Source organism: Heterodontus francisci, chromosome 35 (genome assembly GCF_036365525.1).
Source record: "Heterodontus francisci isolate sHetFra1 chromosome 35, sHetFra1.hap1, whole genome shotgun sequence".
NCBI lineage: Eukaryota > Metazoa > Chordata > Chondrichthyes > Heterodontiformes > Heterodontidae > Heterodontus > Heterodontus francisci.
In genome coordinates, this window is record NC_090405.1 from 22886508 (window position 1) to 22958596 (window position 72089).

The 72089-nt window shown below is 45.1% G+C and overlaps 1 long non-coding RNA gene and 1 other non-coding gene across 2 annotated transcripts; one reads left to right on the top strand and one right to left on the bottom strand.

Annotated features, from left to right (window-relative positions):
• Positions 1 to 15006: 15006 nt before the first annotated feature.
• Positions 15007 to 58329, bottom strand: LOC137350443 (uncharacterized). Its single transcript, XR_010969421.1, has 3 exons — positions 58247 to 58329; positions 39387 to 39527; positions 15007 to 15835 (listed from the first exon to the last, which is right to left on the bottom strand). It is a non-coding gene; the product is annotated as an uncharacterized lncRNA (long non-coding RNA).
• On the top strand, positions 38599 to 38687 carry trnap-ugg (transfer RNA proline (anticodon UGG)). The gene is given in 2 exon segments: positions 38599 to 38634; positions 38652 to 38687. It is a non-coding gene; the product is annotated as a tRNA-Pro (tRNA).
• Positions 58330 to 72089: the final 13760 nt, after the last annotated feature.

Consider the following 72089-nt stretch of genomic DNA (forward strand, 5'->3'; position numbering starts at 1 on the left):
CAAATACTGAAATATACTGAGTTAAACACCACTTTCTCACACCAGAAACTCATGGCTGCAAAGTGAAGCTGACTCTATCCTCCCAGGCATTGACAGGTGCAAAAGAAAACACTCACGACGATTCCAGGTCATGAAATGTACGTAATAAAACCTTTCAGCTGAAAGAATAGCATTAATGACAGGCGTGGTACCCAGAATGCTCAGCGGCCTAGAATCTGCCCTATCTGTGACAGGAGCGGGGCGCGCAGGCGCGGTAGAGAGCTTTGTCAGCAGCTGGAGCTGCGGGTTCGGAGTTGGAGCGGGATATTAACAAAGTGCGAGAAGACTTTGTGGGCTCACACAGCTGGAGCAGGGCCTCAGGGCCACAATAACATGGAACAATCCCATCTGTATCCCTGCGGATGGCGGTGGTGAAGCTTTTCCCGGTGAGGCTTCCCGAAACGGCGTCTATAAATGGATAAGAATTGGGGACTGGGCAGGGAGCGTCTCCAAATGAATAAAATTTGGGTACTAGTCAGGGAGCGTCTCTAAATGAATAAGAATTGGGGACTGGGCAGGGAGCGTCTGTAAATGGAGAAGAATTGGGGACTGGGCAGGGAGCGTCTCTAAATGAATAAAATTTGGGTACTGGTCAGGGAGCTTCTCTAAATGAATAAGAATTGGGGACTGGGCAGGGAGTGTCTATAAATGAATAGGAATTGAGGACTGGGCAGGGAGTGTCTATAATTGAATAAGAATTGGAGACTGGGCAGGGAGCGTTTCTAAATGAATAAGAATTGGGGACTGGTTAGGGAGCGTTTTTTTATTCGTTCGTGGGATGTGGGCGTCGCTGGCTCGAATTCAGCTCGAGTAATGTGTCCAGTTCTGGGCACCAGGCTTTAGAAAGGACATCAAAGCTTCTGAGACAGTTCGGAGGAGATTTACTAGAATGATACCAGAGATGAGGGGTTTCAGTTCTCTGGACAGGCTGGTGAAGCTGGGATTGTTCTCGTCAGAGTAGAGAAGGTTAAGGGAAGATTTAATAGAGGTGTTCAGAATCATGAAGGATTTTCATAGGGTAGAGAGGGAGAAACTGTTTCCACTGTCCTGGGGGTCAGTAACCAGAGGACACAGATTTAAAATAATTGGCCAAAAATGTCAAGGGGAGGTGAGGAGAGATCTTTTTACCCAGTAACTGATTCGGATTTGGAATGAATTGTCTGACAGGGTGGTGGAAACAGATTCAATTATAACTTTCATAAAGGAATTGGACAAATATTTCAAAGTGAAATTCTCCAGGATTATGGGGAAATAGGCAGGGGGTTGGACTAATTGCATCTTTTTGTCAGAGAGTCAGCAGAGGCACAATGGGGCCGAATGGTCTTCTTCTGTGCTGTATGATTCTATGAACATAAGAACGAGGAGCCGGAGTCGACAAGTCAGCCCCTCGAGCCTGCTCTGCCATTCAATACAATCATGGCTGATCTCATCACGGCAGTTCTTGTTTCTTGCCAGTAGATGTCACTTCACTCCAATACAGTGAAGTTTACAAATCTGAGAGAGACACAACAGGAAAGAATTGTTCCCATTATAGTGAATGTGTGGAATTTAGAAATACTAGGAGTGGAGACGAGTTATTACTTGTCTGCTCAATCCCCATTGCCCTGTAAAATTATTTCCTTCAAGTGCCCATTCAAATTCCTTTTGTCATCATCGATTGTCTCCATTTCCACCGCCCTCGTGGGCAGCGAGTTACAGATCACCACCAATCACTGTGTAAAAAAGTTCTTCCGCACATTCCCCTGTACCTCCTGTCCAAAACCTTCAATCTGTGTCCCCTAGTCCTTGTACCAATAGTTAACGGAAACAATGTTTCCTTGCCAACTTATTTAAAACTGTCATAGCCTAAAACACATCCATCAATTCTCCCCTCACTCTCCTTTGATACAGGCAGAACAGCCCTAGCTTTTCCAACCTAACCTTGTAACTAAAATCCTCCATCCCTGGATCCATTCTGGTGAATTTCCTCTGCATCCTCTCAAGGACCCTCACATGCTTTCTTAAGTGTGGTAAGCAAAACTGGAAGCAACACGCCAACTGGGGCCTAACCAGAGCTTTATAATGGTTCAGCATAACTTCCCTGCTTTGTACTCAATGCCTCTATTTATAAAGCCCAAGATCACATATGCTTTGCGAACCACTCTCGCAATATGTCTTGCCACCTTCAAAGATTGATGCACATGAACCCCAAGTCCCTCTATTCCAACACACTCTTCAGAACTGTGCCATTAAGTATATATTGCCTCTCCCTATTCCTTATGCCAAAATACATCACCTCACACTTGTCACTATTAAATTCCATCTGCCACCTGTCTGCCCATTCTGCTAGCCTATCATTGTCCTGTTGCAGGCAGTTCATATCATCCTCACTGTTTGCCGCTCCTCCAAGTTTGTTGTCATCGGGATATTTTGAGATTCTACTCAATATTCCAAGATCCAAGTCATTTATCTTCAGCAAAAAAAGCAGTGGTTCTAGCACTGACCCATGGGGAACACCACTGTCGACTATCCTCCAGTCTGACAAAGAATCATTTCATAAGACTCGCTGTTTTCTGTCCTTAAACCAATTTTCTATCCAATTGGACACTGACCCTCCTATACCACGAACCTCAATTTTGTAAACCACCCTTTTATGTGGTACCTTGTCAAACGCTTCCTTAAAATCCATATAAACAACATCCACTGCATTCCCTTCATCAAGCTGCTCTGTTAGTTCATCAAAAAATGCAGTTAGATTAGTCAAGCATGAACTCCCATTTATAAATCCATGCTCACTCTACTTAATTAACTCAAACCTCTCCAAGTGACTGTTGATTTTTTACCCTGATTATTCTTTCTAAAACCTTACCCACCACTGCTGTTAATCTAACTAGCCTGTAGTTACCCGGACTGTCCTTGCACCCTTTCTTGAATAAGGGCATCGCATTTGCCACTGTTTACTCCTGGCGCCTCCCCCGTATCCAGGGAAGATTGGAAGATTATAGCAAACTCTTCCATTATCTGCATCCGCATTTCCTTTCGCAACCTGGGATGTGAGCCATCCGGACCAGGTGATTTATCTTCCCTAAGCACAGCCAGCCTTTTTAGTACCTCCCTCTCTCAATTTGTACTCTCTCCATTGCCTCTACTCTCTTCACTTCTACTGATATTTTGTCCAATTCCACTTCTTTAGTGATCACTGATACAAAGTACTCATTAAGTAGATTAACATTGCCCTGCACCTCTAAGCATATATTATCCTCTTTGTCCCTAATAGGCCCGACTCAACCTCTTACTACCCACTTATCAGTTACATGCTGCTCGAAGATTTTTGGGTTTCCTTTCATGTTGATTGCCAGTCTATTCTCATAGAAATAGAGAATAAGCAAATATAGAAGATGTAAGTATTTCCCATCCTTGATGAGGTGGAATTTTTTATGTTGTGGGTGGTAATGTCTTGGCTCACGAGTGTGGTGGAAGCAGAGACAATCAATGATTTGAAAAGGAAATTGGATGGATACTTGAAGGAAAGAAACTTGCAGGAGGAAAGGGATCGAGCTGGTGAGTGGAACTGACTAGATTGCTCCGGGGAGAGCCAGCATGGACGTGATAGGCCAAACGACCACCTTCTGTGCTGTAAATGACTCTGTGTTGTTTCTCAAATTCAATTCACTGGTGCTTGGTAAATAATTTCAAAGTAAATTGTGCAACTGGAAAATCAGAACCAAGGCAAGGGACGCATAAGGAAGCAAAATTGCTGAAACCCGGGATTGAACCCTGGACCATTAGATCTTCAGTTTAATGCTCGCCCAACTGAGCTATTTCAGCCCGACATTAACAGTGGTTTGGTGTCCTTGTTTTGGAAGAAAATACATACATTCAAGTTTTCCAAAAAATGAAAGAACACAACATGTGAGTAATATTCCCCATTGCTTTCTCAGTACTGATGGATTGTGAAGCGGGAGACAGCCAGAAGTGCACTGAGCCACACAGACCCCGAGCTGAGAATGAAATGAGATCAAATTCAATCTTTCATAGTGAGATGCTGCTGAGAGGTAAGAGTCCTGAATCAAAGTGAGACTTGCTCATTTCAAACACTCCCTGTACTCTCTGCTCATGAAGCCTTAAAAAAGGGAAAAACAGAATGGCACTCAAACTCACAACCCTGCCATTAAAAGTCTCATATTCGACTGACAGAACTGTCACTTCTACTCGGTCTCTTATTGGATGGATGCAACTCCAACGCAGGGATGACATTCAAATCCTCCCATGGGTCCACATGTCAGACTGAGTTCCATGTTGTAGACTCAAGCAAAGGAAATCTGCTCACTTCCAAAACTATCAGCGAATTGAAGCTGATTACAATCAACATCATCGGAGGTCAGAACTACCTGGTGAAAGGAGACACCCTGAAGAAGGATCCACAATTATTCAAAGGCATCGACAAAGTGAAAAACAAGAAAATCAATGAGTCAATGCAAGCCAAACAACAGAAACACTGAAGAATTCCATTTCATTCCAGTCCAGATGTTTTTGGAGTCAGTTCTCAATTACTGCAACACCTTTATATTCCCAGTTGGTTATCTGTACATTTAGTTAATTACAATTTTGTAGACAAGCTCTTTGAATCCAGTTATCTGGTCCTCAAGCCAGCTCCGTATGGAAGTCAATTCCACCTTCTGCAAGGCTGAAACCAATCGATAACCTTAATCTAAAAATGCCAGCAGACCAGGGCTCGTCCAGGATTTGAACCCGGGATCTCTCGCATGTTAATTAACCATACTCCCGAAGCGAGAATCATACCCCTAGACCAACGAGCCACTGACAGGTTAGGCTTTATTAGCTGCTGTGGAATTTCACTGGAACCCCCCAGCCAATCATCCATTTTTTTTCAGATCAAAGCAACATCCTGCAAATGCTGAAATAAAAACAGAAAGTGCTGGAAATGCTCAGCAGCTCTGGCAGCATCTGTGCTGTGAGAAACACAGTTAACGTTTCAGGGCACTCACCTTTTGTTTCAGCCATCCTTTCAGACTGCGTCTGTCCATCCAATCTCACTTTCTATTCTATCCACATTCTAACCATTCACTACGTTACTACATTTTTCATGAATTCCTCATTTCTTTTATTACTGACAATTTTGTATTTCTGGCCTTTGCTTCAGACACCACCACAAGTGGAATCATGTCTCCATCTACCCAATCAAACCACTTCGCTGTATCCTCACATTGCAATGTTTCTTTAACCCTGACAGACTGTGGAGTTTCTGCTGCTTGATTGCAGTTCTTGCTTCCCGCCAGTAGATGTCACCTCACTCCAATACAGTGAAGTTTACAGATCTGAGAGAGACACAACAGGAAATAATTGTTCACATTATAGTGAATGTGTGGGATTTAGAAATACTAGGAGTGGAGACGAGTTATTATTGCACTCTGCTATTACATCTTTTATAATGGACTCCAGCATTTTCCCCACGACTGATGTCAGGCTAACCGGTATATAATTCGCTGTTTTCTTTCTGCCTCTTTTTTTAAATAGCGGAGTTACATTAACTACCGTCCAATCCATTGGAACTGTTCCAGAGTCGATAGAATTTTGAAAAAAGACCAGAAATGCATCTGCTATTTCAAGGGCCACTTCCTTAATTACTCTGGGATGTAGATTATCAGGCCCTGGGGATTTATCGGCCTTCAATCCCATCAATTTCCCAAACATTCCCTACTAATACTGATTTCATACAGTTCCTCCTTCTCACTAGACCCTATGTTCCCTAACATTTCTGGGAGATAATTTGTATCCTCCGTTGTGAAGACAGATCCAAAGTATGTATTTAATTGGTCTGCCATTTCTTTGTTCCCCATTATAAATTCCCCCGTTTCTGACTGTAAGGGGCCCACATTTGTCTTCACTAATCTTTTTCTCGACACATATCTATAGAAGCTTTTACAGTCAGTTTTTATGTTCTTTGCTAGCTTACTCTCATACTCTATTTCCCCCTTCTTAATCAATCCTTTTGTCCTCCTCTGCTAAATTCCAAACTGCTCACAATCTTCAGGTTTGCTGCTTGTTCTGGCCATTTTATATTTCTCCTCCTTGGATCTAATACTTTCCTTAATTTCTTTTGTAAGCCACAGTTGAGCCACCCTTCCTGTTTTACTTTTGCACAGACAGGAATGAACAATTGTTGTAATTCATCCATGCGCTCTTTAAATGCTAGCCATTGCCTATCCACTGTCAACCCTTTAAGTAACGTTCCCCAATCTATCATAGCCAACTCCCGCCTCATACCTTCATAGTTTCCTTTGTTTAGATTCAGGACCCGAGTCTCGGAATCAACTCTCTCACTCTCCATCTTAATGAAGAATTTTATCATATTATGGGCGCACTTCCCCAAGGGACCCCACACAACAAGATTGTTAACTAATCCTTTCTCATTACACAATATCCAGTCCAGGATGGCCTGTTCTCTAGAGGTGTTTTACACCTCTATCAATTCTCCACTCAATCTCCTTTGAGAAAGGCAGAATAATCCTAGCTTTTCCAAAACAAAAACAAGAAATGCTGGATTCACTCAGCCGGTCTGGCAGCATCTGTGGAAAGAGAAGCAGAGTTAACGTTTCGGGTCAGTGACCCTTCTTCGGAATCCTAGCTTTTCCAATCTAACCTTGTAACTAAAATCCCCCATCCCTTGATCCATTCTGGTAAATCGCCTCTGCGTCCTCTCAAGGACCCTCAAATTCTTTCTAAAGTCTGCTGAGCAGAACTGGAAGGAACACTCCAATTGGGGCCGAACCAGAGTTTTATAATGCTTCAGCATAACTTCCCTGCTTTTGTATTCAATGCCTCTATTTATAAAGCCCAAGATCCCATATGCTTTGCGAACCACTCTCGCAATATGTCTTGCCACCTTCAAAGATTGATGCACATGAACCCCAAGTCCCTCTATTCCAGTACACTCTTTAGAACTGTGCCATTAAGTATATATTGCCTCTCCCTATTCCTTATGCCAAAATACATCACCTCACACTTGTCACTATTAAATTCCATCTGCCACCTGTCTGCCCATTCTGCTAGCCCATCACTGTCCTGTTGCAGGCAGTTCATATCATCCTCACTGTTTGCCGCTCCTCCAGGTTTGGTGTCATCGGCATATTTTGAGATTCTACTCTGTATTCCAAGATCCAAGTCACTTACCTTGAGCAAAACAAGCAGTGGTTCTAGCACTGACCCTTGGGGAACACCACTGTCGACTATCCTCCAGTCTGACAAAGAACCATTTAATAAGACTCGCTGTTTTCTGTCCTTAAACCAATTTTCTATCCAATTGGACACTGACCCTCCTATACCACGAACCTCAATTTTGTTAACCGCCCTTTTATGTGGTACCTTGTCAAACGCTTCCTTAAAATCCATATAAACAACATCCACTGCATTCCCTTCATCAAGCTGCTCTGTTAGTTCATCAAAAAATGCAGTTAGATTAGTCAAGCATGAACTCCCATTTATAAATCCATGCTCACTCTCCTTAATTAACTCGAACCTCTCCAAGTGACTGTTGATTTTTTACCCTGATTATTCTTTCTAAAACCTTACCCACCGCTGCTGTTAATCTAACTAGCCTGTAGTTACCCGGACTGTCCTTACACCCTTTCTTGAATAAGGGTGTCGCATTTGCCACTGTTTAATCCTCTGGCACCTCCCCCGTATCCAGGGAAGATTGGAAGATTATAGCAAGCCCTTCCGTTATCTGCATCCGCATTTCCTTTCGCAACCTGGGATGTGAGCCATCCGGACCAGGTGATTTATCTTCCCTAAGCACAGCCAGCCTTTTTAGTACCTCCCTCTCTCAATTTGTACCCTCTCCATTGACTCGACTCTCTTCACTTCGACTGATATTTTGTCAAATTCCACTTCCTTAGTGATCACTGATACAAAGTACTCATTAAGTAGATTAACATTGCCCTGCACCTCTAAGCTTATATTATCCTTTTTGTCCCTAATAGGCCCGACTCAACCTCTTACTACCCACTTATCATTTACATGCTGCTCGAAGATTTTTGGGTTTCCTTTCATGTTGACTGTCAGTCTATTCTCATAGAAATAGAGAATAAGCAAATATAGAAGATATAAGTATTTCCCATCCTTGATGAGGTGGAATTTTTTATGCTGTGGGTAGTAATGTCTTGGCCCACGAGTGTGGTGGAAGCAGAGACAATCAATGATTTGAAAAGGAAATTAGATGGATACTTGAAGGAAAGAAACTTGCAGGAGGAAAGGGATCGAGCTGGTGAGTGGAACTGACTCGATTGCTCCGGGGAGAGCCAGCATGGACGTGATAGGCCAAACGACCACCTTCTGTGCTGTAAATGACTCTGTGTTGTTTCTCAAATTCAATCCACTGGTGCTTGGTAAATAATTTCAAAGTAAATTGTGCAACCGGAAAATCAGAACCAAGGCAAGGGACGCCTAAGGAAGCAAAATTGCTGAAACCCAGGATTGAACCAGGAACCTTTAGATCTTCAATTTAACGCTCTCCCAACTGAACTATTTAAGCCCGACATTAACAGTGGCTTGGTGTCCTTGTTTTGGAAGAAAATACATACATTCAAGTTTTCCAAAAAATTAAAGAACACAACATGTGAGTAATATTCCCCATTGCTTTCTCAGTACTGATGGATTGTGAAGCGGGAGACAGCCAGAAGTGCCACTGAGCCACACAGACCCCGAGCTGAGAATGAAATGAGATCAAATTCAATCTTTCATCGTGAGATGCTGCAGAGAGGTAAGAGTCCTGAATCAAAGCGAGACTTGCTCATTTCAAACACTCCCTGTACTCTCTGCTCATGAAGCCTTAAAAAAGGGAAAAACAGAATGGCACTCAAACTCACAACCCTGCCATTAAAAGTCTCATGTTCGACTGACAGAACTGTCACTTCTACTCGCTCTCTTATTGGATGGATGCAACTCCAACGCAGGGGTGGCATTCAAATCCTCCCATGGGTCCACATGTCAGACTGAGTTCCATGTTGTAGACTCAAGCAAAGGAAATCTGCTCAGTTCCAAAACTAACAGCGAATTGAAGCTGATTACGATCAACATCATCAGAGGTCAGAATTACCTGGTGAAAGAAGACACTCTGAAGAAGGATCCACAATTATTCAAAGGCATCGACAAAGTGAAAAACAAGAAAAACAAGAAAATCAATAAGCAAGATGCTGGAGAGAGTTAAGAATCACAGAATCATAGAAAGTGTAGCGCACAGAAAGAGGCCACTTGGCCCATTATGTCTGTGGCGGCTGAAAAATGATCCACCTGTTCTAATCCCACCTTCCAGCATTTGGTCCGTAGCCCTGCAGATTACGGCACTTGAGGTGATTATCCAGACTCCTTTTGGATGAGTTGAGGGTTTCTGTCTCAACCACCCTTTCAGGCAGTGAGTTCCACACCCACACCATCCTCTGGGTGAAAAGGTTTTTCCTCGTCTCCCCTCTAATTTTTCTACCAATCACTTTAAATCTATGCCTCCTCGTCACTGACCTCTCTGCTAAGGTGAATAGACCTTGCACTTCCACTCTATTTAGACCGCTCAAAATTTTGTACATTTCAATCAGATCTCCTCTCAGCCTTCTCTGTTCCAAGGAGAACAGCCCCAGCCTATCCAGTCTTTCCTCATAGCTGCATTTTTCCAGTCCTGGCAACATCCTTGTAAATCTCCTCTGTATCTTCTCTGGTGCAATTGCATCCTTTCTGTAATGAGGTGTCCAGAACTGCACACAGAACTCAAGTTGTAGCCTAACCCATGAGTTATACAGTTGCAGCATAAGCTCGCTGCTCTTGTATTCTATACCTCGGCTAACAAAGGAAAGGATTCCATCTGCCTTCTTAACCACCTTATCGACCTGTCCTGCCATCTTCAGGGATCTGTGGACATTCAATCCAAGGTCTCTCACTTCCTCTATACTTCTCAGTATGGTGTATTCTGTTGCCTTGTTTGACCTCCCCAAATGCATCACCTCACACTTCTCCAGGTTGAATTCCATTTGCCACTTTTCTGCCCACTTGACCAAACCATCAATATCTTCCTGCAGCCTACAGCTATCCTCCTCATTATCTACCTCATGGCCAATCTTTGTGTCGTCTGCAAAGGTCTTGATCATGCCCCCTACTTCCAAATCGCTAATATGTACCACAAAAAGCAGGGGACCTGGTACTGAGCCCTGCAGAACACCACTGGAAACAGCCCTTCGGTCGCTAAAACACCCGTCACAATTACCCTTTGTTTCCTGCCACTGAGCTAATTTTGTATCCACCTTACTGCATTTCCCTGTATCCCATAGGTTTTTATTTTTTTAACCAGTCTGCCATGTGGGACCTTGTCAAATGCCTTGCTAACATCCATGTGGGACACGTCAGTTGCACTACCCTCATTTATCTTCCTTGTTACTTCTTCAAAAAATTCCATCAAGTTGGTCAAACAAGATCTTCGCTTAAAAATCCATGCTGACTATCCTTGATTAACCTGTGCTTTTCGAACTGACAGTTTATTCTGTCTCTCAGAATAGGTTCCAGTTATTGGGCCATGACTGAGGTTAGTCTGACTGGCCTGTAATTACTCGGTCTTTCCTTCGCTCCCTTTTTCAACAGAGGTTCAACCTCTTTTGTAGCAGACTACTGTAAATTTCACAATTCGCATGGGAAAAAGTATTAAATACTTCACTTACAAGTTCTAATGTTACTGGCAAAATGAGGGCTTATGTATGATTTGAACCCAGGACCTCACACAAATACACAGCAGGAATTCTGCTCCTTTACCAAAAAGCCATCTCCTTTATAGAGATGTAAATATGTAATATTGGAAGAGTGGAGGGCTTGGGACCAGGACAGTGACTTTGACTTTTCTGCCTGTCTTCCAAATTCTGCAAGGTTCCATACAGACAATTAATGAACTGTCAGGGTGTTACTTTATTCCATTCTTCTTCTTCTTCTTCTTCTTCTTAGGCAGTCCCTCGGGAACGAGAATGATTTTCTTCCACTTCAGGGTTCTGGGTCCAGTGACTAGATGTCTACTTAAATCGCAGAGAAATTAAACACTTTTCAATTTGTCTCACGACATAAATAGCAACATTTGCAGATATTTCACAGCTGTATGATTGGATGCTGCTAACGTTGTTACACTCAGTACACATGGTACCTTAATGTTGCAATAAATATTATAATATCTATTCAGGTAACTGTCATCCCACAGCTGCAAAATTTCACTGGTTCAACATTCTCATCAAATACTAAAGCATTCCACAAAGCAAGCCTCACAAATTCAACACCAGTTTCTCTTTTGGAGTCTCTCTGGTGTAATCTGATCTCTGATAGATTACTGGTGATCATCCTCCACATGAGCAGTCGTCCTAATCCCATGTACCTGTCCTGTTCCCACCTCCCTTTCCTGTAAACACAACAGAATTCCATACTGCTGATATATGCTGGTAAACACTTTCCTTGTTGTATGAAACTGTGATTACAGTGGAAATCCGCAAGAGAGGAAGCTATTGTTGGCACCTTTAACTCTGCAGCCAGTGACCAGAAGAATTCTCACTCCTGAACGAGGACTGTTTCAATTTCCTTTTGGAAGATCACATCATCACATGAAGGAAGTGAAGTGTTTTTGTATCACAGTGACCACAGAGGAGTTTTAAAACAAACTATTAAATTATGAATTCATATTTTATTTTGAATGCTACATTGGAGGTTAATTTCACAGACAGTCCTGCAGTTTATGATTTGTGTGAAATCAGTGAGATTGTGAGTTGGGTCGACCCCTCCCTATCAGAGTCACCAGGACAAAGGGAGTGTTTAGTCATCGACATCTTGCTCAGTTCAGCATTTTGGTGGCTGGCTCTTGAACTCACACCGTCTCCTGACAGTGACAGGAGTAAACAAGTCATCGCTGAGGATTTCAAGTGCTATTTAAAGATTAATCACCTTTTACTGTTCACTTACTGCTGGAGGTTTGAAGAGGACATTTGAAACACGTTGGGAGACTTTCTGGGAAACTTTGTCAAGACTTCACCAACACTCTGTCAGCATTTACTCGGGAAATACTCTGAGGATTTCACCTATAAAGAGTAAGTGCTGTGTTACTCCACCTTATTGGAAACTTTATAGGAATCAGCAGGAGAAAGGGAGCGTTTGGTCATTGACATCTTGCTCGGTCTGCAGGAGGAATGGGAGGAGGACACGAGGCCAGGCTGAGCAGCACCAGCCACGGCAGGAGAGAAGGACAGGAGAGACAGGAGAGGGAGGTGGACTCCTTCTCCTCTAAGTACAGGACATTCCTCCTCCTTTGGACCTCCTCCATCAAGACCTCCAGTACTGTATCTGTGAACCTGTGCCTTCGTTCCCTCAGTCCCTGAGTGATCCTGAAACATGCTGCTGTGTGTCAGACAGCACACTTCACACCTTCAGTGGAAATGTGTGTGTGGAACCCACTTATACTGCACCAAGAACATTGCTTCAAATCAGCACTCGAATGATGAACTGCAGCTTTCTGTTTTCATGCCTCCAGGCAATTTCAAATTATGGTCATCAGAATGTTGTGTGAAAACCAGATTTCAAACAGGCGAGTCTTATTATCACAGCACCCGTATCCCAAAATCACCATCTGGAATTTCCTTCTGAAAACCACCCACTTCTGGGAGCTGGTCTGGCAAGTGAAGTGGGACACGGCCCCTCAGCAAAACTCCACATCAGAAGTGACCATTGGGATTTCTGCCATGATTTCCCTCTCTGAGCCTCTGTAACTCTGATCATTTTGTGACAGTGCACCCACCAGAATCAAATGACTGGAGCGACGGGAGAGAAATGGCTAAATGTGAACACACAGTGGGCTAATTCTGGATCAGGGATTTACCAGGAGTTATGGCAATGATGATGAAACTGCAGTTTCTGAGCAGTCAAGGCTACGTTGTCAGAATGCCAGCTATGGAAGCAGTAACTGTTGTCACTGTAGAAGTGACCAGAGCTCTTCTACCCTCCTCCTAATGTCTGGTTGGCAGCTACATTGATCTCCCGGACGGCCAGTGCCCAGGGTCTTCCTCACTTCATGTGTTGCCTCCCTCATTGTGTTGTCGGTGTGAGTTCTGGACTCCTCCAATTGTCCCGTCATCTGCACCAGGAGAGAAGAGACTGTCTCCACAGCCTGTGTGTGAGACCAATGCTCATCAATCATTGATCTTTACCAGCCGAGGCCTCGGAGATCTTGCTCTTGGAATCCTCAGCTGAGACCTCCTGCTTCTGTCACTCCCGGGGGAGAGACAGATTTCTCCTCAATGTTATCCCCAGTTCCTCCTGCTCACTGCTGCTCTGTGTCAGGAATACTGCCTCCCTGAATGGGTTTGAAGATTCACCAATAGTTACAATAACACAACAGAATATTTATTTAATTACAATCCATACATTTACAAATGTGTAGGTCATGTTGAAAGAATGATCAGTTTGTTGTTCTGAAGAGGAGGAGGTGGAGGAGGATCGAGGTCTGTGTCTTTAGGTTTCATTCTGGTGGGGTACAGCAGCAGTTCATTACACAGCTCGTCCACCAGGTAACCCACCGGGCGGGTCAGACACGTTCCAGCTGCTGCAGGAGTAAAGTTGAAAAGGTCACGCGTGTTCTCGGAGCTGCTCCTGCTCATTATTGAAGAATAACTCACAATCCATGGTATAGGAATTGATCTTTCTCTGATCAATGGTTTTGTTTCTGAGAGTGAATCACAGCAGAGAGAATTCACAGCTAAATTTCAAACATCTATAAGTAGGGATTTGTGTGTCAATAGTGTGGAGACACTAAAGATCCCTTTGAATCAGACAATTATAGAGACGGAGCTGAATACATGGAAAGAAATGGAGGATGGGAACAGATGATGAACCTCTGCAAATTCAACAAGGGGGTTGTTCTGCTGCCAGAGCAATGGTGGAATATGCTGGTCCCAGTCTGCCTGGTATTGTGGAGCAGCTGGCTTCTCACATCTTTAAGATCCAACACTGTCAGGCAGTCACTGTGACTGTCTTCCTTGGAGAAGTGATAAAAGCTCCACAGGTTTCGAAGCATCTTAAACTAACTGCTGTGATAGGTATCTGAGGAAGTCCATGTAACTCCCATTGGGCTCCTCTAGATATCTATGAGGAAGCCTCGGCAGATCCAGTAAGTGGCAAGATCATCCACAGTGTTGACCTACAAGATCTGATGATCTCCTCACTCTTTCCATCCAAGTGCAACAATAAGTGAACCAGTTTGGAATGGACCTGTTGGTAGAAGAAAGATCTTCACCCTCAGATTCCACTTGGTCAAGTTTCCCAACACATTGGAACATTTCCACCTGTACTTTCTCACACCTTCCCTCAAAGAGTGACTGAATTCTGCTGAGGATTGTATCGACAAAGGGTGGATTAGTATTTTCTCTCAACTGAATCATGTATGACAGCACCTCAAGCATTAGCATCTCTTTGTTCTGCTTATTCCTCAACAGGTTAATGATTGAGTCCAGCACCCTCCAAAACCATCCAACATCTCCAAAGGTCATGTTCTCCAGGCCCCTGACACACTGCAATGAGAGAAGCAAACAGCAAATACCTCAACAATCTGCTCACCAGAGTGATTGTGAGTGGTTGCGAAGAGGATGGAAGGACAGCAAGTGACAATATTAGCTTGCCCAGCGGAGACAGAAATTGATGAAACCTGGTGGTGTTTGGTGGATCTCCCAGCTCCAAAACTTGAACAGAGACAGGGAATGAGGCCACCGTTCCCTTCTGCACCCCCTTTATCATCTCCGACTTCGGAGCACCAAACCTACATGGCTCAAGTGGTGACTAAGGTAACTGCAGCAGCCCCAACAGCGTCTCTAGTTGAAATTAGCTAACTCAATCAAGAGTGGGAATCAAGCCTGAGATCCTCTGGTTCATATGGTTGAATGTCAGGTGAACGGCAGTGCCTTTACCACTAGACCATTGGGAGAACTTGACAAAATGCATTTCTAAATTAAAACGTGCAATTTGTTTTCAGCAGCTTAAAAAACACAGATTTAGTTTATTTTCACAATTCCCTGTCTGGTTTTTACACAAATGCACTGAGTTCCCATTGAGCCTTGAGGATAGAGTGTAATTAGTCTACAAAAGCAGACAGGTCAAATGGCTACTGATTGGGACAATCCGATTAATGTCATTTGAGAATGATAATAACTTAAATCTCTGGGAAGGAGAGGAACTTATTACACTGGGTTTTTAAAAATCCACAATATAAGTGATTATGTTTGTAAACAGTTTCAAAGCAGCTGTTTACAGAAGTTAAAGGAACTCGGTTATGAATTATAGTCATCTTTTTGATGAGGCATTATTAGAGGTCATGCTAGATTAACGCTGGTGTTTTGTAGAACCAATGCTTCTCTGGTCTCAAAATTCCTCGCGTTCGACCACAATGTTGCTCATCAACACATTTAGCCTTTAGATCCTTAACTATTTACAAACATCTCCCACTCCCCAAAAAATCTTATTCCCCGTGCTTGAATGGATCAGATTGTCGGACGGCTCTAATCTTGATTATCTCATGTTTTTTCATGCTTGTAGAGAAAGTGAATACATTTACAAAAGGTCAGGGATGAGTTCTGTTTGACTTGTGGGTTCTGGATTTCTTCGGTAAGTTGTATGGTCTGTTTAGTAGTGCAGTCTTCGGAAGGCAAGCCTGCTCTTGCTGCAGAGCCTCTGCTGGAAGCACAGCAGCTCAGTGAAGTGCTTGAAGACTCAATATCATCTGTCAAGCTGCTGTCTTCTAGATCTGGGGAGTAAAAAACACAATCACATGAATAAAAAGTTACTGTGCTGAGAATGTTTCAGGTTATTGAAGTGTTCTGGCTCAGTCTGGGTTCAACAAAATCCATAAGACAAACAAGCAGTTTCTCAATTGTATAAAATCCGTCATTCTTCAACTCAACCTAAATCGAAACAAATGTTACATTCTGTAGAAAAAAATTATTCCCTTATTGCTCAGGCTGTCAACACAGGCCAAACCCATGCATACGAGGTAGTCAATGTGACTGCATGGTGTCACAAGTGTTTCTGCCCCGACCTTTGAGGCCAGACTCCTTTTCTTAAAGATGGCCTTTTTGCACCTTCCCCATGCCCCGCACCATAATTCACTCCTCGCCAAGTGCACAAGTGACCTTACACACTACAAATTAGCAGCACTAGAACAGAACCGTGTGGGGCACTGCTCCCCACTTCCATCCCCACGGAGAAACTGCCCTTAACTCCTACTCTCCCCTCCCTCAGAACCAGTTTTTAATCCCATTTCATCCCCTTCCCCTAATTCCAAAAGTGTTAATCTTCTCCAATGGTCTCCTCTCTACTAACTTTTCCAAGGCATTCCGAATGTCCCTGTACACACGGCCACCATTATCTGTCACTTCGAAAGAACTCTATTGGGTTTTGTCGAGCACGATTTTCCTTTATGAAACCAGTGTTTCTGCTTCTAATTATTTTCTCACTTGGATATTTAGTAATTTTATCTTTAAAGATTCTAAACATTGACCTAGAAAATAAGAAATAGGAGCGGGTGTAGATTGTACGGCCCCTCGAGCCTCTCCACCATCCAATAAGATCATGGTTGATCTTCTACCTCAATCCATTTCCCACCCTATCCCCATTTCCCTTGTTTCCATTCGTGTCCAACACTCTACCAATCTCAGTCTTGAACATACTCACTCAACTAACATAGATGTTAAATTAACTGGGCTGCAATTATTCGGCTTAGTTCTGTCACCCTTTTCGAAGATGGATCTTACATTACCTCTGAATGAACACAATAAAAGTGTCAGTGCAAAGCTGAAACCACTTCACACTGATCGAAAATGCAGTCTAAATACACCCAAAATGGAAGAGGGAACTTCAGGATTTTGACCACAAGGACTTCATAATGGCTCCAGTTGATGTGAGGATTAGTGAAATAGATTCAGCAACACATTTGTGAATAAGATCTAGGGTTTTACAAAGAGGTGATGTAAAATACATACAGGTTTGACAAATCTATTTTGGAGATCTGTTAGCTGTACCTTGAGCTCACAGTTCTGTGTCCTCACCGTGCTTATCGTAACCTTGTCACTCTGCATGAGAGGGAGTCTCATGTAGGTGAGTTATCTCTTTTCCATTGGTTGTTTTGCCAATGCAAGCCACTTCACTCAGACTACAAAGCAAACAGATAACATATCCCCAGACATGTAGCTATTCAGCCTTACAGGTTATAAACATTGGGATTCTGAGGAATGCCATCTGGCCTATTCACAGGAACAAAGAACAAAGAACAGTACAGCACAGGAACAGGCCATTCGGCCCTCCAAGCCTGCGCCGATCTTGATGCCTGGCTAAACTAAAACCTTCTGCACTTCCGGGGCCCATATCCCTCTATTCCCATCCTATTCATGTATTTGTCAAGATGCCTCTTAAACGTCTCGATGGTACCTGCTTCCACCACCTCCCCTGGCAGCAAGTTCCAGGCACTCACCACCCTCGCACATCCCCTCTAAACTTTGCCCCTCTCATCTTAAACCTATGTCCCCTAGTAACTGACTCTTCCACCCTGGGAAAAAGCTTCTGACTATCCACTCTGTCCATGCCGTTTATAACTTTGTAAACCTCTATCATGTCGCCCCTCCACCTCCGTCGTTCCAGTGAAAACAATCCGAGTTTATCCAACCTCTCCTCATAGCTAATGCCCTCCAGACCAGGCAACATCCTGATAAACCTCTTCTGTACCCTCTCCAAAGCCTCCACATCCTTCTGGTAGTGTGGTGACCAGAATTGCATGCAATATTCTGTGGCCTAACTAAAGTTCTGTACAGCTGCAGCATGACTTGCCTATTTTTGTACTCTATGCCCCAACCGATGAAGGCAAGCATGCCATATGCCTTCTTGACTACCTTATCCACTTGCGTTGCCACTTTCAGTGACCTGTTGACCTGTACGCCCAGATCTCTCTGCCTGTCAATACTCCTAAGGGTTCTGCCATTTACTGTATACTTCCCACCTGCATTAGACCTTCCAAAATGCATTACCTCACATTTGTCTGAATTAAACTCCATCTGCATTTTCTCCGCCCAAGTCTCCAACCGATCTATATCCTGCTGTATCCTCTGACAATCCTCATCACTGTCCGCAGCTCCACCAATCTTTGTGTCGTCCGCAAACTTACTAATCAGACCAGCTACATTTTCCTCAAAATCATTTATATATACTGCAAACAGCAAAGGTCCCAGCACTGATCCCTGCGGAACACCACTAGTCACAGCCCTTCATTCAGAAAAGCACCCTTCCACTGCTACCGTCTGTCTTCTATGACCGAGCCAGTTCTGTATCCATCTTGCCAGCTCCCCTCTGATCCCGTGTGACTTCACCTGTTGTATCTGTCTGCCATGAGGGACCTTGTCAAAGGCTTTACTGAAGTCCATATAAATAACATCCACTGCCCTTCCTTCATCAATCATCTTTGTCACTTCCTCAAAAAACTCAATCAAATTAGTGAGACACGGCCTCCCCTTCACAAAACCATGCTGCCTCTCGCTAATAAGTTCGTTTGTTTCAAAATGGGAATAAATCTGTCCCGAAGAATCCTCTCTAATAATTTCCCTACCACTGACATAAGGCTCACCGGCCTATAATTTCCTGGATTATCCTTGCTACCCTTCTTAAACAAAGGAACAACATTGGCTATTCTCCAGTCCTCTGGGACCTCACCTGTAGCCAATGAGGATGCAAAGATTTCTGTCAAGGCCCCAGTAATTTCTTCCCTTGCCTCCCTCAGTATTCTGGGATAGATCCCATCAGGCCCTGGGGATTTATCTACCTTAATGCTTTGCAAGACACCCAACACCTCCTCCTTTTTGATAATGAGATGACTGAGACTATCTACACTCCCTTTCCTAGGCTCATCATCCACCAAGTCCTTCTCCTTGGTGAATACTGATGCAAAGTACCCATTTAGTACCTCGCCCATTTCCTCTGGCTCCACACATAGATTCCCTTCTCTGTCCTTGAATGGGCCAACCCTTTCCCTGGTTACCCTCTTGCTCTTTATATACGTGTAAAAAGCCTTGGGATTTTCCTTAATCCTGTTTGCCAATGACTTCTCATAACCCCTTTTAGCCCTCCTGACTCCTTGCTTAAGTTCCTTCCTACTGCATTTATATTCCTCAAGGGATTCGTCTGTTCCTTGCCTTCCAGCCCTTACAAATGCTTCCTTTTTCTTTTTGACGAGGCTCACAATATCCCGTGTTATCCAAGGTTCCCGAAACTTGCCAAACTTATCCTTCTTCCTCACAGGAACATGCTGGTCCTGGATTCTAATCAACTGACGTTTGAAAGACTCCCACATGTCAGATGTTGATTTACCCTCAAACAGCCGCCCCCAATCTAAATTCTTCAGTTCTTGCCTAATATTGTTATAATTAGCCTTCCCTCAATTTAGCACCTTCACCCGAGGACTACTCTTATTCTTATCCATAAGTACCTTAAAACTTATGGAATTATGGTCACTGTTCCCGAAATGCGCCCCTACTGAAACTTTGATCACCTGGCCGGGCTCATTCCCCAATACCAGGTCCAGTACGGTCCCATCCCTAGTTGGACTATCTACATATTGTTTCAAGAAGCCCTCCTGGATGCTCCTTACAAATTCTGCCCCATCCAAACCCCTAGCACTAAGTGAGTCCCAGTCAATATAGGGGAAGTTAAAATCACCCACCACGACAACCCTGTTACCTTTACATCTTTCCAAAATCTGTCTACATATCTGCTGGCTGTTGGGAGGCCTGTCGTAAACCCCCAACATCGTGACTGCACCCTTCCTATTCCTGAGCTCCACCCATATTGCCTCGCTGCATGACCCCTCCGAGGTGTCCTCCCGCAGTACAGCTGTGATATTCTCCTTAATGTAATGCAACTCCCCCACCCCTTTTACATCCCCCTCTATCCCGCCTGAAGCTTCTAAATCCTGGAACATTTAGCTGCCAATCCTGTCCTTCCCTCAACCAAGTCTCTGTAAAAGCAACAACATCATCGTTCCAAGTACTAATCCAAGCTCTAAGTTCGTCTGCCTTCTGTTATACTTCTGGCATTGAAACAAATGCACTTCAGACCACCAGTCCCGCTGTTCTCCGCAACATCTCCCTGCCTGCTCTTCCTCTTAGCCTTCCTGGCCTTATATACTAGTTCCTCTTCATTTATTTCACTTGCTGTCCTACTGCTCTGGTTCCCACCCCCATGCCACACTAGTGTAAACCCTCCCGAGTGACACTAGCAAACCTCGCAGCCAGCTCATTGATGCAGAAAGAACTGCATCCCTCACTCCCACACTCTCCAACTGTTTCTTCAATGTTGCCAAGCTTTTTTATCTTCACTGCCCTATCTGGAAGTCTTTTCCACATGGCGATCACTATTTGTGTACGGAACACCTGACATCAGTCCTAATTTTGCTTTCTACCAGTTGAACCTGTGTGTCTTGGTTTGCTAAAATAACTGGCACTAGCCTTCATGTCCTAGGCTGACACTCCAATTTCACTTTCACTGAGGAGCCTCCTAGTCTGTAGATGGAGAATATTACTGCTGGGCACTTACGGGTTCAAACCCACATCATGTTGTTTTGTTGCAGCATGAACTATTGCATTATATATAACTTTACAAATAGCATTTCAATTATTTTATCCAATCATTGTTTTTTTTAACTTTTTCTCCTCCTCTGGTTGTTGAGTCCTCACTGGGATTATGATCCATGGGTTCGGTCAGCCCTCTAGAACATTCTTCATGTGTGAGCTGAGAGAGCCATTGTTGACAGGCTGCTTGGAGCACATCACAAGTTGAGCTTAATCTCTCCCTTGCCTCAGGTCCATCCCTGTGTAATTGACATCAAGTCACTGAATTGCTATTAGGAGGAGGAATCCTGGCTACGTTTTCCCATTCTTAAACTAAGGACACTGAGACTAAATGTGGTACATCAGCTCAGCACAAATCTGGGCAAATCTACCTTGGGGTTTCCGAGTTTCCATCATTCCATTGCCACGCCACATACACCCATTAAACCTTTAGGGGAGGTGGAACAACAAACAGCGGCAAAGAATTTTGATCCAGTTTCTCCAGTTGAATGTGTCCAGTGCATTTCTTTCTTTGTTTTAAAGAACATTTTTTCCTCAAGCCCCAAGAGAGTGGGAAAAGGAACTGGATTGTTATCTCACAACATTCTGTGCAGTTCAGTTCAGTCAAAACTCCGAATGGATGTGTTCTTTGAGATTTATGTCTTCTGGGAAAGCCATTCCCCCTCCCTCCTACCCTAAATGAAGAGGGAGCCCCTCTTATCTGTGCAGGGATAGGCACTGACATGTTGATGTTGCACCATGGACATTTGACAAAATTATTGACTCAGCCACAGACATGGAGGCAATTAATCTGTATATAAATTGTATAGCCAATCTGATGCCTTCAAAACACAGTCTGATTTAAAACATATTTCTCCCTGTAAATAAAGTAGCATACAAACATCAATGGAGAGCAGCACAAATGCATTAGCTAGCAAGCAAGCAATATAGTATGTAATGCCAATGCGAATTACTTCCATTGACAGAATAGAGCCAGCTACACCATGTCACGAGGCAGTAGATGGACCTTATCGATGACTTCTGTGGATTCACACTGTGTCAGGACTGCAAATTCATTCAATAAACCATGAAACCCAAGGAGATGATTGTTATTGTTTTTATTGAGGTGAGGCAATAGAAATATCAGCAGGAAAATGGACCATTTCTCATACTACTGATGTTCTTGTGTTCTTGTGTCTGGACAGAGTAGATAGGGAGAAACTGTTCCCATTGCTGGAAGGATCGACAACCAGAGGACACTGATTTAAGATGATTGACTAAAGAATCAATGGCAACATGAGGAAAAACTATTTTAAGCAGCGAGTAGTTAGGATCTGGAAGGCACTGCCTGAGAGTGCGGTGGAGGCAGGTTCAATCGAGGCCTTCAAAAGAGAATTGGATAATTACCTGAGGAGAAAAATTTGCAGGGCAATGGAGAAAAGGCAGGGGATTGAGACTAGGTGAGTTGCTCTTGCAGAGAGCTGGCATTGACACGATGGGCTGAATGGCCTCCTTCTGTGCTGTAACCAGTCACTGATTCGATGAGTTTATCATCTTAAAGCCCTGTTACATTTGCTCTTCCTTTTATCCATGTTAAAGACGAACATTTTTGATTTCTTTTGTTAAATACTGCTTACATGCTTACTTGCATGAATTTGTATTATTTATTCAGGTTGAATTGTCTTATTCAAAAAAATTATCTGTTTATTTATTTCTGTCTTATTTATTAATAACACCTAAGTACATTTATACACAATGATACACACAAATATATTCCAAAACCACACATACAGACACACACATTTATTCATAATGAGCCCATTGATGCACCCCCGGCTACAGTAAAATAGTGGTAATATTTACTGCACTAGTAATCCAGAGGCCTGGACTAATAATCTGGTGACAGTGATTTCAAATCCCAGTAATAATTTGGTGACAGTGATTTCAAGTCCTATCACCACATTTGCAGAATTTAAGTTCAGTTAATGAAATAAATCAGCAATAAATAGCTTGTATCAGTAATGGTGACAATGAAACAACTGGATTATTGGTTCACTGATGTTGTCAGGACAGGAAATCTGCTGTCCTCACCTGGTCTGGCCCATGTGTGACTTCAAACTCACAGCAATGTAGTTAACTCTTTACTGCTCTCTGAAATGCCTGAGCATACCGTTCATCTGTTTCAAATGAACAACAACAAGAAAAACTGCAAATCCACATGGGCTGCAGCTGTTCAGGAAGCCGGTTCAGCAGCAGCAGCTCAAGGGCAAGTCGGGATGGGCAGTAAATGTTGGCCTTGTAAACGATGTCCATATCTAATGAATGATCAATAAAACTCATCATTTACAGGATCACAGTTTCAATCACAGACATGTATAACATGATGTAGATTAGAAACATAATGAAAATACATTTACAACTGATACCGTCATAACTTCAGCACTCATTTCGTATATAAATGTGATACCCACATACACACACTGACAGTTTATATTGTCACAAGGTACTATTTGCAGTTCTAGGAAAAGTCTACACACCAGAGCTTTCCAAAGCCAAATGCTGCAGTTGTAGAAAATGTGAAATTAGGAAGGGAAATGTTCATAGAATCATAGAATAGTGAACAAAGAGACCATTTGGCCCATCGTGCCAGTGCTGTATATTTGGCAGTGTTCTCCAATTAGTCTAAGTGCGCTGCTTTTTCCTAAAAACATCTCAAAATGATACTCCCCTGTCCTGGCAATATATCCACATGACATTCATTTTATGGAAACTTTGCATGGAAGTCAGCCAATGACCAGAAGAGGGCAGCATGAACCGCCATTGCAGCTGAACATATTGGGCTGAATTTTACCAGCCTCTCGATGTCATGGGTCACGGCAGGAGGGGGCCATAAAATTCTGCGGGAAGAGGCCCGCCTCGACCCCCGACTTCGGGAAAGGCCCGCCGCATATTACCAGCAGTGGGGGGACCTCGGTGCAGCCTCCCCCCTCCCCCCCTCCACCCACCCCCAGCCGCTTGGCAATGGGACCAAGTGTGAGATTCTGAAACCAGTTTTCAGGCTTCAAAATATGTTCAATGGGGAAGAAGAACAGTCAGAAGTCGTGGTCTATTTTGGAACCAATGACATGGGTAAGAAAAGGGTTGAGATCCTAGAATCAGAGTTTTAGGAGCTGGGAAGGAAGTTAAAGAGCAAGACCACAAAGGTTATAATATTTGGATTACTCCCATGTGTATTAGTGAGTATAGGAATAGTAGGATAATACAGGTTAATGCATGGCTGGAGAAATGGTGGATGAGGCAGGGCTACAGCTTCCAGGAACATTGTCACCACGTCTGGTGTTGATGTGACCTGCACAAGATGGACAGGACAAATGTCCTCGCAGTCACTTTAATTAATGCTTTGTGAAAGGATTTATACTAATTTTGCTGGGGGAGGGGCACAAGGATGAAGCATTAAAGAATAGATACAAGGTGCACCGAGGACTGAGAGAAACAAACAGCATTAGAATAAAGAATAGTTCAGAAACACAAGCCTCAAACAAGAGACAAATGCAAGTCAGACTGAGATAGGTTTAGAGTGCATGTTTGTAAATACTTGCAGCATGGTAAATAGGATTGGTGAGCTGCAGGTACAAGCAGTCACATGGGATTGTGGTCCAGTGGCAATAACGGAGACATGGATCAAACAAGGGGAGGAATGGGAACTTAATATTCCTCACTGCGATGTATTCAAGAAAGATAGAGAAGAAAAATAGGCAGAGGATTGTGTGGGTGCAGCTGTATTGATCAAAGATACTGTTACAGCACTAGGAAGAGAAAATGTACTTGAGGGTTGAAAGGTAGAATCTATTTGTTTAGAATAATGCATCAACAGAGGAGTTATTCCACTGCTCAGTGTATATCCAGGCCACTAAATAGTAGGAAGTGGATAGAGGAGCAAATTTGTAGGCAAATTGTCGAAAGATGCAAGAACCTCTGAGTAATGCTAATGGGGATTTCAATTATCCGAATACAGGCTGGGAAAATAACTGTGTGAAGGGCAAAGAGGGAGAAGAATTCCTGGAATGTGTGTAAGAGAACTTTCTGAATCAGTATATTTCCATCCAATGGGGAAGGAGATGGTACTGGATCTAGATTTGGAGAATGAAGTCAGGTGAATGAAGTATGTTTCAGTCGGAGAGGATTGTGTGCAAGAATCATTAAAATATCATTCGTTTTAGAGTAGCTGTGAAAAAGGACTGTCTGTGTGGGTATAAGAACATAAGAAGTAGGAACAGCAGTAGGCCATTCAGCCCCTTGATCCTACTCCGCCATTCAATAAAATCATGGCTGATCTGATCGTGGTCTTAACTTCACTTTCCTGCCCCCTCATAACCCTTGGCTCCCTTGTCAATCAAAAATCTGTCGAACTCAGCCTTGAATATATTTATTGACCCAGCCTCCACTGCTCGCTGGGAAAGAGAATTCCAAACGCTAATGACCTACTGAGAGAAGAAATTCCTCCTCATCACCATCTTCAATTGGAATCACCTTAATTTGAAACTGTGTGCCCTATTTCTACATTCCCCCATGAGAGGAAACATCCTCTCAGCATCTAGCCTGTCGAGCCCCCTCAGGATCTGATATGTTTCAATAAGATCACCTCTCATTCTTCTAAACTCCAATGAGTACAGGCCCAACCTGCTCAACCTTTCCTCATAAGACAAACCCCTCATCCGAGGAATCAGCCTAGTGAACCTTTTCTGAACTTTTTCTCCCCCCAAAAATATGCTTTATTCATAAAAATCTGTAAAAAAAAATGCATGACAAAACAGTTCAAAACAGCACCAAGTTGACATTCCAGAGATGTAGAGGAAAGGATAGCGAAGATGATTCTCGACAGGGGCGAGAGTAACAGGGTAGTTGTTATGGGGGACTTTAACTTTCCAAATATTGACTGGAAATACTATAGTTCGAGTACTTTAGATGGGTCTGTTTTTGTCCAGTGTGTGCAGGAGGGTTTTCTGACACAGTATGTAGACAGGCCAACCAGGGGCGATGCCACATTGGATTTGGTACTGGGTAATGAACCCGGCCAGGTGTTAGATTTAAATGTAGGTGAGCACTTTGGTGATAGTGATCACAATTCGGTTAGGTTTACCTTAGCGATGGGCAGGGACAGGTATATACCGCAGGGCAAGAATTATAGCTGGGGGAAAGGAAATTATGATGCGATTAGGCAAGATTTAGGATGCGTAGGATGGGGAAGGAAACTGCAGGGGATGGGAACAATCGAAATGTGGAGCTTATTCAAGGAGCAGCTACTGAGTGTCCTTGATAAGTATGTACCTGTCAGGGAAGGAGGAAGTTGTCGAGCGAGGGAGCCGTGGTTTACTAAAGAAGTTGAAGCGCTTGTCAAAAGGAAGAAGAAGGCTTATGTTAGGATGAGACGTGAAGGCTCAGTTAGGGCGCTTGAGAGTTACAAGCTAGCCAGGAAGGATCTAAAGGGAGAGCTAAGAAGAGCAAGGAGAGGACACGAGAAGTCATTGGCGGATAGGATCAGGGAAAACCCGAAGGCTTTCTATACGTATATCAGGAATAAAAGAATGACTAGAGTTAGATTAGTTTAGAGATACAGCACTGAAACAGGCCCTTCAGCCCACCGAGTCTGTGCCGACCATCAACCGCCCATTTATACTAATCCTACACTAATCCCATATTCCCACCTGTCCCTATATTTTCCCTACCACCTACCTATACTAGGGGCAATTTCTAATGGCCAATTTACCTATCAACCTGCAAGTCTTTGGCATGTGGGAGGAAACCGGAGCACCCGGAGGAAACCCACGCAGACACAGGGAGAACTTGCAAACTCCACACAGACAGTACCCGGAATTGAACCCAGGTCGCTGGAGTTGTGAGACTGCGGTGCTAACCACTGCGCCACTATTCCGCCCCAGATGAGGGACAATCAAGGATAGTAGTGGGAAGTTGTGTGTGGAATCAGAGGAGATAGGGGAAGCGTTAAATGAATATTTTTCGTCAGTATTTACAGTAGAGAAAGAAAATGTTGTCGAGGAGAATACTGAGATTCAGACGACTAGGCTAGATGGGATTGAGGTTCACAAGGAGGAGGTGTTATTTTGGAATTTTGGAAAGTGTGAAAATAGATAAGTCCCCTGGGCCAGATGGGATTTATCCTAGGATTCTCTGGGAAGCTAGAGAGGAGATTGCAGAGCCTTTGTCCTTGATCTTTATGTCATCATTGTCGACAGGAATAGTGCTGGAAGACTGGAGGATAGCAAATGTTGTCCCCTTGTTCAAGAAGGGGAGGAGAGACAGCCCTGGTAATTATAGACCTGTGAGCCTGACTTCGGTTGTGGGTAAAATGTTGGAAAAGGTTATAAGAGACAGGATTTATAATCATCTTGAAAAGAATAAGTTCATTAGCGATAGTCAGCACGGTTTTGTGAAGGTTAGGTCGTGCCTCACAAACCTTATTGAGTTTTTCGAGAAGGTGACCAAACAGGTAGATAAGGGTAAAGCAGTGGATGTGGTGTCTATGGATTTCAGTAAGGCGTTTGATAAGGTTCCCCACGGTAGGCTATTGCAGAAAATACGGAAGTATGGGGTTGAAGGTGATTTAGAGCTTTGGATCAGAAATTGGCTAGCTGAAAGAAGACAGAGGGTGGTGGTTGATGGCAAATGTTCATCCTGGAGTTCAGTTACTAGTGGTGTACCGCAAGGATCTGTTTTGGGGCCACTGCTGTTTGTCATTTTTATAAATGACCTGGAAGAGGGTGTAGAAGGGTGGGTTAGTAAATTTGCGAGTGACACGAAGGTCGGTGGAGTTGTGGATAGTGCCGAAGGATGTTGTAGGGTACAGAGGGACATAGATAGGCTGCAGAGCTGGGCTGAGAGATGGCAAATGGAGTTTAATGTGGAAAAGTGTGAGGTGATTCACTTTGGAAGGAGTAACAGGAATGCAGAGTACTGGGCTAATGGGAAGATTCTTGGTAGTGTAGATGAACAGAGAGATCTTGGTGTCCAGGTACATAAATCCCTGAAAATTGCTACCCAGGTTAATAGGGCTGTTAAGAAGGCATATGGTGTGTTAGCTTTTATTAGTCGGGGGATCGGGTTTCGGAGCCACGAGGTCATGCTGCAGCTGTACAAAACTCTGGTGAGACTGCACCTGGAGTATTGCGTGCAGTTCTGGTCACCGCATTATAGGAAGGATGTGGAAGCTTTGGAAAGGGTGCAGAGGAGATTTACTAGGATGTTGCCTGGGATGGAGGGAAGGTCTTACGAGGAAAGGCTGAGGGACTTGAGGTTGTTTTCGTTGGAGAGAAGGAGGAGGAGAGGTGACTTAATAGAGACATATAAGATAATCAGAGGGTTAGATAGGGTGGATAGTGAGAGTCCTTTTCCTCGGATGGTGATGGCAAACACGAGGGGACATAGCTTTAAGTTGAGGGGTGATAGATATAGGACAGATGTTAGAGGTAGTTTCTTTACTCAGAGAGTAGTAGGGGCGTGGAACGCCCTGCCTGCAACAGTAGTAGACTCGCCAACTTTAAGGGCATTTAAGTGGTCATTGGATAGACATATGGATGAAAATGGAATAGTGTAGGTCAGATGGTTTCACAGGTCGGCGCAACATCGAGGGCCGAAGGGCCTGTACTGCGCTGTAATGTTCTAATTCTAATTCTAAAAAAAAGGTGCAAAAGAAATCAGTTTTCTTCAAAGCAGGAGTGAGTTGCCACACAACCCTTCCATTCCTTTTTTCATGTCGTGTACATTTTACAGCAAACCCATATTTGGTGTAAACAGCCTGAGGGGTTTCCCATGGGTCCAGCCCCTCAGTTCACTATGGTGGGAGGACTTTACATTGTGGTCTTTCCCCATTGAGCCTTTGTGACGGCAGCCCCAAGCTTGAGTGCATCCCTCAGCCTGTAGTCCTGGACCTTGGAATGTGCCAGTTTGCAACACTCGGTGGTGGACAACTCTTTGCGCTGGAAGACCAGCAAGTTTCGTACAGACCAAAGAGCGTCTTTCACCAAATTGATAGTCCTCCAGCAGCAGTTGATGTTTATCTCAGTGTGTGTCCCTGGGATCAGCCCACAGAGCACAGACTCCTGTGTTACAGAGCTGCTTGGGATGAACCTCGACAAATGCTTTTCCACACATGCTTTGCAAATACACATTCCAGAAGGAGTCTCTTCCCCACTGCAGCCACCTCAAGGGCAGCGTGTGGAGGGGGATAGACTCCGGGTGTGCAAGAGGGATCTGACGGGGAGGGCCCTTCTCACCAGCAGCCAAGCTACATCCTGGTGCTTGTTTGATAGTTCTGGTGATGAGGCATTCCGTCAAAGGACTTTGATGGTCTGCTTGGGGAACCATCCGACCGGATCCACCATCTCCTTTTCCCAAAGGGCCTTGAGGACATTCTGTGCAGACCACTGCCTGATGGATTGGTGGTCAAAGGTGTTTTCCCGCAGAAACATTCCCACATAGGATAGTTGGTACGACATGGTCCAACTGGATGGAGCGTTCCGCGGCAATGTGACCAGGCCCATCCTTTGCAACACCGGGGACAGATAGAACCTCAGCACGTAGTGACACTTGGAGTTTGCGTACTGGAGATCTACACACAGCTTGATGCAGCTGCACACGAAGGTGGTCATCAGGATGAGGGCCACGTTGGGTACATTTTTCCCACCGTTGTCCAGAGATTTGAACATCGTGTCCCTCCGGATCCGGTCCATTTTAGATCTCCAGATGAAGCGGAAAATGGCTCGGGTGACCGCCACAGCGCAGGAGTGGGGTATGGGCCAGACCTGCACCACATACAGCAACAAAGTGAGCGCCTCGCACCTGATGACCAGGTTCTTACCCACAATGGAGAGAGATCGCTGCCCCTCCCTTCCGAACCATATCCCCAGCACCTTCAGGTAGTCTGACCTGACGGTGAAGGGGACAAAGGATCGGTCAGCCCAGTTCCCAAAGAACATGGCCTTGCTCTTGCCATGGTTAACTTTGGCTCCCGAGGCCAGTTCAAACTGGTCGCAGATACTCATCAGTCTGCGCACGGACAGTGGATCCGAGCAGAAGACGGCGACGTCATCCATGTACAGGGAGGTTTTCACCTGAGTGCCTCCACTGCCTGGGATTGTCACCCCTCTTACGCTCGCATCCTTCCTAATAGACTCAGCAAAGGGTGCAATACAGCAAACAAACAAGACCGGGGAGAGAGGACAGCCCTGTCTGACTCCAGATTTGATCGGGAAACTTTCCGATTCCCACCCGTTGATTGAGACTGCGCTACTGATGTTTGTGTAGAGCAGTTGGATCCAATTGCAGATTCCCTCCCCAAACCCCATTTTGGAAAGCACGTCCATCATGTAGGTGTGCGATATCCTGTCAAAAGCCTTCTCCTGGTCCAGGCTGATGAGGCAGGTGTCCACCCTCCTGTCCATACATAGGCGATCGTATCCCTGGGTAGTGCGAGACTATCAGAGATCTTCCTGTCGGGTACAGTACAGGTCTGATCAGGGTGAATCACCAACTCCAGAGCAGACTTGACTCGACTGGTGATGACTTTGGACAGAATCTTGTAATCAACATTAAGCAGTGAGATGGGCCGCCAATTTCTGATTTTTGCCCTCTCCCCCTTCCGCTTGTAAATGAGGGTGATGATGCCTTTCCTCATGGATTCTGACATGCTGCCGGCCAGGAGCATACTCTCGTATACTTCCAGCAGGTCCGGGCCGACCCAGTTCCACAGGGCCGAGTACAACTCAACCGGTAAGCCGTCGCTCCCGGGACTCAACGGCCTTTGTCAGCGTGTCCAGAGTTAGTGGCTTGTCCAGTCTCTCCCTCCTGCTGTTATCTAAGACCTTTGTGATAGATGACAGGAAGGACTGGGAGGCTCTGCTGTCTGTGGGCTTCGCGTCATACAGCCCAGCATTAAAGTATTTGCTAATCCTTAGTATGTCGGACTGTGAAGACGTGACTGAGCCATCCTCTTCCTTCAGGCTGCTGATAACAGAGCTCTGTGTGTGTACCTTTTGGAAGAAGTAATGCGAGCACATCTCATCCTGCTCAATGGAGCGAAATCTGGACCGGAAGATGATCTTGGAGGCCTCCGCGGCAAAGAACGAGGCCTGCTGGCTCTTCACCTCTTGGAGGTCCTCCTTGACCTCGACCCCCATTGATTGCAGCCGGAGCAGATTTTGCATACTTTTCTGGAGTCGGGACATTTCCCTCTGTCTCTCTCTCGCCTTCTGAACACCTTTGTGGATGAAGAACCTCTTGATGTTCTCCTTGATCGCTTCCCACCACTGAACTGGAGACTCAAAGAGAGGTTTCACGGTCCTCCAACCTTTGTTATCCCTTTTGAGTTCCTCAACGTTCTCTAGGGTCAGCAGTGTAGCATTGAGCTTCTACCTCCCTCTGCCAACCCGCTGGACGTCCTGTAAGTGACAGTCGGCCAGTAAGAGGCAGTGGTCGGAGAAGAACACCGGCTTGACATCGGTGGATCTGACCGTGACAGCACGGGACACAAACAGGAAGTCAATCCTGGAACGGGCAGACCCGTTCGATCTTGACCATGTGTATCTGCGCTGCGCTCCGTCTGCAGGTTTGCTGAAGACGTCGTGCAGTTTGGCATCTTTAACTGTTTCTATTAGGAATCTGGACGTAGCGTCCAGTTTGCTGTCGTCACTGCTGGATCGTCCAGCCGTATTGATGATGCAGTTGAAGTCACCGCCTAGGATGACTGGCCTGGACGTCGCCAGCAGCAGTGGGAGCTGCTGGAAGACGGTCAGCCGCTCGCTGCGTTGTACCGGGGCGTACACGTTGATCAACCGGAGCGGAGCGTTGTTGTCCATTACGTCTGCTACGAGGAGGCGACCGCCCACCACCTCCTTAACTTCGGAGATGGTGAAGTTACCTCCCCGCAGCAGAATACCCAGGCCGGAGGAATGGCAGTCATTACCCCCCGACCAGATCGATGGCCCATGGGACCACCATCGTGACCACTGCCTGTAGGTGCTGAGATGTGGTATTCCACACTCCTGCAGAAACAGGAGGTCGGCTTTGACCTTGGCAAGGTAATCCAAGGTTGAAACATATCGCGTAGTGGATTTAATGCTACGCACATTTATGGAAGCAATCCTTATACCCATTTTTTAAAAGTTGGTTGTTGCTTCCCATACCATTTGTCCTTGCTAGTCCCAGTCCTTCGGGATGTTCCTGCATACCCATAGTGTACGCAAGCTGTTTCACATTCGTTGGGCTCAGAAACCCCTCCTGGTTTTTCATGCAGGGTTTGTTCCGCTGGGTTGACATCGGGGGGGGTCTTGTAGGCAGTAAGGATAGGGTTGTCCTCTGCTGTTCCCCTCTGTTCCTCCTCGAAAACATCACTGCTCCCTGCTTCCCGGAGCTGAGGTGCGCCAGACGTGTCTTTGCTCTCAGTGTCCCGGAGCTGGGATGCGCTGGCCATTTCGTTAGGTGTGGCACTTTGGGGTTGGGGCTCGCCAGGCCCATCACATCTTCCTGTGTCCGGGGGCTGGGGGGCGTTATCTTCCAGCTCCTTGGAGTTCTGCCGCTTCTTTTGAAGGGGCCGTCGTTCCAGCACTTCCTCATCCAGTGAAGAGGAGCTGTTGTAGTCTGTCTCAGAAGGTAGTCTCCTCTTGCCACTGGTTTGGGTGGTGACCTGTTCTGCTTTTGGAGGTCTTTTCTTTGTGTTTTTCCTTTGTACCACTTTCCACTGACCGGTTTGTCCATCTGCTGCCTCCTCCTCCATTGATTCTGTCTGTGGAGGAGGGGTTTCCGGGTGCAGGGGAGGTGCTGGGTCGCTGGTTTCAGCTGCCTCCACTTTGTTCTCCTTCTCAGGTAGAAGTTCCTCACTGCGGAGAAGGTTGCTTGTCTTCTTTCCAGCACCTGACGCCTTCGTCGAACCTTCTCCCGGCCTTTCCTTGGACCTTGCTGCCTGAGCATAACTGAGGCAGCGTTTGGGGCAGGTTTTGTAGAGATGGCCTGCCGCACCGCACAAGTTGCAACACTTAGTCTGCTTACAGTCCTTGGTCTGATGGCCTTCCTCCTTGCAGTTCTTGCAAACAACCATGCTGCAGCTAGCTGCCGCGTGACCAGATTTGCCACAGGTGCGGCAAAATCTGGGCTGCCCAGCGTAGACCAAGAAGCCTCGACTTCCCCCGATAGCGAAGCTGGAGGGAGGGTGGATAATGGTTCCACTGGCATCGACCTTCAAGGTCACCTTGACCTGCCGCTTGCTGGTCCAAATCTCAAAGGGGTTCTTGACATCAGTGCTGCTGCCGGCCACCTCGACGTACTTGGCGAGAAAGGTGAGTACATCCACCACCGGAACATGGGGGTTGTAGAGGTGAATCGTCACCACCTGGTCACGTTGTGAAGAGTGCCTTCACTGTGAGGGTCGACAATGGCGCCTGGTCCCCTTTCTCCTTGAACGCCTTCAGGAACTTGATGCATCCTGCCACATTCTTGAACATCATGTCGAAATACCCACTGTTGGGGAAATCCTGCAGGCAGAAGATGTCCGAAGCTTGAAATCCACAGCAATTGATGAGGATTTTCTTGATGAAGAAGGTGCGATCGACCAGTGCATCTCCTTCCTTGTCCTTCACCACCACCCGAACGGTGTTCCGCACTCCCTGGCCTGAAGCGCGAAGATTGGTTATAGCCATTTTACTCAAAGCCTACCCAGGATCAAAAGCCAATGATCATGCTTTCTTCTCTTCCAAATAAGCACCGATAAGAACAGATACTACACTTGATCTTAGCCAAAAGGCCCTTATTTATGTTTAAAATACTAGTCTGGGACCCACTCTTCTCTCCCTCAAACTGAATGTAAAATTCAATCATATTATGATTGCTACTACCTAGGGGCACCTGAACTATGAGGTAATTAATTAATCCTATCTCGTTGCACAATGCCAGGTCTAGTATAGCCTGCTCTCTGGTTGGCTCCAGAATGTATTGTTCCAAGAAGTTATCCCAAAAACATTCTATGTATTCCTCATCTAGGCAACCTCTGCCCATCTGAATTTTCCAGTCTATATGTAGATTAAAACCCCCCATAATTATCGCTGTACCTTTCTGACAAGCTGCCATTATTTCTTCCTTTATACCCCATCCTACAGTGTGGTTAATGTTAGGTGGCCTATACACTGCTCCCACAAGTGACTTCTTGCCTTCATGATTTCTCATCTCTACCCAAACTGCTTCCTGATCTCCTAAACTTAGGTCATCCCTCTCTATTGTGCTAATACCATCATTAATTAACAGAGCTACCCCATCACCTTTTCCAAGCTTCCTGTCCTTCCTAAATGCCATGTCACCTCCAATATTCACATTCCAATCTATGTCGCCCTGCAGCCATGTCTCTGTAATGACTATCAGATCGAGATCGTACTTATTTATGCTATTTGTGCTCACAGTTCATTTGTTTTGTTTCGAATGCTCCATGCATTCAGATACAGAGCATTTAGTTTTGTCCTTTTATTATTTTTGTCACCTCTAGCCTTTTCTGTTGATTTACTCTTTGATTTGTATGCTTTGTCTCTTCCTGTCTCGGTCTCTTTATCATTTCCCCTATTTATACCTTTCTCTCTTGCCTTGTCTCTCCTCCTTGATTCACCATATCTTCCCAAATTTGATCCCTTGCCCCCACTATTCAGTTTAAAACCGTCTCTACTTCCCTAGTTATGTGGCTCGCTAGAACACCGGCCCCAGCATGGTTCAGGTGCAGACTGTCCCAACGGTACAGCCACTTCTTTCCCCAGTACTGGTGCCAATGCCCCACGAACCAGAACCCACTACTACCACACCAGACTTTGAGCTGTGCATATGTTTCTCTAATCTTATTTGTCCTATGCCAATTTGCACGTGGCTCAGGTAATAATCCAGAGATGATTACCTTTGAGGTTCTGCTTCTTAATTTGCTGCCTAGTTCCTCATTCTGACGATGCAGAACCTCTATCCTTGTCCTGCCTATGTCGTTGGTACCGACATGTACCACGACAACTGGATCCTCCCCCTCCCATTGTATGTTTCGCTCCAGCCCTGAGCAGATGTCCTTAATCCGAACACCGGCAGGCAACACAGCCGTCTGGACTCTTGCTCTTTGCTGCAGAGAACAGAGTCAATCCACCTTACTATACTGTCTCCTACTACCACTACATTCCTTTTTTCTCACTCTTTGAGCCGCAAACACTTACTACAGATGTGTTTGCCCTGGATCACACTGGCATCCAGGAGCTCCCACATGCTGCAGCTGTGACACATCACCTGTCCTGTCATCCTTAAAGTGTTCTAATTAACTACTTAATTATTTTATTCAATTATTTATTTTATTGTATATTTTATTAAGCTTACCACTAGTTTGTTTACTATTTTAAACGTTAGGACTAAAATGGACCTTAATCACTTACCAGATAGTCATCAAACATGCAGCTTCTTCCAAATCAATGAACTACCTGCTTGCCTGTGATGTCACAGCTTACCAGATCCTCACCAAACAGCTCCTTCCACTGCACCGAAGCAAGAACCAAATCCTGCAAACTCACCCCAGCGGCTCTCTGTTTCCCTGCTCTCACTCTCCATTGTGATGTCACTCCTGCCTTGCTCTGTCTCCAAGTCTGTGCTTTTGACGCACTTCTTATCTCTCTGTTCCGTCGTGCTCCTGTGTCTCTGGTCCAAAATTAGACTTTGATGAGACTCGAACCCACACCTTTGAACATTTTCTTTATCATTATTTATCAGGTCCAACACGCTATCCATTGCACCACAGAGCCACATATGTTTTAAGAAACATCACCAGGGCCTTTGATCTTGTCAGCAGAGATGGTCTCTTCTTCTTTCCACAAGAACATGCACAGTTCCATCAGTTACAATGGAGCAACATCAGACACTTTCAAGATCAACAGTGGGGTAAAGCAGGGCTGCGCGCTGGCGCCAACTCTCTTAGGAACAGAGGAACATAGGACTAGGCCATTCAGCCCGTCGAGCCTGCTCGACCATTCAATTTGATCATGGCTGATTATCTACCTCTATGCCCCTTTCCCCTGCTATCCCCATATCCCTTGATATCATGAGTATCAAGATTTTTATCAATTTCTGTCTTGAACATGCTCAATGATTGAGCTGCCACAGCCCTCTGGGGTACAGAATTCCAATGATTCACCACCATCTGAGTGAAGAAATTCAACCTTTTCTCAGTTTTAAATGGCCTACTCCTTATTCTGAGACTATGTCCCCTGGTTTTAGACTCACCAACCAGGGCAAACATCCTGTCGACACCCACACTATCACGCCCTGTAAGAATTTTGTCAGTTTCAATGAGATCACCTCTCATTCTTCGAAACTTTAAGGAATACAGGCCCAGTTTCCTCATCAGACAATCCCACCATCCCAGGGATTAGTCTGGTGACCCTCTGTTTCACTCCCTCTATGGCAAGTATATCCGTCCTTAGATGAGGAGACTAAACTGTACACAATACTCCAGTGCGGATTCACCAAGGCTCCATACAATTGCAGCAAGACATCTTTACTCCTGTACTCATGACCCCTCGTGTGAAGGCCAACATACCATTTGCCTTCCTAATTGATTGCTGCACCTGCACAAGAGCTTTTAGTGTCTCAGGAACAAGGACACCCAGGTCCCTTTGGACATCAACACTTCCCAGCCTCTCACCATTTAAGAAATACTCTGTCTTTCTGTTTATTCTACCAAAGTGGATAACTTCACACTTACTCACATTATATTCCATGTTCTTGCCCATTCACTTAGCCTCTCCAGGTCCCCTGGAAGCCTCTCTGCATCCTCCTCACAACTCACACTTCACCGAGCTTTGTGTCATCTGCAAACTTGGAAATATTACATTTAATCCCCACATCCAAATCATTTATATAGGTTGTTAACAGCTGTGGCTCCAACACTGATCCTTGCAGCACCCCAATAGTAACAGCCTGCCATCCTGAGGAGGACCCGTTATTCCTGCTCTCTGTTTTCGGTCTGTTAACCAATTCTCAATCCATATCAGTATATTATCCCCAAGCCTATGTGCTCTAATATTGTTTACTCACCTCCTGTGTGGGATCTTACCAAAGGAAAATGCAAATACCACACATCCACTGGTTCTCCTTTATCTGTTCTATATGTAACAACCTCAAAAATCTCAACAGGTTTTTCAAACCTGTTTTCCTTTTCATAAATCTATGTTGACTCTGCCCAATCATATCATTATTTTCTAACTGTCTAGTTATCACATCCTTTATAATTGGTGTATTCTTCTCCATGCTGCTATTGTACGCTTTCAGTGACTCAGATGGGGGTGTTCACCTGCACATCAGAGCTGACGACAAGCTGTTCAACTTGGCAAGACTGTGCGCCAAGACCAAAGTGGGTAAATTCCTAGTCTGTGAGTTGCTGTTTGCTGATGATGCTGCGCTGACATCCCATAATGAAGTTCACTGACAGCAGCTTGTAGATCGGTTCTCCCTGGCCTGCAAGGAATTTGGAATGACGATCAGCCTCAGGAAGATCAAAGTTATGGGCCAGGACGTAGAGACTCCACCTTCCATCAACATCGACAACCTCACTTTGGAGGTTGTCAACAGCTTCACATACCTTGGATCAACAATCACCAGCAATCTGTCCCTTGATACTGAAATCAGCACCAGGATTGTCAATGCTGCAGCTGTCATGTCAAAGTTGAGAAGATGAGTGTGAACCGACAGCAAACTGAACGATACAAAGCTCCACGTGTAACAGGCTTGTGATCTCAGCACCCTCCTTTGTAGTAGAGAAGCATCAACAACTTATATAAGCCAAGGAAAGCAGCTGAACAGCTTCCACCTCCGCTGTCTCAGATGGATATTGGACATCTCCTGGCAGGACAGAGTGCCGAATGCGGAAGTACACCAGCGTGCAGTGATCCGCAGCATGTTTGCCCTCTTGAGTCAGCGGTGACTCTGTTGACTGGGCCAAATGAATGACGGTCACATTGCCAAATACATGCTCTCTGGTGAGCTTGCTATCAGCATGAGACCAACAGGTCAGGAAGAAAATTGAAGTCATTTGGGTGGCACAGTGGCGCAGTGGTTAGCACTGTAGCCTCACAGCTCCAGGGACCCAGGTTCGATTCTGGGTACTGCTTGTGTGGAGTTTGCAAGTTCTCCCTGTGTCTATGTGGGTTTCCTCCCACAAGCCAAAAGACTTGCAGGTTGATAGGTAAATTGGCCATTATAAATTGTCACTAGTATAGGTAGGTGGTCGGGAAATATAGGGACAGGTGGGGATGTTTGGTCGGAATATGGGATTAGTGTAAATGGGTGGTTGATGTTCGGCACAGACTAGGTGGGTCGAAGGGCCTGTTTCAGTGCTGTATCTCTAATCTAATCAAATTTGGAGAGGTTTGAGTTAACTAAGGAGAGTGAGCATGGATTTATAAATGGGAGTTGATGCTTGACAAATCTAACTGCATTTTTTGATAAACTATCTGAGAAAGTTGATGAAGGGAATGCAGTGGGTGTTGTTTATTTGATAAAGTACCACTTGCAAATTCCACACAAGCAGTACTCAGAACTAAACCTGGGTCATTGGAGTTGTGAGATTGCAGTGCTCACCACTGCACCACCTTTAGAATGTGGATAGAATAAAAAGTGAGATTGGATGGACAGAAGCAGTCTGAAAAGATGGTTCAAACAAAAGGTGAAAACCCTGAAATGTTAATTCTGATTCTCTCTCCACAGATGCTGCCCGAGGTGCTGAGTATTTCCAGCACTTTCTGTTTTTATTTCAGCTTTGCAGGATGTTGCTTTGATCAGAAAAAAATGGATGATCGGCTGTGGGCGCCAGTGAAATTCCACAGGAGCAAATAAAAAGCTCACCAATAGTGGCTCGTTGGTCTAGGGGTATGATTCTCGCTTTGGGTATGTAAGTGATTAATATGTGAGAGGTCCTGGGTTCAAATCCCAGACGAGCCCTTCTCTGTTGCTATTTTTAGTTTCAGGTCATCGATTGGTTTCAGCCTTCCAGAAAGCGGAATCGATTTCCAAACTGAGCCTGCTTGAGGACCGGGGAACTGGATTCAAAGAGCTTGTCGACAAAATTGAAATGAACAAAATATACAGATTGTCAAGTGGGAATATAAGGTTGCAACAGTAACTAGAGGCCTGCTCGGGTCAGCAAATGCAACCCGACCCAAGCCTGACAGCACCACATCCGACCTGGTCCGAGTCCTTTCATTTTTTCCCGTGCCCGAACTGACCACCAGAATGTTCAGTTAAACTTGCTTCCGTTTTTCACTTTTTAAGCTTGTGCAGGTAAGCAACAAAAACTGTAACTGGACTTGAAAGGTTGTTTAAATGTACATTAAGATTAGAGCTACGTACCGGAGGTGATGAGCTGAAGATTGTTACCATAGAAGTTAGTGATTGTTAGGTCACTAGTTAAAGAGAAAGTCATGGAATTGTGCCCAGACAGGTTGTCCCACACTGTATTGATTAAAATATTGCCCGAAGGCTAGAAAATATCATTATACATTCCCTAGACTCCTGCTTTACAGGTTGAAATACTTGCTGCAAGTTTATCAAGAGAGCAGCTGAGATGCAGAGACCAGGAAGGTCTTGAGTGATTAATTATTATAAAATATACATTCTTATATTAAAGAGATTGTGCTCTACCTTCGATGGAATCGCTCACTGCAGACTAGTGCAGAGTGTTTCCCGCCTTAACGTCCTGGCTGTCACTGGATCTTGAGTCTCGGCCTCTGGATTACTGGTTCAGTAATCTTTGAAATGTCTCCCGTGATTTAATATTTTAATCTGGTAATCAGATTTTACAAAAAAAAAAATTAACTTATTTAAGACTGCTTCGTATTTAGCCGTGTCAAATGAATAAAGAAATTAAAATATATTCAAAATTATATATCAACTATTAAATACTAATGCCCAGCTTTGTATATAAAAAATGCCTCTTAATTTCATTAATTATCCATAAACACTGAGGCCACATTCAACTAAAAGCAGCGATTTATCAAGTCTGACACTTAATTAATTAAATATATTCCAAATTTAGAGCATAATTCATTGTCTTTCCCCTTTCAATCTCTTAATTTGCATTACAAGCCTCCTTTACTTTACAATCTTTATTCAATACAATATGTTTTGAGGCAGGCACGAGAAGTCTTGCCAACCCCTAACGGGATGCAGTCAATTCATTTGCAAACTGTGCAATTAAAGAAAAGGGTGAAGTTGCTATTAATGCAGATTGTAGCTGTTCAACTGCTTTTGTCACCAAGAATACAAAGCACGAAGGAAAACCAAGAGAGAAACCAAAACACAAAAAGGTTAAATTTGTGTCAATGAAAAATAGAACTCATTAAAAACATCATATTACACAACAGTGCAGCAACTGATTACATTGTAAATATTTCATTAAGATTAAAATGGCAAAGACCTTCAACACCCCTAGAATCAGGAAAGGGCAAGAAAGAGCTAACCGGATAATTATGTGCCTGGGGCTGAGTTCTGCTACAATGTACACAAAAACTGTTTATTGATTAGTACACAGCAAGTTGAAATACCAAGCAGAGTAGGCAGTACACTTCAAAAGATCTGCGGTTTCCAGTGTTTCACTAACACAATTATAACACAAGGTATTTAGAGTATTCGAGTGTGTCTGACCCAGCCCGCCCTGACCTGAGCCCGAATGCTGAACCCAAATGCTGAACCCGGAGGAGCGACCCAAACCCGACACATGTCATCGGGACCCGTCGGGTTAGGGTCAGGCAGGTAGCCATGTTCTAGCATTAACTGAGACCTGGCTCCAAAAGCAACAAAATTGTGTTCTGGTCTGGAATGGAATTCTTCAATTGTTTCTGTTTGGCTTGGATTGACTCATCGATTTTCTTGTTTTTCACTTTGTCAATGCCTTTGAATAATTGTGGCTCCTTCTTCAGGGTGTCTTCTTTCACCAGGTAGTTCTGACCTCTGATGATGTTGATCGTAATCAGCTTCAATTTGCTGATAGTTTTGGAAGTGAGCAGATTTCCTTTGCTTGAGTCTACAACATGGAACTCAGTCTGACATGTGGACCCATGGGAGGATTTGAAAGCTGCCCTTGCATTGGAGCATACAGTTGCATCCATCCAAACAGAGGTAGAGTAGAAGTGACAGTTCAGTCTGTCAATCATGGGACGTTTAATCTCAGGGTTGTGAGTTTGAGCGCCATTTAGATTTTCCCTATTTTTCGGCTTCAGTAGCAGAGATGACAAGGAGTGTTTGAAATGAAATTCAACAACAGTATGAGAAAGTCTCACTTTCATTCGGGAATCTTAACTCTCTGCAGCATCTCGCTGTGAAAGATTGAACTTTATCTCATTTCTTTTTCAGCTGGGAGTCAGTGCAGCTCAGTGGGACTTCTGGCTGTCTCCCACCTCACAATCCATCAGTACTGAGAAAGCAATGGGAAATATTACGCATGGCTGAGTAAGCAGAAGACACCGATTTAAGGTGAATGGGAAAAGAACCAAAGGCAACATGAGGAAAAACCTTTTTTTACGCAGCGAGTGGTTAAGATCTGATATGTACTGCCTGAGAGTGTGACGCAGGAAGGTTCAACCATAGCTTTCAAAAGGATATATGATAATTATCTGAAGAGAAAAAAAAAATCAGGTTTTCATGGAATACATGAGGATGTGGCATGAGCTGAGTTGCTTGTGCAGAGAGGCAGCACAAGCACGATGAGCTGAAACCTCCTTTTGTGCTGTAAGTATTCTGTGATCTATGATTCTATACAAAGTGAAACCAACACTCACATCTGAGAAACTGACAGGTACAGTGTAAACCCCACACTAACAAACCAGCAAATGCCAGGGACAGATTAAAACAACAGGCCTAGACAAGAAACTGACAGAAACTGTGTGAAACCCAAAAATCATTTCGCAGGATTTGGCAGGTAATGTGTAAAAACCTCTCTTCCATATCCATACTGCAAGGTACAAAGAAAATTAGGTACAAAACCAGGCTCATACTTGGAAGACTGAGAGATAAAAAGCAAAACACAGACTCACCTACAAGAGACTGACCATTACAGAGAATAAAACACACTCACCTAGAGGAGGTGCAGATTAAAAACACATGCATGTAACAGAAATTGATAGGGATAGAATCAAACCCTTTCTCACACATGACACGAAAATTGGTGGTGTCGTAAATATTAGATTACAAGACGATATAGATCATCTGAGGCATAGAATATAAGAGCAGGGCGTTATGATGGAGCTGTATAAAATGCTAGTTAGGCCACAGATGGAGTACTGTGTACTGTTCTGGGCACCACATGATAGGAAGGATGTGATTGCCCTGGAGAGGGTGCAGAGGAGATTCACCAGGATGTTGCCTGGACTGGGGAATTTCAGCCATGAAGAGAGACTGAAAAGGCGAGGGTTGTTTTCCTTAGAGCAGAGAAGGCTGAGGGGAGAGCTATACAGAATTATGAAGGGCATTGATAGTTTAGATAGGAAGAAAGTATTTCCATTAGCAAAGGGGTTAATAACCAGGGGGCGTAGATTTAAGGTAAGGGGCAGGAGGTTTAGAGGGGATTTGAGGAAAAAATTTTACCCAGAGGGTGGTTGGAATCTGGAACGCACTGCCTGAAGGGGTGGTAGAGGCAGGAACCCTCACAACATTTCAGAAGTATTTAGATGAGCAATTGAAATGCCATAGCATACAAGGCTACAGGCCAAGTACTGGAAAATGGGAAATGGAATAGTTAGGTGCTTGATGGCCGGCACAGACACGATGGGCCGAAGGGCCTGTTTCTGTGCTGTATAACTCTATGACTCTATATCAGAAACTGATAGATCTGGACAAAAGCTGATGCTCACATACAAGTTGTTGAAAGATAGGTGGTGAAACTCACATCGCAATAGCAGAAACAAACAGTCACAGACCAAAAACTGAAACATACAGAGTAAAAACCCACATTCTCACACCCGAAATTCACGGTTACGAAGTGAAGCTGACTCTCTCCTCCCAGGCACTGACGGGTACAAAAGAAAACACGCACGAACATACCAGGAAATGAAAGGCTGCATTTGCTGACAACGCCACCACTAGGTGGCGCTGCATCAGCACATGTGCAAAAGCAGCCTGTTCAAATAAAACGTCCCAGTCAGCGACGTTCTGGCAGCTGCCAGGACTAAAGATGGCGCTGCTCAAATAATCACACAAAGGCAATGTAAAGCAAAACAAAGGCCATGTGTTTACATGGCAGCAGGGAATGGCCGGAGAGATCAGGCGGGGGAGAATGTCCGGAGAGAGCGGGGAGGAGGAGGAGAGCACACCCACCGCCACCAAGGTCTTCGGCCGCTCCCTCCCCACTTCCCCCACGCTCTCTACTTGCTTCCCCCACACTCTCTCCCCGCTTCCCCCACGCTCTCTACTCGCTTCCCACCCCTCTCCCCGCCCTCTCCCCTCACTTCCCCCGCTATGTCCCCCCACCCTCTCCATCCCCCACTTCCCCCGCCCTCTCCTTCTGTTAAGCTATTCCGTGACCTTGTCCTATCAATACCTTCTCCTTTGTTATCTCTTGCCCCACCCCCACTTTACTTGCTTACAATCTTTTACATTTCTTATATCTGCCAGTTCTGAAGAAGGGTCACTGACCTGAAATGTTAACTCTGCTTCTCTCTCCACAGATGCTGCCAGATCCGCTCTGTTTTTCCAGCACTTTCTGTTTTTATCATCGATTTTCTTCTTTTTTACTTTGCTGATGTCTTTGAATATATTGTGGATCCTTCTTCAGGGTGTCTTCTTTCACCAGGTCGTTCTGACCTCTGATGATGTCGATCGTAATCAGCTTCAATTTGCTGATAGTTTTGGAACTGAGCAGATTTCCTTTGCTTGAGTCTACAACATGGAACTCAGTCTGACATGTGGACCCATGGGAGGATTTAAAAGTAACTTGGATGATCCCTAGTGGATCCCTAGTGGAGGAGTATCTGATCCATGGGAACCCAGGTTCAATCCTGGGTTTCAGCAATTCTGCTTCCTTATGCGTCCCTTGCCTTGGTTATGATTTTCCAGTTGCACAATTTACTTTGAAATTATTTACCAAGCACCAGTGGATTGAATTTGAGAAACAACACAGAGTTATTTCCAGCATAGAAGGTGGTTGTTTGGCCCATCATGTCCATGCTGGCTCTCCCCGTAGCAGTAGAGTCAGTTCCACTCACCAGCTCGATCCCTTTCCTCCTGCAAGTTTCTTTCCTTCAAGTATCCATCCAATTTCCTTTTCAAATCATTGATTGTCTCTGCTTCCACCACACTCGTGGGCCGAGACATTACCACCCACAACATAAAAAAGTTCCACCTCATCAAGGATGCGAAATATTTATATCTTCTATATTTAGCTTATTCTCTATTTCTATGAGAATAGAATGGCAGTCAACATGAAAAGGAACCCAAAAATCTTTGAGCAGCATGTAAATGATAAGTGGGTAGTAAGAGGTAGAGTGCGGCCTATTAGGGACAAAGAGGGTAATATATGCTTGGAAGTGCAGGGCAATGTTAATCTACTTAATGAGTACTTTGTATCAGTGATCACTAAGGAAGTGGAATTGGACAAAATATCAGTAGAAGTGAAGAGAGTAGAGTCAATGGAGAGGGTACAAATTGAGAGAGGGAGGTACTAAAAAGGCGGAGCAAAGCGGCACCGTAAAGTGCTTCGTGATAATATCCAGGGCATCACTAAACCAGCAATCCGCCGCCTGGCTCGCCGTGGCGGGGTCAAGCGGTTCTCGGATTTGATCTATGAGGAGACTCGCGGGGTGTTGAAGGTTTTCCTGGAGAATGTGATCAGGGATGCGGTCACCTACACTGAGCACGCCAAGCGCAAGACGGTCATTGCCATGGATGTGGTGTACGTTCTGAAACGGCAGGGCCGCACTCCACGGATTTGGCGGCTGAACAACTCGACCCTTTCCAGCAAACACACAACAAAGGCTCTTCTAAGAGCCACCCACCGCCTCACACAGAGAGAGCAGTGACCTGGAAACGGGAGCTGGGATTGGCTGTTCAGAACTGACTGGAATAAATCTGTGCTGCATTCGGGAATAAAACTGGAATCCCCAAATTTGACATTTCACTTGCAGCAAGGATGTGCAGTGGATTTGATTTTCTAAACGGGCTGTGTAAACAGTGCCCAAGGTTCTACAGTTAGTTATTTCCCCAGTCGACACATGCCCTCAGTGAAAAGCCACACCTTCTTCTTTGGCCTCCTTGTCTCGAGAGACAATGGGTAAGCGCCTGGAGCTGGTCAGTGGTTTGTGGAGCTGTGCCTGGAGTGGCTATAAAGACCAATTCGAGAGTGACAGACTCTTCCACAGGTGCTGCAGATAAAATTGGTTGTCAGGGCTGTTACGCAGTTGGCTCTCCCCTTGCGCTTCTGTCTTTTTTCCTGCCAACTGCTAAGTCTCTTCGACTCGCCGCACTATAGCCCCGCCTTTATGGCTGCCCGCCAGCTCTGGCGATCACTGGCAACTGACTCCCATGACTTGTGATCAATGTCACAGAACTTCATGTCGCATTTGCAGACGTCTTTAAAGTGGAGACATGGATGGCCGGTGGGTCTGATACCAGTGGCGAGCTCACTGTACAATGTGTCCTTGGGGATCCTGCCATCTTCCATGCGGCTCACATGGCCAAGCCATCTCAGGCGCCGCTGGCTCAGTAGGGTCTATAAGCTGGGGTTGTTGGTCACCTCGAGGACTTCTGTGTTCGAGATACGGTCCTGCCACCTGATGCCAAGGATTCTCCGGAAGCAGCGAAAATGGAATGAATTGAGGCGTCGCTCTTGGCTGACGTATGTTGTCCAGGCCTCGCTGCTGTAGAGCAAGATACTGAGGACACAGGCTTGATACACTCGGACCTTTGTGTTCTGTGTCAGTGTGCCATTTTCCCACACTCACTTGGCCAGTCTGGACATAGCAGTGGAAGTCTTTCCCATGCGCTTGTTGATTTCTGCATCGAGAGACAGGTTACTGGTGATAGTTGAGCCTAGGTAGGTGAACTCTTGAACCACTTCCAGAGTGTGGTTGCTGATATTGATGGATGGAGCATTTCTGACGTCCTGTCCCATGATGTTCGTTTTCTTGAGGCTGATGGTTAGGCCACATTCGTTGCAGGCAGTCGCAAACCTGTCGATGAGACTCTGCAGACACTCTTCAGTGTGAGATGTTAATGCAGCATTGTCAGCAAAGAGGAGTTCCCTGATGAGGACTTTCCGTACTTTGGTCTTCGCTCTTAGACAGGCAAGGTTGATCAACCTGCCACCTGATCATGTGTGGAGGAAAATTCCTTCTTCTGAAGACTTGAATGCATATGAGAGCAGCAGGGAAAAGATGATCCCAAACAGTGTGGGTGCGAACAGTTCCGGATCCAAAACGTTAACTCTGCTTCTCGTTCCACAGATGCTGCCAGACCTGCTGAGTGGTTCCAGCATTTCTTGTTTTTATTACATTGGTTTAAATTGTCGACCTGGCAGAAAGTTTGAATTCGCAAAAGGCGCCAACTTCAGTGTCGGAACGAAGCGATTACTGGAAAATCTATTTAAAGTTGTTCGTAAAATATTTTCCACCAACCTTTAAAAACCTTTGTTTATTCCGCTATTTTCGCCACAAATTCCTGGCGCTATTTTACGCACAATTTTAACCTGTCATTTTTTTCCCACTTCTTATCTGTAACGGTAAAAGACTCCATTCAGCAATCCTTAAGGGACCAATAACTCAAACTTGGTGTGGAAAGGAATAAATTAGACTATTGGTAATTCCCTTCACACAGGGATCAGGGGGACAGTGAGAAGCCACTGAAATAGTTGCTTAAACATTTTAAATAGATCCTATTCTGTCCTGTTACTGACATGCTGGAATTAGACAGTAATCAGCCCTTTCACAGAGACTGTGGGTGGCTCTGAAAAGAGCCTTTGGGTTATTAGATGACATTTTGGCCGCTTTCCTTTTTCTGGAAGCTCTGAGCGCTGGTTTTCTTGGGCAGCAGCACGGCCTGGATATTAGGCAGCACCCTGCCCTGTGCGATGATCACTCCTCCCAGCAGCTTGTTGAGCTCCTCGTCGTTGCGGACGGCCAGCTGCAGGTGTCTGGGGATGATGCGGGTCTTCTTGTTGTCCCGGGCCGCGTTACCGGCCAGCTCTAGGATTTCAGCGGTCAGATACTCGAGCACAGCAGCCAGATAGACCGGGGCTCCCGCACCCACACGCTCTTCATAGTTACCCTTTCTCAGGAGCCTGTGAACACGGCCCACCGGGAACTGCAGTCCAGCCCGGGAGGAGTGAGACTTGGCCTTGGACCGAGCTTTTCCGCTGGTCTTTCCTCTTCCAGACATTTCCACAATCTCACAAATATTTTCACAAAGAATGGATAACTACCTCAGCATTAAGCATCCACATGGGGTAGACAGGATGGTCAAGCAGTCTGAAATGGTGCATTCAGATCACAACGCTCTCTGGAGGGGTGGGTTTAAATCCCACTTCTGACAAGTTGTGCTTTGACATGACTACAGGCATTTGGGAGCAGTGGTGAAAAACACAGAGCATGAAAGAATTTTGACAAGCAAAATCAAAACGAATTCAAAGATATTTCTTCAATACATGGGAGTAAGAGGCAACAGAGGATAAAGTAAGGCCCATCAAAGAACTAAAAAGTAACCTATGTGTCAGGGTTGAAGATGTTGGTATGTTTGTTAATGAGTACTTTACTGTCTTCACAAATGAGGGGGTGATGCAGACATTATAATTAAGGAGAAGGAGTGTGAAGCATTGGACATGATAAACTGAGGGGGAGAAGAAGTATAAATGGGATGAGCATCCTTGAAAGTGGATAAATCATCAGGGCCGGATGAAATGTACCCCAGCATGTTAAAAGAAGCCAGTGAGGAAATAGTGGAAGGTCTGACCATCAGTTTCCAATCCCTCACTGGATACAGGTGTGATGCCAGAGGATTGGAGGTCTCTGCAATAAAAGCAAAATTCTGCAGATGCTGGAAATCTGAAATAAAAACTATTAGTGCTGGAAATACACAGCAGGTCTGGCAGCATCTGTGGAGAGAGAAGCAAAGTTAACATATCTGTTCTGATGAAAAGTCACTGACCTGAAATGTTAACTTTGCTTCTCTCTCCACAGATGCTGCCAGATCTGCTGTGTATTTGCAGTACATTTTGTTTTTATTGCTAACATTGCACCATTGTTGAAAAAGGAAGCAAGACCGAATAATTAAAGACCAGTCAGCCTAACCTCAATAGTGGGTGAATTATTGGAATTAATTCTGAGAGACAGGATAAACTGTCACTTAGAAAGGCTCAGATTAATCAAGTATCATCAGCATGGATTTGTTCAGGGAAGCTCCTGTCTGACGAACTTGATTGAATTTTTTGAAGAAGTAACAAGGAGGATTGATGAGGATAGTGCAGTTGATGTGGTCTACATGGATTTTAGCAAGGCTTTTGACAAGGTCCCACATGGCAAACTGGTTAAAAAAAATAAAAGCACATGGGATCCAGGGGAATGTAGCAAGCTGGACATAAAATAGACTCAGTGGCAGGAAGCAAAAAGGAATTGGGTACGGATGTTTGTGCAACTCGAGGTCTGTTTCAAGTGGTGTTCCACAGGGCTCAGAACTAGGTTCCCTGCTTTTTGTGGTATATATTAATGATTTGGACATGAATGTAGAGGGCACAATCAAGACGATTGCAGATGACATGAAAATTGTCCGTGTTGCTGATAGCGAGGAGGATAGCTGTACACTGCAGGAAGATATCAATAGACTGGTCAGGTGGGCAGAGTAGTGGTAAATGGAATTCAAATTGGACAAGGGTGAGGTGATGCATTTGGGAGGTCAAAAAAGGCAAAGGAATACACAATTAATGGGAGAACACTGAACGGTGTAGAGGAAGTGAGGGACGTTGGAGCGAATGTCCACAGATCCCTGAAGGTAGCAGGACAGGTCAATAAGGTGGTTCAGCAGGTATGTGGAATCCTTTCCTTTATTAGCTGAGGTATAGAATATAAGGGTGACCTGGGTGTCCATGTCAATAAGTCACTGACAGCTAACATGCAGGTGCAGCAAGCAATTAGGAAAGCTAATAGTATGTTAGCCTTTATCACAAGAGGATTTGAGTACGAGAGTCGTGAATTCTTGCTTCAATTGTATAGAAACTTGGTTAGACCGCACTTGGAATGCAGTTTTGGTCTCCTTACCTTAGGAAGGATATTATTGCCACAGAGGGAGTTCAACGAAGGTTCATCAGACTTGTTCCAGGGATGGTGGGACTGTTCTATGAAGAAAGGTTGGAGAAACTGGGGCAGTATTCTCTAGAGTTTCGAAGAATGGGAGGTGATCTCATTGAAACCTACAAAATACTTAAATGACAGTCAGGGTAGATGCAGCTAAGATGTTTCCCCTGATTGGGGAGTCAAGAACCAAGGGAAGGAATTTCAAAATAAGGGAGTAGCCGCTTAGGACAGAGATGAGGAGAAATGCTGTTCCTCAGAGGGTTGTGAATCTTTGGAATTCTCTACCCCAGAGGGCTGTGGAAGCTCAGTCATTGAGTATGTTTAAAGCAGAGATTGACAGATTTCTAAATACAAATGACAGAAGGGAATATGAGGAAAGTGTGGGGAAAAGGACATTGAAGTGGACGATCAGCCATGATCATATTGAATGACGGGGCAGGCTCGATGGGCTGAATGGTCGACTCCTGTTCTTATGTTCCTAACTCCACATGATCGGCGAGGCACAGCCTCAGGCCGACTTGATGGGTGGTGCAAAAAGATATCACTGCTTCTGATCTTCACCAGAAAAGAGAGTGAGATGTAACATTGATCATCAAACAGACTGTGAGAGAATACAACAGAATAAAACACATGGAGAGACACTGTGGAATAACAAATAGATTTGATTGGAATGTTGAATTTTAATTGGAATGGATAAAACACCAGAAACAGCAGATTAAATTGGGATTCTCATCATTATATTGATCTGGGACAGAAAAGAGAACCTGATGGAAAGAAGGGAAGAAGAAAGAAAAGAAAGGATGGAACTGTTCACTTTTTTCAGTTTTTTCACTCACCCATCAAAGCTGGATAAAAAAGTTTCAAATAACAGAGAATTTCACCAAAAAGGGAGATTAAATGCTGTCGAACCCTTGGATTGAAGGATGCCTCAACAGATCACCTGTTTAACTGTCTCCTCACTGGGGGATTTCAAGCAGTGAGTAATATTATTCTCTACTTTTGTTAAATGAACCCAGAACTGTCACTTGGAATTAATATCTGTGTTCCGACTCCTGAATTATAAAATTGTGACTTTATCAATATTTTCTGGACACATTTCCTGCTGAAAGAACTAAGACCTCTTTTCTAATTTACACAATACTATATACACACTCATCAAGCCTCCGAAACTAGCATCCTTGGTGCTGCTCTCTCTTCTCCCAAACCTCATCTCATGTGACTGTTTCATCATTACTCTGACAGTGGGAGGGGTTGATCCCACTGTTTTCAGCATTAACCCTTCACATCCTTATCCTACACTGTCAGAAAAAAATGGTTGGAGGGAACTTCCTTCATTTATCGAAAAACCAGCTGCTCCCAGTTGAAAATCAACTCAAACCCATCGGCAAGAGAGAGAGACTGTCAGAGAACTTCCTGCATCCAGTCCTGACCCTGTCACACTCAGCATCTGCTCACCCAGACCCCACTCTCCTCAACACTGAACATTGTTACCGAGACACTTCAAATACTGTTGAGAAAAGGCAGGAAAGGTCAAAGTTCACACAGCTGTTTTGAATAGAACAAAGTTTAATATCTCCTCACCGTTTCTCGGTAACCACATGAGACATAGGTTTTCTTATTTGGTTCCTTTGATTTTTCTTGTTCCTGACTGAGAAATATTCCAAACCTCAGATCAACCCTCCCACTTGCGTCGTGTCTCAGTCTCAGTTACAAGCAACACATAATGACACACACACTTTGAAACATACAACACGGTCACACTTTCCTTCAGTGAGATTAAGGTCGAGCTTTTTTTCCAGGTTGAATGCAACTGTGAACAAATTTGTATCAAAGAGGTTGCCTTTGAAATATCAGCACTGAATTTCTGGACAAGGAGGAACAGCCATTCCCAACTCACATCCTTCACAAAGGCTGTTTTCTCCTGTGAATGAAATTCATCATGTAATTTGAATTCTAAGTTAAAGTTCACAAGACACAGACATAAATGTTAACACCCAAACTTCTCAAGCATATTGCAAATATGAAATAAGGCTCCGCTGGGAATTGAACACAGAATTTCCTGTTCACAAGACAGGGGCTTTAACCAATTAAGCTACAGAGTCAGATCACAAGTGCTGTTGCAATTGAAATCTGAGGTGGTTACTATTTAGTCTCATCCCACTTCTCCACAGGTCACAACAAAAATTTTAAATTTTCCCATTTACTGATACAGTCAATCATATGCTCTATTTTTCCCAGAATAGAAGACACTTAATGAACAACAAACTTTAAATCTGTGCCCTCCCGTTCTCGATCCTTTCACAAGTGGGAACAGTTTCTCCCTATCCACTCTGTCCACACCCCTCATCATTTTGAATACCACTATGAAATCTCCTCTTAGCCTTCTTTTCTCCAAGGAAAACAGTCCTAACTTCTCCAATCTATCTTCATAACTGAAGTTCCTCATCCCTGGAACCATTCTCATGAATCTTTTCCATAATCTCTGCAATGTCTTCACATCTTTCCTAAAGTGTGGCACCCAGAACTGGACTCAGTACTTCAGCTGAGGCTAGTGTCTTATACAAGTTCAACATGACCTCCTTGTTCTTGTATTCTATGCCTCTATCACTAAAGCCGAGGATACTGTATGCTTTATTAACCACTCTCTCAACCAATGACTTATACCCCCAGGTCCCTCTGCTCCTGCACCCCCTTTAGAATTGTACCCTTTATTCTATATTGTCACTCCATGTTCTTCCTACCAAAATGAATCAATTCACATTTCTCTGCATTGAACTTCACCTGTCATCTGTCCTCCCATTCCACCAACTTGTCTATGTCCTTTTGAAGTTCTACACTATCATCCTTACAGTTCACAATGCTTCCAATTTTCATATCATCCATAAACTTTGAAATTCTGCCCTGTACACCAAGGTCTAGGTCATTAATATATATCAGGAAAGGCAAGGGTCCCAACACTGACTCCTGGGGAACTCCACTACAAACCTTCCTCTAGCCCGAAGAACATCCATTGCTCACTACTCTTTGTTTCCTGTCACTCAGCCAATTCCATATCCATGTTACTACAGTCCCTTTTATTCCATGAGTTATAATTTTGCTCACAAGTCTGTTGTGTTGCATTGTATCAAACTCCTTTTGAAAGTCAATAAAAGCAAAATACTGCAGATGCTAGAAATCTGAAATATAACTAAAAAGTGCTGGAAATACTCAGCAGGTCTGGCTGCATCTGTGGAGAGAGAAACAGAGTTAATGTTTCAGGTCAGTGACCATTCAGATGCTGCCAGACCTTTAGAAAGTCCATGTAGACCACATCAACAGCATTGCCCTCATCATCCCTCTCTGTTACCTCATCAAAAAACTCCAGCAGGACAGTTAAACATGAATTTCCCTTAAGAAATCCATGCTGTCTTTCCTGAATTAACCCACATTTGTCCATGGGACTATTAATTTTGTCCCGAATTATTCTTTCGAGAAGTTTTCCCACCACCGAAATTGAACTGACTGGGGAGTGAGACGAGGTGAGTTGCTTCAGCAGAGAGCCAGCATGGGTTCGTCAGGCCGAATGGCCTCCTTCTGTGCTTTAGCCATTCTATGATTGTATGATTCTAGCAGCAACTGTTGGTGGAGAGGCAGTGATGCAGGAATGGGTTGACAGAAAGGGAAAAGTCTGGGCTGGTGTGTGTTTGCAGCATTTGCAGCTTGTGTTCGGGTTTGTGAATAAAGGTGATTTGGAAGCTGTGTTCCAAATTGAAGTGTTTACTGGAAGGAAGAAGTTGATGTAAATAAAGAGTAAAACGTGTTAAGATGAAGCGTGGTGTGAATGTGGATAGCAGTAAATATTGTGCTGGTGAATTATTTGTGTTAATAAACTTCCACTGCACCCTCTGCTGCAGGCTGCTGTTTATATCCAGCTGTGTATTAGTGCTGTGTGTTAACTAGATAAATGTTTGTTTCAACGCTGTTTATAAAGCAATAGCATTGCACTCAAACAGTCCCAGACATAGCAACACACGTACAAAAGCAAAATACTGCGGATGCTGGAAATCTGAAACATAAACAGAAAATGCTTGAAATAGTCGGCAGGTCTGGCAGCATCTGTGGAGAGAGAAACAAAGTTAATGTGAGCTGAGGAAACAGATCTGAACTGTTAACTGTTTCTCTCTGCACAGATGCTGCCAGACCTACTGAGCATTTCCAGCATTTTCTGTTTTTATTACAGCAACACCTTTGATCAGCAGTAGCAGTGATAGTGCGAGCCAGGGGGCAGCTGGGAAGGTACGTTTCACTATAAAGTACTTACCTGGCGATTCGGCGGACGCGGACACGGGGACTGCTGGGTAAGTGAACTTATATATTCGGGCAGTGGCTAAACCCGAAACACTACACGTGTCGTGTCTCCCACCCATCCTCCTCCTCCAACCAAAAAAAAGGACTCTTGTGTGGAGGGTTTGGTAAGGTAAGGTTTTACTTTATATTTTTTTATTCTCTGTTGTCAATTTAGAGCAGAGGGGATGGAAGCTAGGGCAGTTGCATGCTCCTCTTGCAGGATGTGGGAGGTAAGGGTCACCACTTGTGTCCCTGCTGACTTCACCTGTGAGAAGTGCACCCAACTCCAGCTCCTCACAGAGCGCGTTAGGGAACCGGAGCTGGAGCTGGATGAACTTCGGATCATGCGGGAGGCAGAGGGGATGATAGGGAGCAGTTATAGGGAAGTACTGACACCTCAGTCACAGGATAAAGGTAGCTGGGTGACCGTCAGGGGAGGGAAAGGGAATAGGCACACAGTGCAGGGATCCCCTGTGGCCGTTCCCCTCAATAATAAGTATACCGTTTTGGATACGGTTGTGGGGGGGGGACCTACCAGGGGAAAGCCACAGCGGCCAGGTCTCTGGCACTGAGCCTGGCTCTGCGGCTCAGAAGGGAAGGGTGGAGAATAGGAGAGCGATAGTGATAGGAGATTCAATGGTTAGAGGAACAGACAGGAGATTCTGTGGTCGCGAATGAGACTCCCAGATGGTATGTTGCCTCCTGGGTGCCAGGGTCAGGGATGTCTCAGATCGAGTCTACAGGATTCTTAAGGGGGAGGGGGAGCAGCCAGAAGTCGTGGTACATATCGGTACCAATTACATAGCTGGGAAAAGGGATGAGGACCTGAAAAGCGAATATAGGAGTTAGGTTGGAAGCTAAACGGCAGGACGAGCAGAGTAGTAATCTCAGGATTGATACCGGTGCCACGTGCTAGTGAGGCTAGAAACAGAGAGCGAGTGCAGCTGAACACGTGGCTACAGAGCTGGTGTAGGAGGGAGGGCTTCAGTTATGTGGATCATTGGGATACCTTCTGGGGAAGGTGGGACCTGTACAAGAAGGACGGGTTGCATCTGAACTGGAGGGGCACCAATATCCTGGGCGGGAGGTTTGCTAGAGCTCTTCGGGAGGGTTTAAACTAGTTTGGGAGGGGGATGGGAACCGGAGCTATGGATCAGTGGATGGGGTAGCTGTTGATCAGGCAGATACCGAGTGCAGAGAGTCTGTGAGGAAGGTTAGACAGTTGACAGGGCAAAGTTGCAGCCAGTATGATGGGTTGAAGTGTGTCTATTTTAATGCAAGAAGTGTCAGGAATAAGGGTGATGAACTTAGAGCATGGATCAGTACTTCGAGCTACGATGTTGTGGCCATTACGGACACTTGGAGATCACAGGGGCAGGAATGGATGTTGGATGTTCCGGGGTTTAGATGTTTCAAAAGGAATAGGGAGGGAGGTAAAAGAGGTGGGGGAGTGGCATTGTTAATCAGGGATAGTATCACAGCTGCAGAAAGGGAGGTCATCGAGGAGGGTTTGTCTACTGAGTCATTATGGGTGGAAGTCAGAAACAGGAAAGGAGCAGTCACTTTATTGGGAGTTTTCTATAGACCCCCCAATAGCAACAGAGACACGGAGGAACAGATTGGGAGGCAGATTTTGGAAAGGTGCAGAAGTAACAGGGTTGTTGTCATGGGTGACTTCAACTTCCCTAATATTGATTGGAACCTCCTTAGTGCAAATAGTTTGGATGGAGCAGTTTTTGTCAGGTGTGTCCAGGAAGGTTTCCTGACTCAATATGTAGATAGGCCGACTAGAGGGGAGGCTATGTTGGATTTGATGCTTGGCAACGAACCAGGCCAGGTGGCAGATCTCTCGGTGGGAGAGCATTTCGGTGATAGTGATCACAACTCCCTGACCTTTACTATCGTCATGGAGAGGGACAGGAGCGGACGGGATGGGAAAATATTTAATTGGGGGAGGGGGAGTTACAATGCTATTAGGCAGGAACTGGGGTGCATAAATTAGGAACAGATGTTCTCAGGGAAATGCACGACAGAAATGTGGAGGTTGTTTAGGGAGCACTTGCTGCGACTGCTGGATAGGTTTGTCCCGATGAGGCAAGGAAGGGATGGTAGAGTGAAGGAACCTTGGATGACAAGAAATGTGGAACAGCTAGTCAAGAGGAAGAAGGAAGCTTACTTAAGGTTGAGGAAGCAAGGATCAGACAGGGCTCTAGAGGGTTACAAGGTAGCCAGGAAGGAACTGAAGAATGGACTTAGGAGAGCGAGAAGGGGACATGAAAAAGTCTTGGCGGGTAGGATTAAGGAAAATCCCAATGCGTTCTACACTTATGTGAGGAACAAGAGGATGGCCAGAGTGAGGGTAGGGCCGATCAGGGATAGTGGAGGGAACTTGTGCCTGGAGTCGGAGGAGGTAGGGGGGGTCCTAAATGAATACTTTGCTTCAGTATTCACTAGTGAGAGGGACCTGGTCGTTTGTGAGGACAGCGTGAAACAGGCTGATATGCTCAAACAGGTTGATGTTAAGAGGGAGGATGTGCTGGAAATTTTGAAAGACATGAGGACAAATAAGTCCCTGGGGCCAGACGGGATATATCCAAGGATATTACGGGAAGCGAGGGAAGAGATTGCCGCGCCTTTGGCGATGATCTTTGCGTCCTCACTGTCCACTGGAGTAGTACCAGATGATTGGAGGGTGGCAAATGTTATTCCCTTGTTCAAGAAAGGGAATAGGGATAACCCTGGGAATTACAGACCAGTCAGTCTTACGTAGGTAGTGGGCAAATTATTGGAGAGGATTCTGAGAGACAGGATTTATGATTAGTTGGAAAAGCAGAGTTTGATTAGAGACAGTCAGCATGGCTTTGTGAGGGGCAGGTCATGCCTCACAAGCCTTATTGAATTCTTTGAAGATGTGACAAAACACATTGATGAAGGAAGAGCAGTGGATGTGGTGTATATGGATTTCAGCAAGGAGTTTGATAAGGTTCCCCATGGTAGGCTCATTCAGAAAGTAAGGAGGCATGGGATACAGGGAAAGTTGGCTGTCTGGATACAGAATTGGCTGGCCCATAGAAGACAGAGGGTGGTAGTAGATGGAAAGTATTCAGCCTGGAGCTCGGTGACCAGTGGTGTTCCGCAGGGATCTGTTCTGGGACCTCTGCTCTTTGTGATTTTTATAAATGACTTGGATGAGGAAGTGGAAGTCTGGGTTAGCAAGTTTGCCGATGACACGAAGGTTGCTGGAGTTGTGGATAGAGTGGAAGGCTGTTGTAGGTTGCAACAGGACATTGACAGGATGCAGAGCTGGGCTGAGAAGTGGCAGATGGAGTTCAACCTGGAAAAGTGTGAAGTGATTCATTTTGGAAGGTCGAATTTGAATGCAGAATACAGGCGAAAAGACAGGATTCTTGGTCATGTGGAGGAACAGAGGGATCTTGGGGCCCATGTCCATAGATCGCTCAAAGTTGCCACCCAAGTTGATAGGGTTGTTAAGAAGGCGTATGGTGTGTTGGCTTTCATTAACAGGGGGATTGAGTTTAAGAGCCGCGAGGTTATGCTGCAGCTCTATAAAGCCCTGGTTAGACCACACTTGCAATATTGTGTTCAGTTCTGGTCGTCTCATTATAGGAAGGATGAGGTAGCTTTAGAGAGGGTGCAGAGGAGATTTACCAGGATGCTGCCTGGACTGGAGGGCATGTCTTACGAAGAAAGATTGAGGGAGCTGGGGCTTTTCTCATTGGAACGAAGAAGGATGAGAGGTGACTTGATAGAGGGGTACAAGATGATGAGAGGAATAGATAGAGTGGATAGCCAGAGACTTTTTCCCAGGGTGGAAAGAGCTATCACCAGGGGGCATAATTTTAAGGTGATGGAGGAAGGTTTCGGGGAGATGTCAGAGGTAGGTTCTTTACACAGAGAGTGGTGGGTGCGTGGAATGCACTTCCAGTGGTGGTAGTAGAAGCAGTTACATTAGGGACATTTAAGCATCTCTTGGATAGGTACATGGATGATAGTAGAATGAAGGGTATGTAGGTAGTTTTGATCTTCGAGTAGATTAAAGGTTCGGCACAACATCGTGGGCCGAAGGGCCTGTACTGTGCTGTACTGTTCTATGTTCTATAACACAGGTGTTGGGAGGCTCAGCCTGGCTACGCAATGTTACAAGGACGCTGAGTGACACCATCGACAACGGGACAGAGAGAAAAACACACAGGAAACTAATAGACTGTGAGGAAGCAAAAGTGAGGAACGGAGAGAGAGAGACAGACAACGAAACTGAGATGGAGAAACAAGGCATTTGTATGATTGTGTTCTCCCTGTTGTGTAACGGTATTTCCTGTTGTGTAAATATGTTTTCTGTTGTGTAAAGATGTACCCTGTTGTTGTGTAAAGGTTTTCCCTGTTCTTGTTGTATTTTCTGTTCCTGACCGTCTCCTCACTGCGACCATTTGTCCTGGTTTTCTTGTGGCCAACATCACCATCTGGTGGTGGAGAGGAGACTCTGCAGGAAGGGGTTGACAAAGTGGGAGAGACTCGGCTGGTCCGTGTTTGCAGCTTGTGTTCGTGTGAGCAAAAGTGATTTGTTGCTGATTGATGTGTTCACTAGAAGGAAAAAGCTGATTGCAATCGAGCACATCTTGTTATGATGGGGAAACACTTGATATTTTGAAAGTGAACGGTTTGTGTTCCTACCAAACATAAATAGCAGAGAACGGTTTCGATCTATCGACCTCTGGGTTATGGGCCCAGCACGCTTCCGCTGCGCCACTCTGCTAACTGCTGGTTTAAATTTTAGCTGCCCGATAGTGAAATATGTTCATTTCCCCAATGTTTTTATAAAAATAGGATTGCGGTCGGATTTCTCAAGAATCCCGGACTCAGCAACACACGTGCTGACGGACTCACCCTCACTGCACAATGACACAAGGACACAGAGTAACAGCACCGACAATGAGGCAGGCAGAGAAAGACACACAGAAAACCAGGAAGATATTATCAGGACCCAGAAAGGAACAGACAGAGAAAGACACACAGAAAACCAGGAAGAGATTATCAGGACCCAGAAAGGAACAGACAGAGAAAGACACACAGAAAACCAGGAAGAGATTATCAGGACCCAGAAAAGGAACAGACAGAGAAAGACACACAGAAAACCAGGAAGAGATTATCAGGACTCAGAAAGGAACAGACAGAGAAAGACACAGAAAACCAGGAAGATATTATCAGGACCCAGAAAGGAACAGACAGAGAAAGGTACTGAGCAAACCAGCAAGAGACAGCGAAAGACTGATGATTTATGTAATTGTGTTCTCTGTTGTGTAAAGATGTTCCCTGTGTTCTTTTAAAGATATTTCCTGCTGTGTAATATGTTCTCTGTTGTGTAACTATATTCGCTGTTGTGTAAAGATGTTCTCTGTTATTGTGTAAAATGGTTCCCTGTTGGGTAAAGATCTTCTCAGTTGTGTAAATATGATCCGTCTTGTGTAAAAGTGTTCCCGGTTGTTTAAATATGTTCCCTGCTCTGTAATGTAGAGCTGAGTCTGCACTAATGGAATTGCTACAGTATCTTCCAGTCTGATACTGGATGAGGGCTGGAATGTGATCCAACGCACAGTCTATACAAATTAAATTGCTATTGTATCTTTTAGTTTCACAATCCGGGGGAGTTTTAAACTGAATTCTCAGTTTGTATCTCAGGTTATACTATCTTTCAGATTCTCTCAATCTGATATCGCACTTGAGATTTAGACTTAAGAAAGGATGTACTGGCATTGGAGGAGTTCAAAAGAGATTCACTCAGCTGATTCTTGGGATGAAGGGGTTGACTTATCAAGAACGGCTAAACAGGTTATTCATTCGTGTTTAGAAGAATGAGGGGTGATCTTTTTGAAACTTACAAGATTCTGAGGGGGCTTAACAGGGTGAAGAAGGGTCTCTGACCTGAAACATTAACTCTGCTTCTCTCTTCACAGATGCTGCCAGACCTGCTGAGTATTTCCAGCATTTCTTGTTTTTATTAACAGGGTAGATGTTGAGAAAATGTTTCCACTAGTGGGGGAATCTCAAACTAGGCGACATTTTTCTTTTCTTTCTTCCTTTCTTTTGGGCCTCCTTATCTCGAGAGACAATGGATACGCGCCTGGAGGTGGTCAGTGGTTTGTGAAGCAGCGCCTGGAGTGGCTATAAAGGCCAATTCTGGAGTGACAGGCTCTTCCACAGGTGCTGCAGAGAAATTTGTTTGTTGGGGCTGTTGCACAGTTGGCTCTCCCCTTGCGCCTCTGTCTTTTTTCCTGCCAACTACTAAGTCTCTTCGACTCGCCACAATTTAGCCCTGTCTTTATGGCTGCCCGCCAGCTCTGGCGAATGCTGGCAACTGACTCCCACGACTTGTGATCAATGTCACACGATTTCATGTCGCGTTTGCAGACGTCTTTATAACGGAGACATGGACGGCCGGTGGGTCTGATACCAGTGGCGAGCTCGCTGTACAATGTGTCTTTGGGGATCCTGCCATCTTCCATGCGGCTCACATGGCCAAGCCATCTCAAACGCCGCTGACTCAGTAGTGTGTATAAGCTGGGGGTGTTGGCCGCTTCAAGGACTTCTGTGTTGGAGATATAGTCCTGCCACCTGATGCCAAGTATTCTCCGAAGGCAGCGAAGATGGAATGAATTGAGACGTCGCTCTTGGCTGGCATACGTTGTCCAGGCCTCGCTGCCGTAGAGCAAGGTACTGAGGACACAGGCCTGATACACTCGGACTTTTGTGTTCCGTGTCAGTGCGCCATTTTCCCACACTCTCTTGGCCAGTCTGAACATAGCAGTGGAAGCCTTACCCATGCGCTTGTTGATTTCTGCATCTAGAGACAGGTTACTGGTGATAGTTGAGCCTAGGTAGGTGAACTCTTGAACCACTTCCAGAGCGTGGTCGCCAATATTGATGGATGGAGCATTTCTGACATCCTGCCCCATGATGTTCGTTTTCTTGAGGCTGATGGTTAGGCCAAATTCATTGCAGGCAGCCGCAAACCTGTCGATGAGACTCTGCAGGCATTCTTCAGTGTGAGATGTTAAAGCAGCATCGTCAGCAAAGAGGAGTTCTCTGATGAGGACTTTCCGTACTTTGGACTTCGCTCTTAGACGGGCAAGGTTGAACAACCTGCCCCCTGATCTTGTGTGGAGGAAAATTCCTTCTTCAGAGGATTTGAACGCATGTGAAAGCAGCAGGGAGAAGAAAATCCCAAAAAGTGTGGGTGCGAGAACACAGCCCTGTTTCACACCACTCAGGATAGGAAAGGGCTCTGATGAGGAGCCACCATGTTGAATTGTGCCTTTCATATTGTCATGGAATGAGGTGATGATACTTAGTAGCTTTGGTGGACATCCGATCTTTTCTAGTAGTCTGAAGAGACCACGTCTGCTGACGAGGTCAAAGGCTTTGGTGAGATCAATGAAAGCAATGTAGAGGGGCATCTGTTGTTCACGGCATTTCTCCTGTATCTGACGAAGGGAGAACAGCATGTCAATAGTCGATCTCTCTGCACGAAAGCCACACTGTGCCTCAGGGTAGACGCGCTCGGCCAGCTTCTGGAGCCTGTTCAGAGCGACTCGAGCAAAGACTTTCCCCACTATGCTGAGCAGGGAGATTCCACGGTAGTTGTTGCAGTCACCGCGGTCACCTTTGTTTTTATAGAGGGTGATGATGTTGGCATCGCGCATGTCCTGGGGTACTGCTCCCTCGTCCCAGCACAGGCATAGCAGTTCATGTAGTGCTGAGAGTATAGCAGGCTTGGCACTCTTGATTATTTCAGGGGTAATGCTGTCCTTCCCAGGGGCTTTTCCGCTGGCTAGGGAATCAATGGCATCACTGAGTTCCGATTTGGTTGGCTGTATGTCCAGCTCATCCATGACTGGTAGAGGCTGGGCTGCATTGAGGGCAGTCTCAGTGACAGCATTCTCCCTGGAGTACAGTTCTAGGTAGTGCTCAACCCAGCGGTCCATCTGTTTGCGTTGGTCAGTGATTATGTCCCCCGATTTAGATTTGAGGGGGGAGATCTTCTTGATGGTTGGCCCAAGAGCTCTCTTCATGCCATCATACATTCCTCTGATGTTTCCGGTGTCTGAGGCCAGCTGAATATGACTGCATAGGTGTTGCCAGTAGTCGTTTGCGCAACGCCTAGCTGTTCTTTGTGCAGTACTTCTGGCTGCTTTAAGTGCTGCGGATGTTAAATCGCTGGGGGCTTTCTTGTAGTTCAAAAGTGCAATGTTGAGAAAATGTTTCCACTAGTGGGGGAATCTCAAACTAGGCGACATAGTTACAGAATAAGGGGACACTCATTTAAACTGAGATGCAAAGGAATTTCTTCTCTCAGAGGGTAGTGAATGTCTGGAATTCTCTACCCCAGACAGTATTGGAGGCTAAATCACTGAAAGTATTTAAAGAGGATGTAAATAGATTTTTGAAATATTGGAGAGTTGAGGGCTATGAAGAGCTGGCATGAAAGAGGAGTTGAGGTCTGGGGCAGATCAGCCATGATCTTACTGAATGGCGAGGCAGGCTTGAGGGGCCGAATGGCCTACTCCTGCTCCTATTTCTTCTGTTCTTATGTTATGTTATATCTAATGTATATGTCAGGATGCACTAATGGGAATTAATACTGAAACTTATAAACTCATAATGTGTGTAAATATTGGGCTGATATTTAACTTGAATCTCAGAGTACATTATTGTGGTTAATTCTGTAAGTTTGAAAAGGGAACTCTGTGCCATAATGAAAACAAGAAATGCTGGAAATACTCAGCAGGTCAGGCAACATCTGTACAGAGAGAAGCAAAGTTAACGTTTCAGGTCAGTGACCTTTCAGATGCTGCCAGACCTTTTGAAAGTCCATGTACACCACATCAACAGCATTGCCCTCATCAACCCTCTCTGTTACCTCATCAAAAAACTACGGCAGGACAGTTAAACATGATTTTCCGTTAAGAAATCCATGCTGGCTTTCTTGAATTAACCCACATTTGTCCATGGGACTATTAATTTTGTCCCAAATTATTCTTTCGAGAAGTTTTCCCACCTCCAAAATTGAACTGACTGGGGAGTGAAATGAGGTGAGTTGCTCTAACAGAGAGCCAGCACGGGTTCGACAGGCCGAATGGCCTCCTTCTGTGCTGCAGCCATTCTATGATTGTATGATGCTCGCAACAACTGTTGGTGGAGAGGCAGTGATGCAGGAATGGGTTGACAGAAAGGGGAAAGTCTGGGCTGATGTGTGTTCGGGTTTGTGAATAAAGGTGATTTGGAAGCTGTGTTCCAAATTGAAGTGTTTACTGGAAGGAAGAAGTTGATGTAAATAAAGAGTAAAACGTGTTAAGATGAAGCGTGGTGTGATTGTGGATAGCAGTAAATATAATGTTGGTGAATTATTTGTGTTAATAAACTTCCACTGCGCCCTCTGCTGCAGGCTGCTGTTTATATCCAGCTGTGTATTAGTGCTGTGTGTTAGCGAGATAAATGTTTGTTTCAACGCTGTTTATAAAGCAATAGCATTGCACTCAAACAGTCCCAGACATAGCAACACACGTACAAAAGCAAAATACTGCGGATGCTGGAAATCTGAAACATAAACAGAAAATGCTTGAAATAGTCAGCAGGTCTGGCAGCATCTGTGGAGAGAGAACAAAGTTAATGTGAACTAACGAAACAGACATGAACTGTTAACTGTTTCTCTCTGCACAGATGCTGCCAGACCTACTGAGCATTTCCAGCATTTTCTGTTTTTATTACAGCAACACAGGTGTTGGGAGGCTCAGCCTGGCTACACAATGTTACAAGGACGCTGAGTAACACCATCGACAACGGGACAGAGAGAAAAACACAAAGAAAACGAAGAATAGACTGTGAGGAAGCAAAAGTGAGGGACAGAGAGAGAGACAACGAGACTGAGATGGAGAAACAAGGCATTTGTATGATTGTATTCTCCCTGTTGTCTAAAGGTATTTCGTGGTGTGTAAATATGTTTTCTGTTGTGTAAAGATGTACCCTGTTGTTGTGCAAAGGTTTTCCCTGTTATTGTTTTATTTTCTGTTACTGACCGTCTCCTCACTGTGACCATTTGTCCTGGTTTTATTGTGGCCAACATCACCATCTGGTGGTGGAGAGGAGGCTCTGCAGGAAGGGGTTGACAAAGTGGGAGAGACTCGGCTGGTCCGTGTTTGCAGCTTGTGTTCGTGTGAGCAAAAGTGATTTGTTACTGATTGATGTGTTCACGAGAAGGAAGAAGCTGATTACAATCGAGTGCCTTCGGAAGCATCTTGTTATTATGGGTAAATACTTGATGTTTTGAAAGTGAACTGTTCGTGTTATTTCCCCAATGTTTTTATAAAAATAGGATTGCAGTCGGATTTCTCAAGAATCCCGGACTCAGCAACACACGTGCTGACGGACTCACCCTCACTGCGCAATGACACAAGGACACGGAGTAACAGCACTGACAATGAGGCAGGCAGAGAAAGACACACAGAAAACCAGGAAGATATTATCAGGACTCAGAAATGAACAGACAGAGAAAGGCACTGAGCAAACCAGCAAGAGACAGCGAGAGACTGATGAACACCACTTGGAGGGAGCACTGAGGGTGGCAAGGGCACAGAATGTAGTCTGGCTGGGGGATTTCAATGTCCAACACCATGAGTGGCTCGGTAGCACCGCTACTGACCATGCTGGCCAAGTCCCAATGGACACAGCTGCTCGATTGGGTCTGCAGTAGGTGGTGAGGGAACTAACAAGAGGGAAATACATACTTGACCTCATCCTCACCAATCTGCCTGCCGCAGATGCATCAGTCCATGACAGTATTGGTAGGAGTGACCACTGCACAGTCCTTGTGGAGATGATGTCCCGTCTTCACATTGAGGATACCCTCTTTCGTGTTGTGTGCCACTACCATTGTGCTAAATGGGATAGATTTTGAACAGAACTAGCAATGTATAACTGGGCATCCATGAGGTGCTGTGGACCATTAGCAGCAGCAGAATTGCAGTCAACCATATTCTATAACCTCATGGCCCGGCATATTCCCCCACTCTAACATTACCAACAAGCTGGGGATCAACCCTAATTCAATGAAGAGTGCAGGAGGGCATGCCAGGAGCAGCACCAGGCATACCTTGAAATGAGGCGTCAGCCTGATGAAGCTACAGCCCAGGACTACTTTCATGCCAAACAGCAGAAGCAGCATGTAATAGACAGGGCTAAGTGATCCCACAACCAACGGATCAGATCTACACCCTGCCACATCCAATGATGAATGGTGGTGGACAATTAAACAACCAACAGGAGGAGGTGGCTCCACAAATATCCCCAACCTCAATGATGGGGGAGCCCAGCACATCAGTGCAAAAGACAAGGATGGAGAATTTGCGACAATCTTCAACCAGAAGTGCCGGGTTGATGATCCATCTCGGCCTCCTTCTCAAGTCCCCAGCATCACAGATGCCAGTCTTCAGCTAATTCGATTCACTCAACGTGATATCAAGAAACGACTGAAGGCTCTGGATACAGCAAAGGCTACGGGCCCTGACAATATTCCAGCAATAGTACTGAAGACCTGTGCTCCAGAACTTGCCGCGCCCCTAGCCAAGCTGTTCCAGTACAGGTATAATACTGGCATCTACCCGGCAATGTGGAAAATTGCCCAGGTATGTCCTGTACACAAAAAGCAGGACAATTCCAACCCAGCCAATTACTGCCTCATCAGTCTACTCTCAATCATCAGTATAGTGATGGAATATGTCATCGACGGGGCACTTGCTTTGCAATAACCTGTTCAGTGACGCTCAGTTGGGTTCCGCCAGGGCCATTCAGCTCCTGACCTCATTACAGCCTTGGTTCGAACAAGGACAAAAGAGCTGAACTCAAGAGGTGAGGTGAGAGTGTCTGCCCTTGACATCAAGGTAGCATTTGACTGAGTATGGCATCAAGGAGCCAGAGCAAAACTGGAGTCAATGGGAATCAAGAGGAAAACTCTCCACTGGTTGGAATCGTACCGAGCACAAAGGAAAATGGTTGTGATTGTTGGCGGTCAACCATCTCAGCTCCAGGACATTACTGCTGGAGTTCCTCAGGGTAGTATCCTCGGCCCAACCTTCTTCACTCCTTCATCAGTGACCTTCCTTCAATCATAAGGTCAGAAGTGGGGATGTTCACTGATGATTGCAAAATTTAGCACCATTCGCGACTCCTCAGATACTGAAGAGGTCCATGTAGAAATGCAGCAAGACCTGGACAATATCCAGGCTTGGGCTGATAAGTGGCAAGTAACATTCGCGCCACACAAGTGCCAGGCAATGACCATCTCGAACAAGAGAGAATCTAACGATCTCCCATTGACATTCAACGGCATTACGATCGCTGAATCCCCCACTATCAACTTCCTGGGGGTTCCCATTGACCAGAAACTGAACTGGAGTAGCCTTATAAATAGTGTGACTACATGAGCTGGTCAGAGGGTAGGAAGTATGCGGTGAGTAACTCACCTCCTGACTCCCCAAGCCTGTCCACCATTTACAAGGCACAAGTCTGGAGTGTGATGGAATGCTATCCACTTGCCTGGATGGGTGCAGCTCCAACAACATTCAAGAAGCTCGACACCATCCAGGACAAAGCAACACGCTTGATTGGCACCCCGTCCACAACATTCACTCCCTTCACCACTGACGTACAGTGGCAGCAGTGTGTACCATCTACAAGATGCACTGCAACAATGCACCAAGGCTACTCAGGCAGCACCTTCCAAACCTGCATCCTCTGCTGCCTAGAAGGACAAGGGCAGCAGATGCATGGGAACACCACCACCTGAAAGTTCTCCTCCAAGCTACACATCATCCTGGCTTGGAACTATATCGCCATTCCTTCACTGTCGCTGGGTAAAAATCCTGGAACTCCCTTCCTAATAGCACTGTGGGTGTACCTACCCCACATGGACTGCAGTGGTTCAAGAAGGAAGCTCACCACCACCTTCTCATGGGCAATTAGGGATGGACTATAAATGCTGGCCTGGCTGGCGACGTCCACATCCCATGAAACAAATAATTAAATACAATAACAGCTCATCTCAATTCCTAGTATTTCTAAATCCCACCAGTCCAACATAAGCTGAACAATTATTGCATGTTGTGATTGACGGTCTGGTCTGTAAACTGCACTGTATCACAGATTGCTGACATTTGCTAACTGGAAGTGAGAACTGCAAAATCGGGACAGTAGTTCACACAGTCTGTCAGTGTGAAAGAATCAGGCAATGTGAGGTAATAGAATTTGTCTGTAAATGTTACACTCATATTGCTTTATATTTTTATATTGAAAATAAAAGTAATCATTTCGTGAAAATAGTGACATGTTGTCCAAACTTTGGTAGCCAGTTGTTTTCGTCTTGCACTCAGCAGGGCAATCCGCAAGAATACCAATTTAAGGGAAAACAACAACTTTCTTCTGTATGAGAAGAGAGTGCTGATTGGTTGGCAAGTGAACTCTGATTGGTAGAGGCATTGCCATTCAGAATGCACCAGTTTATGGTAACTGACAGATAACTGCCCAGCTTTGTTTGTAATTTAAACCAGGCAGCTTGACTCTGATTGGTCAAGGCATTGCCCTGTGGAATGAGCCAGTGAATGGCTGTCACTTATTTTGTTCAGCTGAAACTGGCACAACATGTGTGCATGTTCTTTCTGTCTGCAAAGAACAGGGCCCTGTGTATTAATACATGTAGTTTACAGTACACACCAATGCACCACACTGCGAGACCTACTGACAGTCTTAAATTGGTTGTCAACGTAATTCTTAGCACACTGAGAATTATTTAGCAAATGTTGTCCGATTGTGGAATCACATCTCATGTTGGATACTGTGTTTTGAGTTTTGCAAGCACGGGTTGGTTGGGTAGGGCCCATTGCGAACAGCGGAAGGGACATGTTATTTGATACAATCCGCCAGTTTTGGGATGTATGGTCTAGAAACCTAGCATCACACTGGTATTAAAATTCATATACCACGTTACTTATTTGTGTGATAGGCAGGACGTCTCTTTTGCTTGACAGCAGCATCCTGTTAGTGGTGAACACCACACTTGTTGCTCCTGCATAGTAACAGCAGGAAACAGCTCGCTTCACCTGTTACTCAAATACTGGGGATATATTACCCTTCCAGGGTAATTTGAGGGAGACTGGTCACTTTTCAGGGCTCAAAACGACGGCCTTCAGCCCGTTTATAAGTTTGTGTGATATACAGTGAGAAATGATCTGATCAGTGTAGCCATTGTAATGCAGGATGTCTTTGATTCGCCCTATTTCAGCATCAAGCTTGCATGGTGAGCAAATGGCTCAGCCCTATTTATGAGGTTGTCGATAAGACCAATCTTATAGCGCGTGGAACTGTAAGAATCCCAACGCGTGTATTGACCAGTGAAGGTAGGTTTGCGGTAGACCGTTGTAGAAAACCACTTAGCAGATTTCTCAACTAGTACATCAAGGAAAGGGAACTCATTTGACTGCTCCATTCCAAAGGTGAATTTGAGTGTAGGATGCAGCCCATGAAGACGTGCAAGGAAATTATTTCATGCAGCTGCGGATTCAAATATAGCAAACGTATCATCTACATATTGGAAATAGTCAAGAGGTCGGAGGTTAGGTGTCATTCCCTTAAAAACAGGTTTGTCATGGAATCCAACAAAGATGTTTGTGAGAGCTGGGCCGAGAGGGGATCCCATGGCAACACCAGCGATACATGGTGTCAATAAAACTGAACTCAACTGTGCAAGTTGCCGAGTTCATAAGTTCAATGAATACGGATTCACAGAATGGTGACGGGTCTAGATCGCCATGATATAGCACTGCAGTGCAAATATCTATGGCTTCCTGAAGTGGTACATTGGTGAACTCGAGTCGCTCTGAACAGGCTCCAGAAGCTGGCCGAGCGCGTCTACCCTGAGGCACAGTGTGGCTTTCGTGCAGAGAGATCGACTATTGACATGCTGTTCTCCCTTCGTCAGATACAGGAGAAATGCCGTGAACAACAGATGCCCCTCTACATTGCTTTCATTGATCTCACCAAAGCCTTTGACCTCGTCAGCAGACGTGGTCTCTTCAGACTACTAGAAAAGATCGGATGTCCACCAAAGCTACTAAGTATCATCACCTCATTCCATGACAATATGAAAGGCACAATTCAACATGGTGGCTCCTCATCAGAGCCCTTTCCTATCCTGAGTGGTGTGAAACAGGGCTGTGTTCTCGCACCCACACTTTTTGGGATTTTCTTCTCCCTGCTGCTTTCACATGCGTTCAAATCCTCTGAAGAAGGAATTTTCCTCCACACAAGATCAGGGGGCAGGTTGTTCAACCTTGCCCGTCTAAGAGCGAAGTCCAAAGTACGGAAAGTCCTCATCAGAGAACTCCTCTTTGCTGACGATGCTGCTTTAACATCTCACACTGAAGAATGCCTGCAGAGTCTCATCGACAGGTTTGCGTCTGCCTGCAATGAATTTGGCCTAACCATCAGCCTCAAGAAAACGAACATCATGGGGCAGGATGTCAGAAATGCTCCATCCATCAATATTGGCGACCACGCTCTGGAAGTGGTTCAAGAGTTCACCTACCTAGGCTCAACTATCACCAGTAACCTGTCTCTAGATGCAGAAATCAACAAGCGCATGGGTAAGGCTTCCACTGCTATGTTCAGACTGGCCAAGAGAGTGTGGGAAAATGGCGCACTGACACGGAACACAAAAGTCCGAGTGTATCAGGCCTGTGTCCTCAGCACCTTGCTCTACGGCAGCGAGGCCTGGACAACGTATGCCAGCCAAGAGCGACGTCTCAATTCATTCCATCTTCGCTGCCTTCGGAGAATACTTGGCATCAGGTGGCAGGACTATATCTCCAACACAGAAGTCCTTGAAGCGGCCAACATCCCCAGCTTATACACACTACTGAGTCAGCGGCGCTTGAGATGGCTTGGCCATGTGAGCCGCATGGAAGATGGCAGGATCCCCAAAGACACATTGTACAGCGAGCTCGCCACTGGTATCAGACCCACCGGCTGTCCATGTCTCCGTTATAAAGACGTCTGCAAACGCGACATGAAATCGTGTGACATTGATCACAAGTCGTGGGAGTCAGTTGCCAGCATTCGCCAGAGCTGGCGGGCAGCCATAAAGACAGGGCTAAATTGTGGCGAGTCGAAGAGACTTAGTAGTTGGCAGGAAAAAAGACAGAGGCGCAAGGGGAGAGCCAACTGTGCAACAGCCCCAACAAACAAATTTCTCTGCAGCACCTGTGGAAGAGCCTGTTACTCCAGAATTGGCCTTTATCGCCACTCCAGGCGCTGCTTCACAAACCACTGACCACCTCCAGGCGCGTATCCATTGTCTCTCGAGATAAGGAGGCCCAAAAGAACATTGGTGAATAGGCTAGCAATGTCAAATGAACACATGGACATGGCATTGCTATCGATATGCAAGTCCTGTATGGTCTTCACAAATGTGAAGGAATCCTTCACCGTGTATGTGGAGAACTTGCTCAAAAACTGGTTGTAACAATTTGCCCAACCATTTGGCAAATTCATTTCAGGATACTATTTACATTACTTCAAATAAAGAAAACACAACGACACAAAGAATTGAGCACAACGCTGAAAGTTTCACAGCAAATAGTCAAATGGGAAATGGATGAAATACAGAAAGAAAAAGCCTAAAATACTGAAAACACTCAGCCAGTCCGGAAACAACTGTGGAGAAGAGAAGCTCGGGTTAGTGGTCCAGTTCTGTGACCCTTCTATAGACCTGAAACATTGCTCCTACCTTCCTCTCTCCACAGATACTGCTGGAACTGCTGAGTGTTTCCAGAATCTTCTGTTATTATTCAGGTTTCCAGTGTGTGCAGTATTTCTCTTTTTGAAAATTAAATATTCCCTGAGAGAATGGAACTTTACATAAAAAATAGGAGTAGGCCATTCGGCCCATCGAAATAGCTCTGCCATTCAATAAGATCACAGCTGATCTCCTACATCAACTCCATCTTACCACACGAGCACAGATCCCTTGATTCCCTTCGTATCCAAAAACCTATCGATCTCTCTCTTGGATATACCCAATGATTGAGCATCCACATCTCTAGAGTCACAGAGAGATACAGCACTGAAAAAGGCCCTTCGGCCCACCGAGTCTGTGCCGACCAACAACCACCCATTTATACTAATCCTCCATTCATCCCATATTCCCTACCACATTCCCACCATTCTCCTACGACCTATCTCCACTAGGGGCAATTTACAATGGTCAATTTACCTATCAACCTGCAAGTCTTTGGCTGTGGGAGGAAACTGGAGCACCCGGCGGAAACCCACGCGGTCACAGAGAAAACTTGCAAACTCCGCACAGGCAATACCCTGGTCGGAACCGAGGTCACTGGAGCTGTGAGGCTGCGGTGCTAACCACTGCGCGTAGAGAATTCCAAAGATTCACAATACTTTGAGTGAAAAAAAATTCTCCTCTTCTCAGTCCTAAATGATGGAGCCATTTATACTGAGACTGTGATTCCTAGTTCTAGATTCCCCAGCCAGAGGAAACATCCTCCCAGCATTTACCCTGTTAAATCCCTTAAGATTTTTAGGTGCCAGTAAGATTACCTCTCACTCTTCTAAATTCTGAGGAATATCGGCCTCGTCTACTCAATCTCTTCTCATAGGACAATCCCCTCATCCCAGGAAGCAATCGAGTGACACTTTGATACACTTCCTTTAAGGCAAGTATATCCTTCCTTAGATAAGGGGAACCAAAACTGTACACAGTGCTCCAGGTGTGATCTCACCAAGGCTCTGCCTAATTGTAGTCAAACTTCTTTCTTCTTATAAAAACTCTTCACAATGTTGAACACAACTATTAACTGCCCCATTAACATCTCTGCTCTAAGAAGAAGGACCCCAGCTTCACACACCCCAGACCCCTATTCTTTCCACATTAGCTGAATTCCTGCATCTCTGATACATTCTAGTAAATCTCCTCTGCACCCTCTCTAAGGCCTTGCCATTCCTGCTAAAGTGTGGAGCATGGAATTAGACACAATGCTCTAGCTGAGGCCTATAACCAGTGAGATTTAGAAAGGTTCAGCCTCAATTCCTTGTCTGTGTCCCGTACTCCCATTTCTGGTTTCTGACTCAATGTCGGCTCTGAGCTGTTGAAACTGCCTGAAGAAACATTTCCACCCAACAAAGCGCTCGGAATGTGAGAAGGGACAAAGTGAGTGACCAAGTACATCAACTCCAAGTAAAACTCCACCATGTAGTGAAAACACTCGAAACACAACGGCTCTTTTAAGAGCCACCCACAATCTCTCTGAAAAAGCTGCACCAACATCTCTCTAGAATTGGTTTATTTCATTGGTTTTAATGCTCAGTAACTCTCTGGAACTTTCTCACTGTCTTTGTGTTTTCTGTTTCAATCTGGTATGGAGATTCTGGGAAGATGAGTTTCACTGCCTGGGAGGATCTTTGTGGTTTTCCTGCAGAAACACAAAACAAAGTCTCTTTTCAGAGTCACCCACCGCCTCATAGGGACAGCAGTGACATGGGAACGGGAGCTGGGGTGTGTTTTATGCCGGAAATATCAGTTAATGATTTATGTTGTGCTCTCGTTATAGTCCAATCTCTGAATTGAGCCTTTCCACCGCACCAGGGTTATGGGGAGAGTTTTCATCGTTTC